This window comes from Micromys minutus (assembly GCF_963924665.1).
Source record: "Micromys minutus genome assembly, chromosome: X".
NCBI lineage: Eukaryota > Metazoa > Chordata > Mammalia > Rodentia > Muridae > Micromys > Micromys minutus.
In genome coordinates this window covers 42,208,081-42,280,169 of record NC_137970.1, presented here as the reverse complement: position 1 = coordinate 42,280,169, position 72,089 = coordinate 42,208,081, and the positions used below count along the sequence as shown (strand labels likewise).

The window sequence follows — 72,089 nt, the reverse complement described above, 5'->3', positions numbered from 1 at the left end:
AATCCGTTGGTTGCCATTTTGTCCTATTGACAGTGTCTTTTGCCTTACAAAAGCTTTGCAATTTTATGAAGTTTCATTTCTCTATTGTGGATTTTAGAGCATAAGCCATTGGTGTTCTACTCAGGAAAATTCCCCCCGTGCCTATGTGTTCAAGGCTCTTCCCACTTTCTCTTCTATTAGTTTCAGAGCATCTGATTTTATGTGGATATCCTTGATCCACTTGGAGTTGAGCTTTGTATAGGTGATAAGAAAGAATGGATTTGCATTTTTCTACATGGTGACCACCAGTTGTACTAGCACCGTATGTTGAAAATGCTATCTTTTTCTCCACTGGATAGTTTTAGCTCCTTTTCAAAAATCAAGTGACTATAGGTGTGTGGATTCATTTCTAGGTCTTAAGTTCTATTTGATTGATCTACCTGCCTGTCTCTATATAACAATACCATGCAGTTTTTTAAAAAAATAATGATTGCTCTGTAATACAACTTGAGGTCAGGGATTGTAATTTCCCCAGAAGTTCTTTTATTGTTGAGAAGAGTTTTCACTATCCTGGGTTTTTTGTTATTCCAAATGAGTTTGTAAATTGCTCTTTATAACTCTATTAAGAATTGAATTGGAATTTTTAGTCCTGCCAATCCATGAGCATGGGAGTTTTTCCATCTTCAGAGATCTTCTTTGATTTCTTCCTTCAAAGAGTTGAAGTTCTTGTCATACAAATCTTTACTTGCTTGGTTAGAGCCACACAAAGGTATTTTATATTATTTGTGACTATTGTTAAGGGTGTCTTTTCCCTAATTTCTTTCTCAGCCTGTTTAACTTTTGAGTAAAGAAAACTACTGATTTGTTTGAGTCAATTTTATATCCATCCCCCTTTGCTCTAGTTATTTATCAGGTTTAGGAGTTCTCTGGTGGAATTTTTGGTGTCATTTAAGTGTAATTCATATCAACTGCAAGTAGTGATATTTTAACTTCTACTTTCTAATTTGCATCCCCCTGACCTCTTTTGCTGTCTAATTGCTCCAGCCAGGACTTCCAGTACTATATTGAATAGGTAGGGGGAGAATGGGCAGCCTTGTCTAGTCTCTGATTTTAGTGGGATTGCTTCAAGATTTTCTCCATTTAGTTTGATGTTAGAAACTGTTTTGCTATACATTGCTTATTACTATGTTTAAGTATGAGCCTTGAATTCCTGATCATTCAAAGTCTTTTATCATGAAGGAGTGTTGAATTTTGTCGAATGTTTTCTCAGCACCCAATGAGATGATCATGTGGTTTTTTTTCTTTAAGTTTTTTTATATAGTGGATTACATTGATGGATTTATGTATATTTAACCATCCCTGCATCCCTGGGATGAAGCATACTTTATCATGGTGAATGATCATTTTGGTGTGTTCTTGGATTTGGTTTCCAAATGACAGCTGAGCCACCAGAAAAGTCTTGCAACCACTCTCCCACCTGAGCCCACAGTAAGCCCTAAGCCTGCCACATACCCTCTCTAGCTGTCCAGGGTGGGAACACCTGGTGATCTCATGGGCAGATAAAATGGTAAACTCTGGGATCCGGTCCTTACCAACCCAGCGAGAGGGCAGGGTGAACGCCATGAAGGTCAGGAACCACCTGCAAAGAGCTGAGATCCCAGAGCAGCTTCACAAAGGCTCTCCCAACTGAGCCCACGGAGCCAGAACAGAGTCACTGCAATCATTACTCACTGCTTGCCCTCAAATTGACAATACCCAGAAGCAATTTCCTTCCTGATCCCACGGGCCCTCAGATCCATAGGAGAGACAGGCTCTAGTCAGAGACAAAAAGATCACCTATAATAACAGACAACAAGATGGCAAGAGGAAAGAAAAAAAACCTAAGCAATGGAAACCAAGGCAACCAGGCAACATCAGAACCCAGCTACCCCACCACAAAGTTGTTTTTTTATACAAAGCCACATATTGGTTTTATTGCATTGAAGAACAATTTTAAAACACCATGTCTATAAAAAGTACAGTTTACAGAATTTCCATTTGAGTATAATCTTAAAAAGAAAGCAACTGAAAAAAAAATCAAGTTTAAGCTTTCCCTGTTAGGAACTCAGCATCAAATTTTCCATATTGAGTACTCTGTAATGTGGCCTCCAGGGATTTCATATTATTATCTTAAAATCTACAGACCACTCATTGTTTGAAGCACTGTACATTAAAAACATTAGTAAGGGAAAAGACAGCCTCAGCTGAAACCAATACAGAACATTTTCCATGTATCATCCTTTGTAGTGCTGGATTTGTGGACAAATATTGTGTAAATTTTCTTTTGTCCTGGAATATTTTGGTTTCTCCATATATGGTGTTTGAGAGTTTTGCTGGATATAGTAACCTGGGCTGGCATTTGTGTTCTCTTAGAGTCTGTATGACCTCTGTTCAAGATCTTCTACCTTTCATAGTCTCTGTTGAGAAGTCTGGTGTAATTCTCATTGGTCTGCCTTTATATGTTACTTGTCCTTTTTCTCTTAGAGCTTTTAGGATTATTTCTTTGTTTTGAATATTCAGAGTTTTGTCTATTATGTGTTGGGAGGAATTTCTTTTCTGGTATATTCTATTTGGAGTTCTATAGGCTTCCTGTATATTCACAGTCATCTTATTCTTAAGGGCAGGGAAGTTTTCTTCTGTGGTTTTGTTCAATGCAATCCCCATCAAAATTCCAACTCAATTCTTCTTAGAGTTGGAAAGAGAAATTTAAAAATTAATCTGGAATAACAAAAAACCTAGAATATCAAAATTTATTTTCAAGAATAAAAATACTTTTGGGGGAATCACCATTTCTGATCTCAAGCTATATTACTAAGCAATTGTAATAAAAACTTCATGGTACTGGTATAGAGATACGCAGGTAGATCAGTGGAACAGAACTGAAGACCAAGGAATGAACCCACACACCTATGATCAATTGATCTTTGACAAAGGAGTTAAAAACATTCAATGGAAAAAGGACAGCCTCTTCAAAAATTGTGTCCGTTCAACTGGAAAACAGCATGCAGAAGAAAGCAAATTGATCCTTTCCTATCTTCTTGTATAAAGCTCAAGTTCAAGTGGATCAAAGACCTCCAAGCAAAACCAGCTACACTGAAACTTATTAGAAGAGAAAGTGGGGAAGAGCTTAGAACACATAGGCACAGGGAAAAATTTCCTGAACAGAACACCAGTGACTTATGCTCTAAAATCAAGAATTGAGAAGTGGGACCTCATGAAATTGCAAAGTTTCTGTAAGGCTAAGGGCACTGTAAAAAGACAAAATGGCAGCCAACAGATTGGGAAAGGATCTTTACTAATCCTACATTTTATAGAGGGTTAATATCCAATATAAACAAAGAACTCAAGAAGCTAAAACTATAGAGAATCAAATAATCTTATTAAAAATGGGGTACAGACCTAAACAAAGAGTTCTCAGCTGAGGAATATTGAATGCCTGTGAAGCACCTAAAGAAATGCTCAATATCCTTAGTTATCAGTGAAATGCAAATCAAAACAACCCTTAGATTCCACCTCACAGCAGTTAAAATGGGTAAGATCAAAATCTCAGATGACAGCAGATGCTGGCGAGGATGTGGAGAAAAAGGAACACTCCTCTACTGTTGGTGGGGTTGTAAGCTGGTACAACCACTCTGGCAATCAGTCTGGTAGTTCGTCAGAAAATTGGACACAGTACTACCTGAAAACACAGATATTCCACTTTTGGACATATACTCCAAAGATGCTCCAACATATAACAAGGACACATGCTCCACCGTGTTTATAGCAGCCTTATTTATTCTAGCCAGAAGCTAGAAAGAGCCAAGAGGTTTTTTAACAGAGGAATGGATATAGAAACTGTGGTACATTTACACAATGGCATACTACTCAGCTATTAGAAACAATGACTTCATGAAATTGGTAGGCAAATGGATGGAATTGGAGACTATCATCCTGAGTGAGGTAACCCAGTCACAAAAGAACACCTGTGGCATGTACTCACTAATAATCAGAAACTAGCCTCAGAAAGCTCCGAATACCCAATAATCAATTCACAGACCTTATGGAGCTCAAAAAGAAGGAAGGTCAAACTGGGCACGCCTTAGTACTTCTTAGAAGAAAGAACAAAACAATCATGGGAGGAAATGCAAGGTCCAACAGAGAAACAGGGATTGAAGTAAAGATCACTCAGAAGCTGCCTCACTTTGGGATCCACCACATATGCAGCCACCAAATCCAAGCACTATGGCTGATCCCAAGAAGTACTTACTGGCAGGAACCAGACAGAGATGCCCCCTCGGGGACTATGCTAGAGTCATGTAGATACAGCTGAGCATGCTTGCAGGTAACTATTGGACTGAACTCAGGGACCCCAATGAGGATCCTAAAGAATGGATCTAAGGTGCTGAAAGGGGTTGCAACCTCATGGGAAGAACAACATTATCAACCCACCAAACCCTCCAAAATTCCCATGGAGTAAAACACCAACCTTTGTGCACACTTTGAGAGACCTATTGATCCAGTTGCATGTGTAGCTGAAGGTAGCAGTGTCTGCCATGCTATGTGAGAAGAGGCTTTTGTTCCAGAGAGGACATGTTTTCCCAACGTAGGGGAATGCCAAGGTAATGGGGTGGAGAGGGGGATCAGAAGGGAGTGCACCTTTGTGAAGTCAACTGGAGGGTGAGGGGTGATGGGAGCTGGGTGGGGTAAAGGGATAACATCTCAAATGTAAATACAGAGTGTCTCATAAAAATTATGAATAAATAAAGGGTAAAATTTTAAATTACTAAAAAACAAATAAAACTATCATTCATCAGATAACTTTGTTATATTGTAGAGGCACTAATATGAGGGAATTTCACTGTTAAGAGATCCTATAATAAACAGAGAGAATATCAGTAACTATTCTAATTATCTATGTCTTTGTCCAAGGGGGAATAAAATAATAAAATCTCAAATTCTTCAGGCATCTTAAAAAAAAAAAAAAGAACCTCAATGCCTTATGTTCTATGAAATAATACACAGACACAAACAGTGGTGGGGTAAGTCTTCCAATACCAGTTTAAGAAAATCCGTGTATGAATGTTGTCTTAGTATTAGAGTTGTCATTGCTATGAAGAGACACTATGACCAAGGCAAGTCTTATAAAGGACACCATTTAATTGGGACTATCTTACAGTTTCTGAGGTTCAGTCCATTATCATCATGGTGGGAAGCATGGTAGCGTTCAGGCAGGCATAGTGCAGAAGGAGCTGAGAGTTCTACATCTTTATCCAAAGGCAAACAGAAGAAAGATCTCAAAGCCCACCCCTACTGTGACACTTCCTCCACCAAGGGTACACCTACGGCAGTAATGCTCCACCTCCTAATAGTGCCATTCCCTGGGCCAACAGAATATAGCACAGGTTATAAATAAACTGGTTTTCAAGCATAGAGCCAGCCCGAACAATAATAATACCCTATTTAAAAAGACCTAAGACAATGAATTCCATTTCCAATGGACAAACAGAATTGTGCGAATAAACTTAAAACTACTTTTTTGTGCTAGTGTTATAAAATGTAGCTTTTAATAGAACCTTGGCCCAAATGTCAGTAATGTGGGTGGGAGAAGAAACTTATTTCACTAGGAAAAATAACAACTATCTTTTTCCTAAACTTCAACATACACAATTTATACATGTACAATTGCTGTAACACTTTACACAATTCCTATGTACTGGAGCAAGAACAAGGCCTAATAACAATTATATTTCAAACAGTGGGCCAAGGCTATCCATAAAAATACCATCCATCCTACTTCCCCCTAAGTTTCTAAAATATCACATACTTTCCTCAACATCTGCAGCCATCCAGGAATTTTTAGGAACCTTTTGTGCATGATCTTAATTTCTAATCCCTTGCTCTTTGGGCTCTGTGACAAAAGATCAAAACCACCAAAGCTGATGGTTCACTTGAAGTCTGACAAGAGAGCCTGGCTCAATTGTCTCATAGGATGAAAGCAGTGCTGCATCGACTGGCTCCATGCAGGAGGGGCATGTGAAGGATCTCATCAACCAGTCAGTCATCTATACAGTTCAGGTGATAGAGGTGTGTGCACGGCAGAAATCGAATTGGGTCCCCATAAACAAAGTCCATCATACAGATCACACATTCTCGAATCTTTTTTTCTGATCCGTCTCTTCCAGGGTCATAAACTCCTTTAGGCAGATGCTGTCTAAGGCCTATTCTTTGAGCTATTCTAATTTGTTCCTCTTCAGTCAGCTGAGTTGCTAGCCGAGTCTGGCTAGGTGTCAGATGATAGACAGGAAACAGAACTTGTTCCTGATGTGGCGGTGGCTCCTGATCTGGCTCAGTCCCCTGGCCAAAGCTAGCCCGGTCGGACTGAGACTTGTGAAGCAGGGAGATGTCATCCGAAATCGGGGATTTGAGGCAGTTCCCCATCTTCTGGGACTGGGGTGTAGGCTTGAGATCTGTGCGGTGTCCTCAGAGACTGTTCACGCTGTCTGTCTGGTGATGTCTGTAAGCACAAATTTCTCATGAGAGTCATCATTATTCCCGTAAGTCCTTCGTGGATTTGGTTTCATTTCCCTTGGGAAGCTCTTTCTGCCCCTCCAGTCTGGGTTAGTCACCTGCTCAGAGTCCTTATGCCTTTCTCTGGTAGATTTTTTTTTTTTTTTGACTCATATGAGGTGTCCTTCCTTATTTGTGTGTGTGTGTGTGTGTGTGTGTGTGTGTGTTGATAACTTTTTATTGAAAGTCGATTTTAATTGCTATTTGAAAGGCTACTCTAGCTTGTTTCTTGTGCCCATTTGATTTAAAAAAAAAAAATTCCAGCCTTTTACTCTGAGGTTCATTTCCTTTATGCAGCAAAATGCTGGGTCCTGTTTATGTATCCAGTCAGTTAATCTGTATCTTTTTATTGGGAATTGAGTCCATTGATGTTAAGAGTTATTAAGGATTAGTGATTGTTGCTTCCTGTTATATTTGTTGTTAGAGGTGGAATTAGTTATGTTTGTGTGGTTATCTTTTTTCGGACTTTTTGAAAAATGATTATCGTCATGCTTTTCCTAGGGTGCAGTTTCCCTTGGAGTTTTCCATCTATTACCTTTTGTAGGACTAGATTTGTCTAAATTTGATTTTGTCATTTAATGTCTTGATTTCTCATACTATGGTAATTGAGGGTTTTGCTGGATATATTAACCTGAGCTTGAATTTGTGTTTTTTTAGGGTCTGTATGGCGTCTGTCCAGGATCTTGTAGCTTTCATGGTTTCTGTTGAGAAGTCTGTTGTAATTCTGATAGGCCTGCCTTCATATGTTACTTGATCTTTTTTCCCTGTCTGCTTTTTAATATTCTTTCTTTGTTTTGTTCATTTGGTATTTTGATTACTATGTGATGGAAGGAGTTTCTTTTCTGGTTCAGTCTATTTGGAGTTCTGTAGGTTTCTTGTATCTTCATGATTATCTCTTTCTTTAGATTAGGGGAGTTTTCTTCTATAATTTTGTTGAAGATATTTACTGGCCCTTTAAGTTGGGAATCTTTCCTCTCTTCAACACCTATTATCCTCAGATTTGATATTCTCATTGTGTCTTGGATTTCCTGGATATTTTGGGTTAGGAGCTTTTTGATTTTTGCATTTTTTTCTGACTGGTGTGTCAATGTTTTCTGTTATCTTCTGCCCCTTTAGATTCTTTCTTTCATCTCTTGTATTCTGTTGGTGACACTTGCATCTATGACTCCTGATCTCTTTCCTGGGTTTTTTATCTCCAGGGTTGTCTCCCTTTGTGGTTTCTTTATTGTTTCTATTTCCAGTTTTAGATCCTGGATGGTTTTGTTCAATTCCTTCGCCTGTTTGGTTCTGTTTTCTTGTAATTCTTTAAGGGATTTTTGTCTTTCCACTTTAAGGGCTTCTTCCTTTTTACCCGTGTTTTCCTGTATTTCTTTAAGAAAATTATTTATGTCCTTTCTAAAGTCCTGTATCATCATCATGAGATGTGATTTTAAATCGGAATCTTGTTTTTCCATTGTGATGGACTTGCTGTAGTGGTAGAACTGGGTTCTGATGATGCCATGTAGCCTCCGTTTCTGTTGCTTTCGTTCTTGTGCTTGCCTTTCGCCATCTGTTCATCTCTAGTGCTAAATGCCCTTGCTGTCTCTGACTGGAGCCTATCTCTTTTGTGATCCTTGTCATGTCAGAACTCCTCAAAGTCCAGCTGTCTCTGTGATCCTGTGATTCCTGTGATCCTGAGATCCTGGGTGTATCAGAGCTCTTGGGAGTCAAGCTTTCTCTGGGTTTTTCTGGAGTGGGTTAGGGGGCCTGACTTTGTTCCGGGCTGACCTCTGGCTGGGTTAGGGTTTGTGTTTACCTGGTTCCTGTGGGAGACCCAGTTACGCTAGATGTTGGGAAAGATATCATCGTGTCCTCAGTGGTGATCTTGAGTGCGTCAGAGCTCCTGGGTGTGTCCAATTTCCTGGGAGTTGAGCTTCCTCTGTGATCCTGTGATCCTAGGCTTGTCAGTGTACCTGGAATTCAGACTTCCTCTGGGTGTTGTGGGAATGGGTGTGGAACCAGCACCCAAGGTCTGCTCAGGGCACAGATTCAGATGGGAGGGTGTTTATTGTTTCTTGAAGAGAACACTATAACAAACAACTCTACTTGCCTTGGATTTTTTTTTTTTTTTTTTTTTGTAATCAGCTTTTATAGCCTAAGCTAATGTACAGATGTAATTGTCACTTATGAACTCTACCATTTCCATGATCCACAAGTAATATATGTGTGTATGTATGTCAAGGTAATGTTGAAAACAAACAAGCAAAACAAAAAAGGTTGAATATAACCCTATAAAATCACAGCTCCATAGCTGTGGCATTATAAGCAGGGCATCAGGAAACAACTTTATTTCATAGAGGTCTATCAATAGAACATTATCTCCTCTGCATAGAAAAACTACGGCAAAAGATGATGTGACATCCTTAAAAAGCAAGATAGGCCTTCAACTTAGATGATTGCTACCTTAAAATCTCAAGATGCCTTAAGGGGGGCAGAGGGCAGTAGGGAGGGGAAGCCACCATACAAGAAACTGCAGCTGGCCACTGAAGTGACTTAGATACCTTCCCATCTCTTATTTAAAAGGTTATTTCAATATATTTGATCATTTTATCTTCCTTAGTTTTCCCTAGTTTATCCCCATCTCCTTACCCAACTAACTTTATGTTCTCTCTTTTCAAAAAAAAAAAAAGCCTGTAAAATAGCTTTTTATTCATCTGATACAATTGTCATCTCTGAGGCTCACTGCTTCTGTTTGCTAATTTCGGTCTAGTCCTGGAAGCTTTTAGCCTCTATTCAATTTTATCTAGGTATAGAATGTTTTCAGCCTCTTACTGCTGAATAAGCTCATCCTTTCTTGTTCTTTCTGATCTCTGGCTGGCTGGTTTAACTCAGCTGTTCTGGCCCAAAACTCCTCTCCAAACTGACTAATTCAATCTGGATTCTCTCTCTTGGACTCTCCTGAATTGCTCTGCTTGGCTTCATATTAACTTTGGCAATATATTCTAATCTTCTGGCTACTTCTCATTTTCTAGTTTGCTCTGTCTTTAACTGTGTCTAGCTTGTTCTCTCTCTCTGTGGCTCTGTTTCACTCTCTCTGAGTCTCTCTCTGTCTGTCTCTGTCTCTCTGTCTCTCTCTCTGTTTGTCTCCCTCTCCAATCTCTCCAATCTCTCTGTACAACTGTCCTTGTAATATTGCCTCCTCTCTTTCTCTCTGCACTGCTTCTAGCAGCTGTCCTTTCCTCTCTGTTCTCTTGAAAGTTGGGCATATTCTATATTGGCAAATATTTCTCTGATTGGTCAGCTTGTCTGCCACACAATTAGACTTCACTTTCAAACATTCGTGCCTCCTACTACAAACTAACTTTACTTTCACTGTTTGGGATTAACAATGTGCACTAAGGGAGAGTCTGTATTCTAGCCAGAAGGATTAAAGGTGTATGCTAAGGGCTGAACAACACCACAAATAGAAATAGGGTTTTTTCAGTAAATAACACAATTTTGGGGTTCACAGCATGATCAAATAGCATACAACAACAACAACCATTAGTAGACACACACACACACACACACACACACACACACACACACACACACACTCCAAGCCAGTAAGGCAAAAAACAAAATGAAATAGAACAAGTGACAGCAAGATCCATAAAGCTCATGTTTGTCCTGAGGCCTGACATGGAGTGTGGTTGACATGCCTAGTAACACATGATTGGAGAAAAGGGATTTTTCCTGTGGATATCAATTGCATTGAGAAGTCAAGTGGGTATCCAACTGGAAATGTTAACTTACTGACTAGCTTTCATTATGCCAAAAGGTACCCTGCACATTATAGGAGGGGAAAGTTAATCATTACACTATCACATGGCGACACACTCTGTGGCCTGTAACAGCAACTAGTTTTGATTGGATTGAAGAACCACTTCATGAGATAGGATCTGTATTTGATGATGTTAAAGTGGTAAAGACCCTGACTGCAGACAGGCCATGGATTACAGGAAAACCTATTTCTATTTTTCTGCTAAAAGAGCATCACAATAAGGTGACTTTTAATGGTATGTTGCTACACCCATAGATTAGTGCCTCATTCAAGCTTAACCAAAGAAGCTTCTCTCAGTAAATGGGAATTAATCCAGGGACCTACAACTGGAGAATGTGTAGTGAGTTGGGGAGTTTGGAGCACTTAGTTTTAAATGAAATGTTTTTATCAAATTCCTGCCCTCAAGCCTTGAGGAATTTTTGGGAGCACAGAGGTCCTTGTACTCAAAGAGTACACTAAAGAATGTTAAACACATAGGGTTGTCTTCAAATGAAGAGATGTATAACCAGGTTTTTGCCTAGAAGACTGGGAATGGAGGCAGTTAGGTGACCTTTATGTTATCTGTAGGATGAGGCCACCTGTCTTCCCCAGGCTTCCACAGTACTACCTCAAGATAGTTAACAGCCTAGATGAACTCTGTGCTGTCTGTACAACCAGGGGTTCCTTCCTATAAACTGGACCAGGTGGTTCATAGCCTAGGTGACCTTTGTGCTATCTTTAGACCAATACCACACAAGATTCTCCCCTAGGCCCTGTATAGCCGACAACATGTATAGCCAATCTGTAGAATTCATCTTCATGGTGATAGGAATTTTGAAGAGTTTCAATGTAATTATGCCTTATTGTTTATACCAGATGTGTTACACCAGAAAACTTTTTCCAAAGTATACTGTACTTGTGCCTGTAAAGATATAAAAAATACCATAAATATGCCTAAAATAAACTGCCCAGTGTCAGACTCTAGAAGTTTGAAATTACATGGGCTACTGAGTTTTTGTTAAACTGGTCTTCCCTTTTGCTTTATATAGATCATTACACTGTTAGCTGTGGCAACTGAAGAGACCCCTCACAGGGATCTAGGAAGAAGAAGAAGCAGAAAGATTATAAGAGCCAGAAGTGCTGGTTGACTCCGAGGAAATAGCAGATTCAAGACAGAGCAGGATTCAGAGATCATGACAATCTGCACAAAAAATGCACAGGTTCAAGCCAGACAGAATCACAGAACTGAAAAGAGAAAATGGACACATGTAGCCAAGACACGATTTCAACTGATACCTGCTGACAAATGGAAGTCAGTTCACTCCAATGAAATGACACTGGCTATATCAACCCCACTACAGGGCAGACCCCAGACCCATGAGTAACTGAGCAAGGTTGTTTGTTTTGTTTTGTGTGTGTGTATGTACACACAGGCTTTTATGGTTTTGTTTTGTTTTTAGCTTTTTTGCCTTATTGGTTTTCTTTATTTGTTTTTATTTTTGTTCTGGGGGGTTTTTGAGAGAGAAATAGAGGAACATGAACATGATGTTGAGTGAGTAGCAAGGTGGACAGGATCTAGGCAGTGTTAAGGGAGGGTAAAGAATGTGATCAAAATATATTGTATGAAAGATATTTTAAATTAAACATTGGTCCTAGAAAAGAACCTACTACTGCCACTTTCCTAAACCAGTATAATTCCTAACTGCATTCTAAATTTCCACCCTTATGTCCATAAATAAGTATATTTTTTTTACCCCCCATCAATGATACTTGTTTTTGGACATGGATATCATTGCATAAATCCACAACTGGTAGAAATGGAGAGAAAAACTAATCCTAGGGAGTACCCATTCCAATTGGTGCATTGTAACACACCTGCTACACAAGACGCAGGCAACACAATGGAAGACAGAGTGGAAACATTATAAGAGCCAGAGGACCTGGTTATTTGCTGTAAGATGGTGACTACTGTATATGATAGAAAACTGTGCTTGCAAAATAGCAACAATATTTTTGCCTAAACAAGACTAGTAGAATGATATAACCTTACTTCCCTTTCTCAGTGAGATTCTAAGTGTTTGCACTTGAGCCCTCCTTGTTTGGGTCTGTGGATTGTAGCATCATTATCCTGTACTTTACAGCCAATATCTATTTATAATTGAGTACACACCAAGTTTGTGGTTCTGGATCTAGGTTATCTCAGGATGATCTTTTCTAGTTCCATCCAAATTTTATGATGTCATTTTTTAAACAGCTGTGTGATATTCCATTGTGTAAAAGTACCACATTTTATTTATCCATTCTTCCGTTGAAGGACATCTAGGTTATTTCCAGTTTCTGGATAATATGAATATTGCTACTATGAACATAGTTAAGTGTCCTTGTGGTATGGTTGAGTATCTTTTGGGTATATGCCCAGGAGTGGATAGCTGGGTCCTGAGGTAGGTCTATTCCCAATCTTCTGAGAAACCACCCAACTGATCCAGAGTGTCTGTACACATTTATACTCCCACCAGTAAAGGAGTATTCCCCTTTCTCCATATCCTCACCAACATGAGCTATCACTTGAGTTTTTTTATTTTAGTCGTTCTGATAGGTACAAGATAAACTTATATAATAATGTTACAAATATTATGGTATTAACCAACCACCTTCCTACTGGATTTAAGGGCCACTCCATGTATTAGAACACATATCTGAGACTGCTAATATGTTTAAGAATCTGAGATTAGTTCATGGGCTCTAGGTTGAAAACAAATTACTACTATTTTGCTGAAGGAACATAGCAATAAAAATGACTCCTAATTGCTATGACCATAGATCATTACTTCACACAGAGGTCTCTACAACTGGATGGTGAAGAAAGTGAGAACTTTTGGAGCTCTCAGTCCTAAGATGTCTTCATCAAGTGCCTCTCTTCAAGAATGTAAGAGCCAGAGGTGATAGATAACTGCAAGAAAATAGCATCTTCCAGACACAACAGGGATGATGGTCATTTAAACTCACAGAGACTGCTTGTACAAGACCTAAAGAAGTTCAAGTCAGAAAAGTCCTAGCACAGAAAAAGGGACAGGGGCACAAAATTCCTCCTCTAAGAAGCTATTTGCAATTGATAACTACTGAGAGAAGGAAAAAAAAATTCTCCAATGGAGTGATATCAACCACATTCCAGGGTATGTCCCATGTTTAACATTGATTGGCCAACACAAAACAAATACTATATTTTTTGTATTATTTTGTTTGCTTTAGTTTGGTTTTCTTTTCCCTTTTTGAGTTTTTGCTTGATTTGAGGTGTGTGTGTGTGTGTGTGTGTAAAAGAACATTGAAGTTGGGTAGGTATTGAGGTGTAAGCATCTTGGAGAAATTGGGAGAAGGGGTAGAATGTGATTAAAATATATTATAGGAAAAAAATTAAAGCCAATTTTCAGAACACAGTCTATAAATGAAGCTGTGTGAGAATTCTGAGAGACTGTGAGATAACTTCAAGGTAACAAGAGAAAACCCTTGCAACCTCTGTTTCTCCATAACACAATTTGGTTTTTCCATGTGATTTTGTGCCTCTCCTAGGTGTAGTAGTGAGTTTTGCTTCAGATTATCCATCATCTTATTTTGTTATTCAAAACTGTGGTACAAGAATGGGTTGGTCTTGTGACTGTATACAGCCTAAATTCTGGTGAACTATGCTTATGATTTGCTTAACCCTAAGAATATAAATTGTCAATACCTGTCTTAGCCAGGGTTTCTATTCCTGCACAAACACCATGACCAAGAAGCAAGTTGGGGAGGAAAGGGTTTATTCAGCTTACACTTCCACATTGCTGTTCATCACCAGAGGAAGTCAGGACTGGAACCCAAGCAGGTCAGGAAGCAGGAGCTGATGCAGAGGCCATGGAGGGATGTTACTTACTGGCTTGCTTCCCCTGGCTTGTTCAGCCTGCTTTCTTATAGAACTCAGGTCTACCAGCCCAGGGATGGCACCACCCACAATGGGCTGGGCCCTCCCCCCTGATCACTAGTTGAGAAATGCCTTATAGCTGGATCTCATGGAGGCATTTCCTCAACTGAGGCTCTGTTCTCTGTGATTGACTCCAGCTTGTGTCAAGTTGACATAAAACCAGCCAGTACAATACCCCAAATAAAGTTGGCTATTGCATAAGACTTTGCCTCATTTTTAGGCCCCGCTCTCCCAGGTTCATACTAACAGTTTTTTAAAGGATGAATACATTTATTTTAAAGCATTAAAGACTAGGTCTACTATGTACTTCTTTGGAAGAACACTGTATTATACAGAAACACTGAGTTCCGTTCCTGGCATTGCAAAACTAACAAATGAGCAAAAATAGAAAAAGTCCCTCAAAGTCTATATTTTAACTACTTCCACCCATCTCCATATGCAGAAACCACTTCTCCCCCAGATAATACTACCTCCTATTGAAAAGTAGTTTATGTCTATACAGGAGCCTACTTGAATTTTATTTTTCAGATTTTTTTATTACAAGTATTTTATACAACATATTCTGAATATTCTGATCAGTTTCCACTCCCTGGATTTCACCCTTCCAACCTATATCCATGCTGGTCACTAGAAGAGTCCATCTCTATAGAATCAATAGTTACAGCACAGTTAGCATCGACTTCGGGGTATTGTCCCTTAACACCTACAAACCTGCAGCTTTCCGGGGAATCTCATCAGGAAGCCCATGGTAACTGACAGGTACTGAACATCTTGTGTGCCAAACTACAAGGGCTCTCACTACTTCATCGGAGTCTAGTTCCACCCAGGTGAAGTAGCCACTTCACTTATCTCACTTATGGAAACCTTGTGTTATGTTATCTGAGAGTCGCCAAAGTGATTTTTATAGCTAATGCTAAAACAAATAATTGTGACCCTCTTAAGGAGTCTATATTCTATATATTTGTACATCTCATTTTCTTTGACTTTCCTTTAGAGAATTCCATATTCATCTTTTCACCTGTGCTCTGGGTCAATGTTGCTGTGAAGGAGCATCATGGCCATGCCAATTCTTTTTTTTTTTTTTCTTACAACTTTTTTTTTTTTTTAAAAGAGAGAGAGATTTACAGATTTTTAAAAGCATTTTGGCATAAAACTATATGAATATATATTTTTTTGTCAGTACTTAATTCTTTTAGAGGTTTGATAGTATGCATTGATCTTACTGATCATGACAATTCTTCTAAAGGGAAATCATTTAATTGGGGTTTAGTTCCAGTTTCAAGTTTCATTATCCACATGGCAGAAAGCATGGGGGCGTGCAGGCAGATGGCGGCCGAAGAAGTAGCTGAGAGTTCTCCATCTGGATTCACAGGCAGCAAGAAGACAAAGACACTGTCTGGCTTGAGCTTAACACCCCTCTGTCATGACTGAGCATTCAAATACATGAGCCATATGATGGTCATCCCTGTACAAACCACCACAACATCTTCCATGAGATCTCCAATTCTGCTCCCTAAAATTCCTCTATAAAATCCAGGAATTGCAGTTTGGTATAGATTAGGTGCCCTCAACAGGCAGCTGAGAGTGAAGGTGTGGAGGTGAGTCTTCTTAACTTATCTCGGACACTCCTTTTTTTCTGAAGCCTGGTTTCCAAGCCAATCTATGTTCTTTGAACAGCTAATGATCTCTTACTAGCTGTCACTTCCCTCAATTCTAAACTTAACTTCTGCTCTCACCTCCTTATATCACTCTAATTTTATTGATCCTGTGCTTTTAAATTATTTTATTTTAGAAGTCAGGGATGTAGCTTAAGTAGTGGAGTATCATGCCAATAACGTATAAGGTTCTGGGTAGAATTTCCAGCACCAAAGATTGATATACACTCTAAATATAATTGCACATTATTTGGCATACAGTAAGCACAAATGCATACTGAATAAACGTGACCCTATAAGATTAATTCCAAAGTCTAATCTGACACTCCAAGTATTTCAAAATCTAGCTGGGGGGAAGGAGCTTGAGTTTTCTTCAGGGATGCTGACTACATACATGCTGTCCATGCTCCAGTAGATGGCCCTACACCTACGCATGCACTGGTAGCACATAACGTGGTTTAAAAAAAATGCATGAATATAGGCGGGGTATAGTTCTGGGAGGGGTTGGAGAATAGTGAATTTGATCAAACTACACTGTATAACACCTATAAATAGCCAAAGAAAACATTTAAAAATACTTTAAAAATGTGTTACAATGTCTATTCAGACACCTTCTACTTCACTTTCGAACATTCCACTTCCAGATTCCTGTACTCTGACCACTTGCCCTTTTCATTCTCGATGTAGGGTATTGCTTCCGTGAAATCTCAAATTTCTCTGGAAAACTCTTAGCTTTAAAAACATATTTACACCTTCTGTGTTCAGATTTCGCTTATTATCTCTGTGTTGTGACAGCTCTCACTACACTGTATTTACAATGTATTTCACTCTCTCCTTCACAAAGGCAACAACTTGCTTTTATTTTCTTTGCCTCTTCAGTGCAGCCCTCAGCAAACATTTCATTGACTGGCAAAGCCGGTTTCCTGTTTTGAAGAGTCCCCTTTCTCTAGTTCACCTCAGCCCCCCCACTCCCCCCCTCAGACCCAGGATTTTCAGTTCCAGTCTATTTACATTTCAATGTCAAGCTACAAATCCTTAGTTAGCATCTAGAACGCTTGACATCTTGGAAGCTAAATTACCTACAGTTTTTCTCCAGCCCATGGCATTCTGTAATAAATGATTCTTTAATTTGTTGAGGGGGTGGGGGTGGGGGGGTAGGCGTGAGGCCTGAATCCGGGTCTCGTGATAAAAGGTATGTTTTTCATCTTCCTAGTTGCTTTCGAGAAAAATTTCCCCATTTTGCGGCAAATTTGTTAGGACAAATATCTTCATTCCTTTGCTTATAATCTTTGACATAATTATCAGTGACATATTGATTTAAAGTGCCGCTACAGGAACTGGAACAGAAATGCTTTGCTTGGCCTTCTGGGAGTTGTAGTTCTAGAGGCACCCTGGCTGCCTGGCTGGCCCCGGAACTGAGAACTACAGCTCCCAGGCCTTCTCTAAGCCCTTACCATACAGGCTCAAAGCCACAAACCAGTAGGAGGTGGCTGTATTGTATCTATTGTATCCCTTGGCTGGTGCATTTTTTTTTTTAAATAATTCTCTGGACGTGAAATTGAGAGCTTAAAGCATGGCAGATGAGCAAGAAATCATGTGCAAATTGGAAAGCATTAAAGAGATCAGGTAAGCCCGTCACTGCTTAATGCAGCATCTTTTCCACTCTCCTCGATCACCCCTCCCTTCCCGGGCATCCCTGGGAGCAAGGAGAACTGTTTTGTTGTTTTGTTTTCTTTTTGGTGGAAACTATCTGTTGTTGGGCTACTTGCAAAGGGAATCGGGAGCGGGAAGGGGGCCCATTCATCACAGACTTAAGGATAAGGTGAAGAATGAAGGGGCTGGGGTAAATTGAAATCAAGTTTAGAGGAGGTAGTTGGTGGAAATTGTGTGTGTGTGTGTGTGTGTGTGTGTGTGTGTGTGTGTGTGGTGTGCCAGGCAGAGTGTAGAAGGAAAGAAGGGGAGATGGCGATGTCTTTCTACATATAGCTGAGATAGAATAGAGGTAGAGGGAGACACCAGGTCACAACTAACTGTATTCTTTTTGATATTCTTTTTGTTAAGAAGAAGCCTGTCTTTGCTTCTTGCTTTATAAAAGTTGAGAATGAGTTTTCCTTCAGCTTCATGACCCACAGCTTGAGAAAGCCTTTTGAAAGCCAAGTTTAGCTGGCCAGTCCATTCAGTTTGCAACTTTGCTGTGGCTGGAGTCTGGGGATGCTGATGAACCTGGCGAGTGTGGAGTGTGCTGCTCTTGTTTTCCTGTAACTCTTTCACCACCTTCCCCCTGTTCTGGGGTTGAAAGGGGGTTGTAAACTATTGGGATGTGAACAAGAGCTGGAGATCTGGAATCGTCACACCTCCAACAGGTTTCTCAGCAAACAAGTTTTGATATTTCAGTGTTAGTCCTGCCAAGAAAACAATAGTAACTCAAATGCTGACTATGTTGACCTCCACTGCTCTGCCCAACTCCCTGAATCTGCAGTGTTTTTCAGACATATGGAGAAAAAAAAAAAAAGAAATAGGGACATAGAGTGTATCTTTTCTGAGAAATTAGGCCATGTAGTTTAACCCTGACAAATTTGACAAGATTTAACTTCTGTGGTATCTCTGTAGGATCCACACATGGTTATGGTAGTGAAGAATCTTGGTTTCTTCTTCTTGTTGGAGGGATTATGGTTTTTTTTTTCCTTTTTTAAAGTAAGGAGATGATCATTTATTGAACCCCTGTTATGCCAGTCCCGTTCCTCTCCCATTTCAACCCATTTTTGGAAGTGCCATGTGACCTTTGTCATAGGTGAGAAAATGGAGGTTCAGAGAATTTGAGTGAGTTCTTATATTCATGAAGTTTAACATTGTTACATTTGGACAGGAATTGAGGCTCTGTTCTCAGTTTCCCATTGAATGTCTGCTGCTGTCTTTTTCTACAAAGTCATCAGGAGATAGGAAATGCGATTCTTGGGTGCAGAGGAATGCTAAGGGTAAAGCTAATAAAAAGCTTATGTCTTTGAATAGAAAGTCTAACTTCAGTCTTCTCTTCATGGACTTTAAAATAAGTTTATCTTATCCCCAGAAATGGACTATTTGGGATCAAGGGCATTAATCCCCAGTGAAAATAGACCCCATTTAGTAGAGAGCAAGTCAGGAGCCACGACTTCTTTTTTCTCTTTCTCTTTTTAATAGGATATATTATATTTACATTTCAAATGTTATTCCCTTTCCTTGTTTCCCCTCCATAACCCCCCTATCCCATCCCCCTCCTCCTGCTTCTATGAGGGTGCTCACTGACCCACCCTCTCCCACCTCCCTGCCCTGACACTCCCCTACACTGAGGAATTGAACCTTAGCAGGACCAAGGGCTTCTCCTCCCAATGATGGTCAACAAGGCCATCCTCTGTTATGTGTGCAGCTGGAGCCATGGGTCCCTCCATATGTACTTTCTGGATAGTAGTTCAGTCCCTGGGAGCTCTGGTTGGTTGGTATTGTTGTTCTTATGAGGTTGCAAACCCCTTCAGCTCCTTCAGTCCTGTCTCTAACTCCTTTTCTCAACCAGTAGAAGGGGAGATTCAGAGAGAAGGCTGAAATTCCACTCCAATAACATTGGCGTACCACTTGGTTGTCAAGAAAGATCCAGTGTAAAAACTAGATTTCTGCTGAGACGATCAGAAGACCTACTAAGACAAAAGATTTATGTAAGATCCAGAATATCCAACTTTTATCGAAAAATTTCTCACTCTACCAAAGACTTTGAGAACAAAAAAATGTACAGATATCAATATTAATAAATGACATATTCAGAATAATATAACACGAGTTTTAAAATATACATCACGAAAATGCCTCTGTAAGCAACTGCAACCCTGGGAACATATACAAATACAAAAATCACAATGCAGAGAGACTTTGGATTTTTAAAGAGTGTTGGAAATGTTAAGAACTACAGAGACTTTTGGAGTTGGAGTAAATGCCAATTTGTATTATGTTATTGTCATGAATCTATGAAAGCCAGGAAGTACAATGTGTTGGTTTAAGTATGGAGGTTCTCAATAGGCTTAGATATTTGAATCTTGGTTTTCAGTTAGTGGTGCTGTTTGGAGAAATAGTATAACATTTCTAGAGGAAGTGCTTTGCTGGAGTAGCAGGTTCAGGGAGTGGACATTACCAATTGCTCTCTCTGGTTCCTGTTTGAGGTTGAAGATGCTTCTTACTTTCCTGTTCTTACTGCCTGAAAGCTATGAACTTCCCTTCTGAAACCATAAATCCAAACAAACTCTTCCTTAAGTTAAAAAAAATCACAGCAAATAGGCAAGTACCAACAGCAAGAAAAACAAAAGAAGATGCCAAAGGGGATCTTTAAAACAACCTAAAAATTCAACAGATAGGTTCAACAGTAAGGCAACAAAGACATAAAAAAAATGAGTCAGCTTAATACTAAAGCAGGAGAAATCACTGTGACATTATTACTAAGGTTTAAAAATTGTCACAGGAGAGGAGAAACAGTACAAAAGGAATAAATAGTTTGAAAAAATAAGGACTAATATTGTTCCTTACTGAAGAAAAACAACTTCCAGATTCAAGAAGCTAATCGAATGGTAATAAATTCAACTAAATATACTTCAATGAATATTATAATCAAAGTTCAGGAAAAGTAGGAAAAAGAGAAAAGCTTTAAAGAATAGCAGGTGAAAGTAGAAATCTTGTCTGTCTGTCTGTCTGTCTATCTATCTATCTATCTATCTATCTATCTATCTATCTATCTATCTATCTATCTATCTACTTATCTATCAGGAGGGGAAGTTCCTTAACAGAACAAAAATATCAAGGACTTAGAAAGAGACAAAACTTGTTCAAGAACTGAAGGAAAAGAACTGCTGCCAATGTAGAATTCTATGTGCAGTGATAATATTGTATTTCAGGATAGAAGATATTCTCAAATGATGTAATTGTCAGCAGAGGTACTGTGGAAGGATGACAAAACATTTAAAATAGAGAAAAAACAATTTTGCAACACCAGGAAGCACAGCAGTACCAAGCAAAAATATGATAGACATGGCTTTACTTTTTTTTTTTTTTTGAGTTTTCTTAACTATGTTTGGTGATTGAAGGAAGTTTTTGTTTCTTAATTTTCTTTTTTATTATCATATATTAATGCATAAAAACAGTGACATTCCACATATGTATATTCTGTATGTCTGCACTTCTATAGATACATATGTATGGGAGCTACAAGGAAGGAACCAGCAAAGATGGAAAAAGAGCTGGAGAAAGGAGCTAGCATTTGTTAAGTACTTAGTAATTTAAAAGTTCTTGGTTCATTTAGCCATTAACTTTTCCAATGTAAATATTTATCCACATTTTTACCTAAGGGTACAGCTTTGGTGAGATTAGGCTACCTATGGGTGCTTACATAGCCTCCATTCACATGGTACATGCATACAGTGTCATTGTCAAGTGTCCCTATAAATGCTGAGAACCCAACTAGCATTCCATTAATCACAGTTTACAACTGTTCTGAATTATAACTGCCATTTAAAAAAATTATTTATTTGTTTATATGAGTACACTGTAGCTGTCTTCAGACACAGCAGAAGAGAGCATCAGATCCCATTACAGATGGTTGTGAGTCACCATGTGGTTGCTGGGAATTGAACTCAGGACCTCTGGAAGAACAGTCAGTGCTCTTAACCACTGAGCCATCTCTCCAGCCTGATTGCCATTATTTTAAAAGTCCCATTAAAAGAGCAATGCATTTTATTAAACCCTTAATATTCTTGGACTATAGTAGCAGTGATAGTGGTATTTTTCCCTAATAAAGCCACACTCTCTCCATCTCTCTCTCTCTCTCTCTCTCTCTCTCTCTCTCTCTCTCTCTCTCTCTCTCTCTCTCTCTCTCACACACACACACACACACACACACACACACACACACACACACACACACAGAGAGAGAGAGAGAGAGAGAGAGAGAGAGAGAGAGATTTCTTTGTAAAAAGAAAGCCTCATTTTAGACATAGCATGTGCTGCTGTGAAGAAATTTTCTGTGCATTTTTTCACCATGTACACTCCATAGATCCATGGCTCCATATATCATCTCCCAAACCTTTAGCCTCTACATAACATCTCTTTCCCAACTTCAGCACTCCATGTATACCACAGTCTACTGACCTTGCACATCTGGTTGTTCTACAAATTAAGCTAATTTTGGCCAACTCTTTATAACTTGATGGCTTCCCACTGCTATTGAGCAACACTCTTGCAAACTCTTTTTAATGTTGTCATTCTTGTTATAGTTGCCTCGGACTGAAATCTAAAAGACAGCGTTGACTTTCTATTTCTGCCTTCAACATTTCGCTCAAATTTCTGTCCTATTCTCCGCCTCCACACTTACTGCCCATTTTAGGCCTTCATCATCATTACCCTGAATATTTGTGTTCATTTCAACCTACAGGATTATTTTCCCATTTCTAGTCTTTCCTCTGTCTTTAATTCAATGCATGTTGCCATGAGAACAACCTCCCTAAAATATGCAAGATCTTTTCCCCCCTCAGACACCCCAGGTATATCACAGACTATTGTCCCCTAGTGGTTTGGCTTGCATATAGCTTTAATCAGTTGCTAATAGCATTTTTATTTTCTATTTAAAAGATAAATTACGAATATTCATTGCTTAATAAGTGGTAGGCATACCTTTTGGCATTTTTTGGCTTGTTTACTGTGTGTGTGTGTGTGTGTGTGTGTGTGTGTGTTTGCTCATGATGTGAAATTCATTGTTTCCTAAGTCATTTATGCTGTCTATTTGTGGGACATACATTTGCCTATCATTGATACTATGACATTCATAACTGCAGTATATTGCCACATCCAGGCTCACCATTCCCATCTTACCTATGACTACTCCTTACTTCCATTCTATCCTTTAGCAATATAGACATTCATTTCTAGTTCATACCTTTCAGTCCTCTAGTATTTTGCCTGCATAGATCTTTCATGCAAGACTGTTTTTTCCTCATTCTGTCTCTAAATTCTTTTCATGTTTTTTCAAGGAAGACCTAAATGAAATGCTACCTTTTATTCCAAACTTTTTCTAATGCTCCAGATCAAAGGAATCAGTCTGCCTATGCTACAAGGGGATCTATTATGGTGTTCAAGATAGCCTGCTTTATGATGCAACTTTTGTTTTACCTGTGTTCTGTCTTAATTGGGGTTTCTATTACTATGATAAAACACCAAGATCAAAAGCAATTTGGGAAAGGGTTGATTTTGCCCACACTTATAAGTAACAGTCCATCACTAATGTAATACAGGGCAGGACCTCAAATTGGGCAGGAATCTGGGGGCAGGAACTGGGGGAGACCATGGAGAGGTGCTGCTTATTGCATTTCTCTCAAGGACTATTCAAACTGCTTTCTTATAGCACCTGAGACCAACAGCCCAGGGGTGGCCCTATACAACATACACATTGCTCGCTGCTTGCTTGCTCTCTCTGTATCTCTCTGTTTGTGACTGCCTTTGTCTTCCTCTCTTTCCAACCCTCTCTCTTATTACCCTTCAGCTATGTTCTAGTAATCTCAATATTCAATTTGATAACTGTTTCAGCTCCAAGGTTCCAACTAGACCAAGTCCACGACAGCCCCAGCTTGGGCCTCTGAGACTTAAAATCAAGCCCAACAGTGGTGACCACAGGACAAAGAACAGAAAGAAGCCAGAATTTAGTGCTGAGCTGCAACAGTCTTTAAATTATGCTATTTTGTTTTTCTCTTAGTAGCTGTATTTTTCCCCCAGATAATCCAATTAACTTTATCCCTCCGTATTTGAAGAATGTTCTTACCTGACTGGGTAAAGCTGGGAAGCTGACTTTTCTTCATTCATCCAGCATCATTCATAGAACATGTGCATTGAACCATATACACAGAGCTGGGATATTGAGTGGAGGCTTTTCACTTAGATTGAATTAGATCTGATATGAGGGATATACTGATTGCCATTTCTTCTTTTTCCCAAGTTTCTGACTTAAATATCCCATGGAACACTTAACTAACCTTTTTGTTTCTCATGCAGGCACTGATAGAATTCGTTGTCAAGGATCCTCTTTTTTCTGTTTCCCCTACTTCAGCAAATGCCTCTACCAATCTGGAAGTCCTTTGTTGTTCTCGACTCTGTGATAACTCACATCCAGATCTTTACCACACTGTGCTCAAACTTCAATATGCATAATGTTGCACCTAGAGGCCTGCTGAATTATAGACTGCTCAACTCATCTGACTTAGATATTGAGTCAAGACTGAGATTGAATATTTCTAACAGGTTCCCAAGTGATACTGTTGATTTTGTCCAGTTCTTGAAGAACCACTAAGTACATTAATAAGGTCCATTATACCACATTGTACAATCTTGTCTGACTTTTGGTGCTGAAACAGTTATCAAATTGAGGACTGAGGTTGCTAGAGCAGTAGCTGAAGGATGATAAGAGAGGGCAGGGAAGAGAGGAAGAGGAAGAGAGTCACAGACAGAGCGAGACAGAGCAGGCAGAGAGAGAATATAAGTGCTGTACATTGAACCATTAACATATGATCTGAGACTATTCTTTCCATTGGCCCATTTCTATTCACTTGGTTATCCCATCCCTATGTCCTATAGGTTCTAGATATCCTACTCCACTTTTGAGTGAGCACTGGTTTTGAGTTGGTATGAAGTTTGTCACGTTTCTGCAAGTAATGGATAATCCATATCCCTAACAAATGCTTTTCTTCCTTCCTTCCTTCCTTCCTTCCTTCCTTCCTTCCTTCCTTCATTCCTTCCTTCCTTAGTTCTTCCTTCCTTTCTTGAAAAGCATTTCTGAAAGCATTTCTTTCTTCTGTATCTGTATCTGAGGAAGTTATAGTTTAGGGAGATGAGGAATCTAATTTTAAAAGTTTTGTGTAAGGTTTTGTTTCTTTATACATTCCTCAAGCGAGTAGCACCCTGCAGTTTTCCTGCTATGCACTAGCCTTAACAGCTGTACTTTAGTCTTTTGGGAGTGTCCCTTTAGGAAATTCCTTTAAGGACTTGGACGGTTTCTTCAACTGTAGGGTCAACTAGTCCAAAGACGTCTCACATAGTCCTCCAGTCCCTCTGTACAAGCTATACCAACTCTTACTTTTCATATAGAATATTCACAATTCCAAAACCTCTCATGGTATTCCTTATTTCACCTTGAAAATTAGTGAATCAACCACAACCAGAACTCACCCCACTGGCTCATGTTTCATGAGCTTACACGTGGGAAGATGACTGGGTTCATAGGTACTAGGTTTTCTACTTCCTGCATATATGCCTTGGGCAACTCACTTTAGTTATTTGTCTCAAAAGTTTGTCTTTAAAAATGAAACTCAACAAATGCGTGAGGATGTTGTCAGCATGGCATTTCATAGCATATAAAGTTCCTCAAGCAGTTGCCAGAATATAGTAGGCTCTACAAATTTGATACCTATTATGATTAATCAAAGCTTGTTATAAAATAACACATTTTATACTGCTGGGGATAGAACCCTGGGGCTCATATATATTAGGCAAGCACTCTATCACTATCTATCAAAAGCAATGCAGTTCTTAACACATGCTTTTTTTTTTCTAACAACATGAGTTTCTGCCATGTCATTTGTGTTGTGTTTTTCTTCTTTATTTAATTCCTGGAAATTAAAAAAAAAACTTTCTTGATTTTTGTCTTCAGCCCATCAGTAAAGTGTGTTTTAATATACCCAAGATTGCTGCTTTGTTTGCTGCTGACTTCGAGCTTTATTGCATTGTAGTCATAGGCTCTGCGGAGATATTCATTTTCTCTTTATTTGTTAAGATCTTTTTGTTTCCCAGTATGTGGTCTTTTTGGGGGAAGCTTCCATGGGCTATTGAGTAAAGTGTATATTCTTCAGTGTTTGTGTAAAATATTCTGTGGCAGTCTGTTAGGCCTATTTGATGTATGATGCCACTGAATTCTGGTGTATTTCTGTTTATATTTTGTCTTATGTTCTGTCTATTAGAGGAAATGAGGCACTAAAGTTATCTACTATTCCTGAGTTACATTTATTCTTTGTTTATGAGCACAGACATTATCTTTTTGTGAAACTGGATACACAATAGTTTGGTACATATATGTGTTATCTTCTTGATTAATTGTTCCCTTGATAAAAAATTAAAATATTTTTGCATATATTTTTGAGATTATAATATAATTACATAATCCCCCCTTCCCTATTCTTCCCCTAACTCCTTTCATGATCCTGCCCTTGCTCTCATTCAAATTCAGGGCCCATTTTCTTTAATTGTTGTTACATTTTATATACAAATGTATCTTACATGTATGTGTGTGTGTGTGTGTGTGTTTTAAGCATATAACTAGAACTTTCTCATTCTCTATGTTACATATATATATATATATATATATATATATATATATATATATATGTATATATATGATTTCAGGGGTGCCTATTTGCTATTAGATAATCCACTGGAGAGCTCTTTTTTGAGGAGGGTTATTTCTTCCCTTCTCAGCATCCTTTCACTGCCTATAGTCCTTTGTCTAGAAATTGTGAGCTTTCCCCCCATTCATGTTGCACATCTATTGGAGTCCTCCTTGTTCAGGACATGTTTTAGCAGCCATCTTTGTGAGACTTCATGTGAGAGTAACTGTTATTCTCCTATCATAATTGCCATCTCGAAGGCTCACTGCCTCCCTCTGCTAACCTAGGCCTAGTCCTGGAAGCTTCTAGCCTCTGTACAATTTTATCTATGTCTAGAATGTTTGTCACCTCTGAGACTTACCGATAATTAAGTTCACCCTTTCTTGTTCTTTCTGAGCTCTGGTTGGCTATCAGTGGATCTGGATTTAAAACTCTTAGCTACTTCTCCAGGGCCTGTCTGCTTTTTACCAAAATAATAATGGACTAACCTTCTGAAACAGTAAGCAAGCTCCCAATTAAATGCATCCTTTGATGAGAGTTACTATGGCAAATCTAAATGAAATTACCAAATAACAGGGGGATCAAAGGCCCAACTAGATGTCTCTTGTCACTAAATGAAGCTTCCAGTACCAGGAATTAGTTATAGTTAATTGAATTGCTGGCTAAAGAGGTCTCATGGGAACTCCCAAACAAACAACCCTGGCTATTGCCAAGGCTATCGAATGTTCTCTACAAACTGGCAACAAGGCCATATTACTGAAGATAATGCCTAGACAACTCATTGAATATGAAGAAGTTGAGCTAGTTCCTACCTAGAGCCTTCACCCCTATAGGTTAGCATTCATGGTATAGAAAGTTACTCTCCGGGCTGGAGAGATGGCTCAGTGGTTAAGAGCACTCACTGACTGCTCTTCCAGAGGTCCTGAGTTCAATTCCCAGCAACCACATGGTGGCTCACAACCATCTGTAATAAGATTTGATGCCCTCTTCTTGTGTGTTTGAAGACAGCTACAGTGCACTATATATAATAAATAAATAAATCTTAAAAAAAAGAAAAGAAAGTTAATCTCCATATAGAAAGATATAAACGCCAACCCAGGTATAAACCCACTGATCTACAATGTTGTTCTGCCTGCAAGATATTCTAGTGCAATAGTGGCACAAAGCTTGTGGGAGTAACCAAGCAATATCCAATTTGACTTAAGGACTGCACTCATCCTCAGTGCTGTTCAGATGGTGAAGATCCTAAGATGTTCAGGAACCTAGGCTAAAACGAAATATCACTGTCCTGCTAAAGGAATGTAACAATAAAACAATTCCTAACGGCATCCTGTTATACTCATACATCAGTGTTTTGTTCATCTAACATTAGAGAGACTTTGGGGACCATTTAGCTCTAAACAGGATATCTCCATCAAATCCCTCTTCTCAGCACTCATGGAACCCTGTGTACAGAAAGAGTGTAGGAACCAGAAGAGATGGAGCCCACCAGGAAACGAAAGCCTTGTAAACACAAAAGGAAAGATGCATATATGAACTGACAGAGACTGAGGCAGCATGGTATATTTTCTTCAGTGTATCTTTTTGGCATTTTTGTTGAATATTAAATCCATCTGTAGTATGTGTAGTTATGGCTGTAGTTATGTGTACTTACGTTCAGGTCTTCATTTTTTTTCCAGTGGTATATGTGTCTACTTTGTGATATTACCATGTAGTTTTAAAAAATTATTGTTATTATTTTGGCTCTGATACTGATATATTGAGACCTGGAGTGGTAATCCCCCCAGCATTCCTCATGATTGTTTTGGTACCATTCTATTTGTAAGGCTTTCCCTTGAGTTTCCTAGCTTGTTACTGATTTTTTAAATTCCATTTTCATATCATCTTAAGTGCTCTTCAGTCTTTCTCTTTATTGAATTGCATTTTTAAATCCTACAATTTTTTGTCATTTTATTCAGCCTTATGTTCTTTTTGAATTAATTCTCTTTTATGTTCACTGAGCTACTTGTTTCTCTTTTCTAAAAACTCCTTGAATTCTTTATTGAAGTTTATGATTAAGTTCTGTATCTTGGGATTAACCCAAGTAATTATTCTTACATAGTGTTTTGCACTAAGAATTGGGCACATGGACTTTTTGTGTTTGATGTGGACACAGCACATTTGGTTAGTGTTGTGGTAATTATTAAAAATGTATCTAGGGCTACCGGTCCCACGAGTTCTTACTTTGCGTGTGGGATCTGCTCCAGCCACCAAGCTGGATCTTCTTGGCCAGGCTGTTTCTGTACCATGCAGCCCGAGATACTATGATTCAAGAGCCGCCCACAAGTACTCTCAGACTCAGGCGCCTGTGGGCCACCCTATCCCAGCTGTCTCCCTGCCAGCCTGAAACTTGTTCACATTCCCCACAGCCCAGTAAAATCATGACTCAATAATTAATGATTTAGCAATCATATTTATATGTTAAAATTTCAATCCACAATACATCCACACATTAAGCTTACAACCATTTGACAAAGATGTAAACTGCCCACCTAGACAAGACAAATTGACCTATATTAACCCTTAAAAATATTCATAGCTACCTATCATCAATTAAGATCACCTGGGTCTAAATCCTCTCTCACCAGCTCCAAGTTGATTCTGCCTCCTTCCTCCTCTCACCTCCCTTACAAAAACTTTTCCCCCACCCCACTCTCTACTGTCCAGTCATGTATCACCTTGACATCAACTTACACATCACCCTTTCTGTTTACTTAAAAAAAACTTTTCTCTCAAATGTAAGTGGTGCACAACTATTACCATTTGAAAATCATCTGAATGACTATGTTATCTCAAAGTTAATTGACTTGGGTAGGCTATAAAACTAAATTAGTCTTCAACTCCACCAGAAATCTGAGAATGACCAAATATCTATAAACATAGGAAGCCTAGCATGGCTTCCAGAACTGAGACGGGTTGTAGAGACAAATCTCCACTAGCACAGTCCCCTGTTAGCAACATGTGAGAGCAAGTAAGTCTTCTGCCTTCTCGCCCATGATCAACTAACAGACCTTTGAAATGCAGAAATCTTGAGAGACTGATAATGCTGGCTCCGAAAAGATTATCAGTCGACTATTCTGCAATGTGCCCCTTTCTGGACAGTAGTAGTCTGTAGGTAAAATAGGCAGTTTCTGTCCAATGGCTGTTTAGCCACAAAGTATAACCTCATCTGGAGGTAGAGTTGTTCAATTTCTTCATTAAATTCACCAAAGGGGAACTGTTAGGAGCAGATATGCCTCAACAAAAGATAAATAACAATAAATGTCATAATTTGTGGATTTCTGATGTTGTTGAAAATCATCTATCTATATAAGTAATCTGTACTGTGGTCTGTTAACTATTCTCAGCTATCTCTGATGAGAACATTTCTAAAGTGTCCTAAGGGTGAACTAGGAGCAGTGAATTTGTTAATTGACCCCCCAATTCCTATGTTTAATCAACTCAGAAGTTTGCAAGGACATCGATAGAAGGACTGGGTCCAAACCTTGTTATTGTACTTTAAAAAAATTTGTAACAAATAAGTTCTATACCAATGTAAAGACATGACTTTAGCTTAGTTACCAAAATGAGATTATAGTTGTATAAATTAATCTGGTTAATTCCTCCCTGTTAAATTATGACCATTTCTAAATTCCTCATAAAACAACCTTAGAATAACCATCTTCAACCCCCCCCCACGCCAAGTCCAGGGATTAGGGGCCACAACACTTCATGGGCTTTTTCAAGCTGTATAAGAGCATTGCGATATCCTTGGTGGGGGGGTGTAGAGAAAATGGGGGAGTTGTATGGCCTTAAGAAGGCCACCCAAAGATTGTTGTGGCCTTTGATGTCTGTCTTGACTGGATCTGGCTGAAATTCCCTGAGATCAGGTATCCAAGCAGGCCAGTTCAGCATTCTTATGAGGAGCTTCACCAAAGCTGCACATTCTGCAAATATATAGATCTCAAAACAACACTTTAGCATCAAGATATATTTTTGTTTGATTCTCTTGAATCTAGTTTTTCAGGTGGTCTCTCTCTATCAAATCTGATCCATATAACTCTGGAAGGTATCCAGAAACTAATCATCCCCTTTAAAAGCACAAAGACAAAATCTTTCTTCCAAAATAGTGTGTCCTTTAGTCAGCAACCAGAAAGGCTTGTACCTTGTAGTCTCTCCCAGAGAAATACAAGATACCAGAAAACTCAATATAACACCTATTTTGAAATTTAAAACATTATAAAACAAATGAATAAACTAAAACACTGTATGATCCTATTCTTAGGCTTCTAATAATCTTTTATGTCAGGAAATAAACCCAAAATTCCAGTGGAGCCCACGTACAAAGAATAAGAGTTATTTTGCAGACACATGCTCCAGTATGTTCATAGCAGCCTTATTTGTTTTTCTGATTTTATTGGATATATTTTATTTACATTTCAGAAGCTATCCCCTTTCCCGGATTCCCTTCCATATCCCCTATCCCATCACCCCCTCCCTGCTTCTATGAGGGTGTTCACCCACCCACCCACCCCTTCCCGCTTCTCCACTCTGACATTCACTGACGCTGAGCCTTGGCAGGACCAAGGGCTTTTCCTCCCATCAAGACCATCCTCTGCTACATGTGCAGCTGAAGCCATGGGTCAGTCTGTGTGTGTACTCTTTGGATACTGGTTTAATCCCTGGGAGATCTGGTTGGTTGCTATTGTTGTTCCTATGGGGTTTCAAACCTCTTCAACCTTTTTAATTTTTCCTCTAACCCTCCATTAAGATCCTGTTTTCAGTTCTATGGTTGGCTGCAAGCATCCACCTCTGTATTTGATATGTTCTGGCAGATCCTCTCAGGAGACAGGTGTATCAGGCTCCTGTCAGCATGCACTTCTGGGCTTCAGCAATATCAAATAGAAAAATCTTGGCTATTATAAATAAGAAACTGGAAAGAACATAGATGTCCTTCAACAGAGAAATGGATACAGAAAGTGTGGTACATTTACACAATGGAGTACTACTCAGCTTTAAAAACAATGACTTAGTGAAATTCTTAGGCAAATGGATGGAAATTGAAGCTATCATCCTGAGTGAGGTAACCCAACCCCCCAAAACACCCATGGTATACACTCACTGATAAGTGGATATTAGCTCAAAAGCTCAGAATATCCAAGATATAATCCACAGACCACATGAAGCTCAAGAAGAAGGAAGACCAAAGTGTGGATGCTTCAGTCCTTCTTAAAAGGGGGAGCAAACTATTCATAGGAGGAAATACAGAGACAAGGTGTAGAGCAGATACTCAAAGAAAGGCCATCCAGAGACTGCCCTACCTGGAGATCCAACCCATTTACAGCCACCGAGCCCAGACAATATTGTGGATGCCAAGAAGTACATACTGACTGGTGCTTGATATGCCTGTCTCCTGAGAGGCTCTCCCAGACCCTGAGAAGTACAGAGTCAGATGACCTCAACTAACCATTGGACTGAGATCAGGGTCCCAAATGGAGGAGTTAGAAAAAGGACTAAAGGAGCTGAAGGGAAGAACAACAATATCAACCAATCAGACCCACCAGTGTTCCAGAGACTAAACCACCAATCAAAGAGTACACAAGGAGGAACCCTTGATAACATTTGAAATGTAAGAAAAGAAAATATCCAATAAATAGTGATTGCATTAAAAATGACATATGCTAATGAAGCTACTTTAAATTAATTTTGTACCTGGTAAAATGCCTTACATAATATACTACTTGTAAGCTCTTCGTAACAAATTGTGGACACCATGGTGGTGAAGAAGATAACTATGACTGGAAGCATTTGGCATAGAGGGAAGTGTACTTTCATTTGTTGACTGCTCATCATGTGCCACATATCTTGGGAACTTACATGTGTTAACTCATTTAATTGTTGCCATGTGACATATGAAGTATGCTGTGTTATTTCCATATTAGGACTGAGTAAGACAAAGCTGAGAGAAATAAGGTAGTCAGATAAACTCACTTGATATTTAAAAACTTAAATATCCCTTTTAGCTTAGGATAAAGGACTTAATTCAACCCAACATGACATCTGCTGGGTGTTGATCTCTTCCAGAAATCCCTAGATGCATCTAGGACCCCTCTCCCTCTTTCAGTAGTTGGTTCAGCAATGATAATCTGTCTTTGGTTATTCCTTAATGTGTTGTATCCTTCTGATCTAGGACCTTTCTTCATCCATATTCATAACCTTGACTGCCTTCCTCTCTCTCTCTGTACTCACTGACAAAGGACAAGTGTTCAATAAATACTTGTTTGTGTGTGTGTGTGTGTGTGTGTGTATGTGTGTGTGTGCTTCTGTGCACACGCACAGGCATGCACACACATGAACAAACTACTTACTGCATATTGATCAAATATAGTTAAATGTGACTTTGATAGTTATGTAAAATCTAGTAAAGGGCAGAACCAGCATGTATCCCCAGGTAAGAGTTTAAAGTATATGTTTCTTCATGATGTGTCTCTGCCTACATAAATAGGTTCTTGACTCAGCACTCACTCCATTGGCTACATGAATCAAAATAAGATGCCACTCTGAATATCCATTTCTCATCTCTAAAATTTGAGTAGAAATAGACAGCTCCAGGTATTCTGCATGTAATCTTGAAGAGGCTGACAATAGAATTCTAAACAGGAAGGGGTCTAAATAGACAATTTTCCAATAAAACTAAATATTGTTCTCCTGTAAGGCAGGTTAACAGCTGCATCAATAATTCTACATATGCCTGGCAACTTGTCTTAAAAGTAATGTAGTGTAGTGTGTGATATGCAGGCATTGTAACTTTTGCAACATTATGTTAATATCCCCAACACAAGCAACACAAGGGGAAATTTTTATATTAGTCAGCTGTGCTGTATATTATAAGAGCCATTAGCCACAAGTTAAAATTAAATTCATTAAAATTAAATACAAAATTTAACTCAGCCCATTACTTTTATAATTGCCACACTTCATGTGCATTGGCTGTCTCTGAGTGTGAGAGGAAGGGTTAGAAAAATGACTCAGAAAGAAAATGCTAATTCTGATTTCCATGTCTTCCCTCCTCCACTCTCCATTCTCCTACTGGCCTGTTTCCTACTCTTGAGAAATTTCAGGAACAAGACTCTGCAGATGGAAAAGATCAAGGCCCGTTTGAAGGCTGAGTTCGAGGCTCTGGAGTCTGAAGAGAGGCACCTGAAAGAATACAAACAGGAGATGGATCTCCTGCTACAGGAGAAGATGGCCCATGTGGAGGAACTCCGACTGATCCATGCTGATATTAATGTGGTATGTGACTAGTTGCAGCCTACCTCTGTGCCCATTAAGGATGAGGAAGTAGAGAATCTTGTTACTTTTCATTTACATGTGACCATAGCCACTTCAGAGAAGGTTACTGTTATCAAGTTACTATGATATAGAAAGATTCCAGGAATTCTGAGGTCAGCTTTTTCTTTGTCACTGACAGACCCCAATGGACACGTCCTTTATTTCTTGAGTATCATTTTTTCCCCTGTATTATGAAATAGGCTAGTTGACCTTAAAGGTTTCATTAAGTTCTGACATGTTCACATCTGGAAGGCTTCAACTTAAGAAGTAGCCAAGGAAAGGTGGACTAGATTCCTGCCTCTTGAGGATAGCTTAAAATTCTTAAAAGCATCTAACCAGACCAAACAAATCATCCCTTTATGTTTATCAAAGTGGGGCTCTCCCATTAGACTGCCATTTGGATACTCTTGGAATATTTGGGAATTAATTTCTAAGCTGAAAAACTTCTCTCGCTTGGAATCATTCACAATGAGTCTGGGCTTCTGTACTGGTTGTTCCTTTGTCAAAAAGTAGAAAGTGTTTAGCTGTCAGTCAGGTCCTTCCTAGTCCTTACAGCCTATGACAGTATCCTTTTTTTTTTCTTTAAATTCACCTTTGATGGAGTTTAGTTTCTATTCCTGGGAAACCCATTTCTATGGAATTACTCATTTCCAGAATATTATCAGGCCTAGAATATTTGAAGCATATATAATTTGTAATAGACCCTTGGGTTTTAATGTCTTAGCACAAACTTCTGAGTCTCCTGTGGGGACCATAGACTTTGCTGCAAGCTAACTGATGATATAGAGCCAATAGAATGAATAATGTGTTTTCAACACAGGACACAGGAATCCAGACCAGTATATCTCAGACTAGGGCACCAGGGTCAGCTGGAGAACCTATTAGAACAGAAATTGTTGAACTTTACTTCAGAGTTTCTAGTTAAATGTTATGGATTTAAAGTGGGCTTGAGAATTTAAAATTATTAGTTCCTAAATGATAATGCTGTGTGTATGTGTATGTGTGTGTGTGTGTTGGGTATTAGGGCAGGGGGCAGGGTGGTAGGGGCAGAAGTGTGGCAACCACATTTTGAAAATAATTGACCCCCCCAGAGCTCCCAGAGACTAAACTGCCAACTGAAGAATACACATGGAGGGGCCCATGGCTCCAGCTGCATATGTAGCAGAGGATGGCTTTGTCTGTAATCAATGGGAGAAGAAACCCTTGGTCCTGCCAAAGCTTGATGCCCCAGTGTAGGGGAATGCCAGGGCAAGAAGGTGGGAGGAAGTGGTTGTCTAGGAGGGGGGAGTACCCTTATAGAAGCAGGGGGAGGGAATGGGATAGGGGCTTTCCAAAGGGGAAACTGGAAAGGAGTTTTGGAATGTAATATTTGGAATGTAAATGAATAAAATATCCAATTAAGAAAAAAGGAAAAAAGTGGAAAAAAAAAAAACAATCGATCTAGGGGAAAAAATGTAACTGGCCTGAAAGATACAAGTCTTCAATTTTTGTGTTGAATATTTTTCCCCTAAGAGGTATTTTCCTGAATAAATCCTTTATTCTCTGAGCGTCATTCAGCTCTCTAACCTCTAAAAACAATGCTGAGGTGAGCTGAATGACCTTTAATGGCAATTCCAGCTATGGGGTATTTATTACTAATTTGAGTAATTTAACTACCATCTTATGAACGTTTAGTCTGTTACTTCCTATATTTAGTGATTTGTGTGAATTTGATCACTGAATTTTTACTAAGACTACATGGGGCATGCACTATTAATCTTTCACTATTATAGTGATGAAGAAACTGAGGCTCCATCAGTTACGTAGAAAAGACAGAGAGAACTTGAACATAGACTGTCTTCCTCTGGAGTCTGTCCTATCATTCATTTAGTTATAAAACCTCTTGAGAACTTTGGGATTTTTTTTTTCTGTTTTTACCCTTCTCTATATTCTAGATGGAAAACACCATTAAACAGTCTGAAAATGACTTAAACAAGCTGCTAGAGTCAACCCGGAGGCTTCATGATGAGTATAAACCACTGAAAGAACACGTGGATGCCCTGCGCATGACATTGGGCCTGCAAAGGCTTCCTGACTTATGTGAGGAGGAAGAGAAACTCTCCTTGGAGTAAGCCGTCTGCTCTCTCATGGGGGGTCATGGATATATACATACAGCCTGGCCTGAAAGTTGGAGTGCATAGTCCTATACTTAAGTCTGTCAGTGGCTAATTCCTTCTATGACCTTGGGCATGTCTGTATGCTGACATTTTATATAAGAAGAATGACGAGATGAAGATTAATAGGTGATTTTTAAAAATGCTTTGTGCAGTTTTTGACAATGTCAGAGTTTTACCTATGCACTGGCATGATGATGGCTTAGGGAGTAAAAGGGCTTTTTATCAAGCCTGGGGACCTGGGTTCTGTTGCTGGAACCCACATGCTAGAAGGAGGGAATGAGCTCCTGCAAGCTGTCCTATGACTTCCACATGTACATGGTAGCATCATGTGCTTGTCTACACACATACACACACACACACACACACACACACACACACACATACACACAAATAAATAAATTTTGATATAACATTAAAAAATTAGTTACTTATGAATTCTAAGAGGTCCCTTTTCAAGTTAGGGTCTAGAGGAGTATATAGAAACCTTTGGAAAGATGAAATGATATACTTCCATGTACTACCAGACCTAGCCTGTTCTTTAATATCAAGACTTGGAGTTAAACATAGGGCCATTTTAGAGAGAGGGAAGGAAGAACGGAGGGAGGGAGGGAGAGACAGAGACAGAGACAGAGACAGAGTCAGAGACAGATGGATCCACCCAATAGAAAGAAATATTTCCTAAAGGTAGACCAGTTTGCCTATAGAAACAGTGAGTTTCTTGTTCCTGGAAATGGATAAGTATAGGGCTGAAAATACATAATAAGAGCATTGAAAATGGCCATCAAATAGGCAATAGGTCTAAATATCTTGCTAACCCTGAGGGTTTTTGATCATCTGCATCTAGCAGAGTTAAGAAGCACCTTTCTAGAGAGGGCTCTAGTACAATTTTTGCTTCCTTAGCATAAAGTGTAAGAGGAGAAAGGTTCTTCTTGCTTTTAGAATGATCTAGCCAATGTATTTCATCCCCAAAGTTACTTTGAGAAGCAGAAAGCAGAATGGCAGACAGAACCTCAAGAACCCCCCATACCTGAATCCCTTGCTGCCGCAGCTGCTGCTGCTCAGCAACTCCAAGTGGCCAGGAAGCAGGACACTCGGCAGACAGCCACCTTCAGGCAGCAGCCTCCACCCATGAAGGTGAGTAAGCTTGCCTGGGCCATGGAGGAATCAAAACATCCCGTAATGAGAGGCTGGTGATATGCTGTTTGAAGTTGTGGCCTTGTTTATTTTAGATCTTACTTAAATAATGTAAGTATTTACAAAGAATTATATTACCCAATGTATACAGTTGACTGGGGCACAGAGAATGGGATGCTATGTTGAATACATGTTTCTTTTGTTGCTATACATTCCCAGAGAGATTAGAATACAGCTTCCTAGGCTCTGTCGAATATAATTTTCTACAGGTTAGGAAGATAACTTTTATACAAAGACATAGTGAAGAGATCTCATTTGCGAGGGATCCAGCAATCAAACGGCAGGTTCTAAGTATATTTGATATTTACATTTGGAAACAAATGCAGAAATAAAATTGGAAATTTTATATACAGAAATTATTTATATTTTATAGAAACATAAATGTTTGTATGACCTTTATGATCACCTTTTCTTCATAATTAATTTGCATTTCTACTAGGCAAAACCTGTTTGTGGGTAATCAATGCAATATCACAGAATCAGAACAATAGTAAATAGTCAAACAGGCATCCTACTAGAGTGGTTGCCCAGTAGACCATAACCTACATATAGAGTCTGACTTGCTCTGTGCTTTCATTGAAAACTTATTGGCACACACATACAAAGCAGGTGACTTGTGTAATGTATCTTAACATAAAATAAAGTTGAATAATTGCAACAGATCACTTCATATGAGAAACGAATACAATTATGAGCCATTACATGGCTTAGGATGTAAAATCATTTACCATGTAAACTTAATGCTCTGAGTTTCATCCCTAAATCCCATGGTGGAAAGAAAGAACTGATTCCCAAAATTTGTTCTAGTAGACAACAGGAAAGTTGCCCTCAGTCACCCACACACGTTCTATGGCATGTGTGCATTCATGGACACACACAGACACACAGACACACACACATACAGATTTTAATGAAAAATATTTTTGAAGCCTAAATATTCACTGTCTTGGTTATTATAGAAAATACTTGCTTATTCATCCCATCCAAGGAAATCAATAGTGCATGTGTATGTTCTGAGATAATGTTCTGATATAATACCGCATAGATATGTAGTTCTTATTTTATTTCCAAGTTTTACATAATTTTTTGCACTCCTGTCTGTGTTATATTCTTTACTCCTAAGTTCTATGGCGTCGAAGAACACTGATCTCTACTAAATCCCACTGAAAATTGTTCCGTATCAATGGAATATTGTTTCTTGGTCCCATGAGTTTCAGCCATCTGAGCCATTGCTTAGAAGAATCTGACTACTGACTTAATTTATTCTGTCTTCCCCCACCAGGCCTGTTTGTCATGTCACCAACAGATTCATCGAAATGCGCCTATATGTCCTCTTTGTAAAGCCAAGAGTCGGTCACGGAACCCCAAAAAGCCAAAACGGAAGCAAGATGAATGAAGAGAAGGTGAAGGGGTAGACTTCTGTTGATCACAACCCCCTCATTGGTCAGAGAGATAGATGTTCTGATTTTTTTTTTAAATATCCCTTCCTTTCCCCTACTGAGTTTTCTATTTAATTTGTTGGAAGAATAACTCCTTTCTCTTTGCTCTTCTTTCTTTCTGCTCTTTGAATTTGTGGTTCAAGAACAGCTGTGCTTTGGGTGCTAATCACTGGGTCTCATGACCCCTTTTCTCCCATTCACATTTCTATTACTGCCCCTGTTTGGAACTGAATGAGGGGTAAATGGTCCTAGCTGATTTGTTCTTTTGTTCCTGAGGACTGGAGCCTAAATGAGCTGTAGGGTTTAAGGACAGGAGGAGCTCCATGTCTTGCTTTGGGAAACGGTTTCAGTGATTTCCTTCCGTCTATTTGTTTTTGTTTTTTTTTTTTTTTGTTTGTTTGTTTGTTTTTTTTTTTTTTTTTTTTTTTTTTTGCCTTAGGTTCTGAAGGGACAACAACTTTATTTTCGCTGAACTTCCCAAAGGGCTGAATGCATATGTCTCCCCCAGTATTCAGGTTATCATTAAAATCCAGAGTTAACTTAGACAAGTGTTCATTTTATACAACATTGTGAGGCCCTGGTGTTAGTCTATAGTTGCACTCAAGTCTCCCAGTTATACTGAAGTTCTTACATACCAGACAGGGCATCTTCAAAACTGCAAGAACTGTAGGTCTTACTCCATACTTCTAATCTTTGCAAACCAGTAGACATTTCCTATAGTGAAATTGGGACCAATACCCATGCTACAAGAGTCACCTAGTTCACTGCCTAAAATTGTAGGTCTTCTTGCTATGCTGTAGGAATTGTCTTGGACTGAGGAACCCTAAGCTGACTTTAGCTTTGGATTTTGTTCAAAAGCATTACTCTAATACCTGCTCAATAGTCTATCATTGTGAGGATAGAAAGGGATATAGTCTTATATGAATGCCAATCATTTTATACATGTAAGTGGGTAGGACTTTTGCTTTTATATTCTTTTCTCCTTTTGTCTTCTATGAAGTAGCTTCAGTAAAAGACAGTTGGTCACTTGTTTTTTGTGGGTTATGTAGATGACCTTTCTTCCCTAAAGAAAAGAGACTTAAGCTCTTCAAGCCCCAAAGCTCACTTGTTCATGAAACTAAGCCTCCTAGTCCTGTGTTAGATCTACAGGATGAAATCTATGGCTGACTTATGAAAAAGAATTAGCTCAAGGCTGGGGAGAAGAGGGAGAGATTTGTCTTATTTTTCTTTAACTTTTGGTTTTGTGTTACCATACTATATGTTCAAAACATCAGTGATTCCTCTGCCTTTTGAAAGTAAAACTGTTATGATATGATTTCATAAATCCCTTTAAATAAATGTTCATTTGTTGGAATAAATGCTATTTGGGCGTATTCTGTATACTGGATGATGACGACGACGATGACAATAACAACAAGGACAACAACAATAACAATAGAAAGTGGAGAATAAGCAAGACTGAGATGTGACCAGGAGCTCAGACCACTGTGGTGGAGAGAGAGAGAGAGAGAGAGAGAGAGAGAGAGAGAGAGAGAGAGAGAGAGAGAGAGAGAGATGGCAAGAGCAGTGTAACCTGCAGTGTGGCTCTAGTGGAAATACAGGCCAAGAGTAGGACCCCAATGCTAAGACTCACTATGACTTTCTTAGCATGACTAGTTAAGAATACAGGCGAATTGTATCCCTGCCACTGACTAAGTGAATGAAAACATAGGAATATGGTAAAGGCAGAACAAATCAGGTTTTAATTAGATACTCTGTATTTGCATTTGAAATGTTATCCCCTTCCCCCACCCTGCTTCCCATCCCCCTTCCCCTCCACTTGTCTCCACTCATTCCTGATCACCCTCTCCATCTCACTTCTTGGCACTTCCTTACATTGGGGAAACGTTCCCTCACTGGACCAAAGGTCTTTTCTCTCATTGATGCTAAACACTGCTGTCTTCTGCTACATATGCAACTGGAGCCATAGGTCTCTCAATGTGTGTTCAATGATTGGTATTTACTCCATGGGAGTTTTGGAGAGTTTCGTTAGTTAATGTTGTTTTTCCCATGAGGTCACAACCCTTTTCAGCTCCTTCAGTCCTTTCTTTTTTTTCACATTGTTATACATTTTAATAAATACATTAAGAACAGCTGGCATATTACTAAAATACTGACATTTAGGTTTTGAGTTTATTCCATAAATAGATTCCTTTTCATTTGCTCGCTTCCTTGGATACATCAAGTATTGTGTTCTATGAAATGAACTCTCAGAGCTACATAGAGAAAACGCATTCACGCGTGCCTCATACTGAAGCAGCCGGAAGAACTGGATCCACAGTTAACGAAAAGTAACTCAGGAAAAAGCTCCGCTTTTGTAAAACTTTAAAACACAGAAATTTTATAAAAATTTATATATATTTGCCCCACCAATAGATTCTCAGCAAGTCTGGCTGAAATGATGCCATCATGATAAATATTAACAAAATTAGTGAGTTTTCACAGGTTTAAAATATTTCCTTTGAAAAATAATAAGTTCAACATAATCAATGTAATTTGTAGCTCACACGATTTAAAAAGGAGAGGGGATGCCTTTCTTTTAACAGTTCCCAGCCTCCAAACGTGGCAGGTTACTGTCTGGGTCGCAGTATTTGGTCACAGCACTGGAAAGAAGTATTTACACCTCTCTGGTAAAGTACCAAATACTGAAGAAAAGAAAGAGAAGATCCCCAACGGTCCCTAGTAGCATTCCTCGGCGTGCAAGGTCAGCAGGAAAGGGCCCTCCATGCTGCGGCTGTTCCTGAGGAGTCCCGGAACACTCAAGAACAGAGGGTGGGCGTGGGGTGGTTCAGACCAGGCTCTGTGGGACGCCGTGCTCTGAACTTCACTCCGGGCTTCAGGATTTCATTCCCTTTGCATCGCTGGCAGGGTCATGTTCAGTAGTGCAAGTGCAAAATGGAGAGGAAGCAAACGGGCAGGAGCAGGAGAGCAGGGCGGGTGCTAAGACCTGTAGTCTTTCCGAACCGTGTGAGCCATCCAGTTCACTTTAGTAGTCCAGCTTTCCCTGAGCGCCTCATCAAATTTCTGCTTAAACCGTTTGAGTGCTTCTTCTTCACTCCTTCCCAAGGCAAGAGAGTCCTTAAGATACCGTATATCCTTGACTGCTGTGAGCTCAGGAAGCCTGCAGTCAGCATCAGCGCAAACAGGGTGATGAAGAGATTCCCATGCCGAATTTCTGTGTTTCCCGTTTTTCCTTGCTGAATGACACGAATGAAGTCATAAGTAAGAAAAAAGGTACTCGCTCCCTTTTAATGCCAAATTTAGATTTGAAATTTCCAAGAATATGCCCAAAATCTATGTGGAAGAGCTGGCCGGTTTTCTTCACCATGCTGTTGTCGCTGTGCCTGTCACCAATGCCGAGGACATAAGAAGCTACACAGTAGCCAGCACAGGACAGGGTGAACTCCTCAATCGCTCTGCCCAGGTCATCCCCGGAATTGTACTCTTTGAGCCAGTTCAGGAGCGCGTCTTTGTTGAAGGCTGCTGTGGCAGCCACATTGCTGCTACTGTTGAGCTGAATGTCGGCGATTGTCTCAGAGGTGCTCACAACCTCAACGAGGCCAGGGCGATCTCCTGTTGCTAAGCAGCCATAGGGGAGCATCCGCAGGTCCAAGCCAGCTTCTTTCCACAGCGGATCCATCAGGCGCAGCGTCTGCAGCGTCAGCCTGTCCTGCCGCAAATCATCGCCATTTTTAAAGATCACTCCCATCGAGTCCTCTCCAAAGGCTCTGTTGCTGTAGACCAGCCACAGGGGCTTCATCTTGGAGTCCATGTATTTGCACTTTTCAATATAGAGCTCTGAGAGGATGACACAAGGGTTCAGAGGCGACTGCAGGTCGGAGAGCGCCTCCCGGTAAGCGCTCTGTTTGAAGCACGCGTGCAATGGCCTCCTTTCCCTTAGCTCTGTTCAGCTTCATTGCATTCAATTTGATTAAGCTATTTAAAGTTTGTAACTTAATTGAGTGCTTCAACCTGTTTGGAGAGCACTTCCATGTGCCCTACGCTCCCCCGACAGTGTGCCTCCAGGATGACACCAAACTGTACGGACACAGCAGGAGTGTGCACCTCTGACCTAAGATGCCAAAATAAAAACTGCCCAATCCTCCGATTATCAAGTGCTCTTTCTAATAGGAAGCTGGAGAGGGCACAGTCAAGAAAAGGCTGGCATTTCAAAACCTGCACCAGCTGTAAAAGATACTGAGAGAGTTCTTCGTCACTCATCTGTCGAAGGCAGCCTACAGCGTACTCCTGGACACGCTGGTCTGGATAGTTGAAATCCAGGAGCTCCAGTGCTTCCCTGGGGGGCAGTTTGGGCCAAATCTGCAGGAGCGCCTGAAGCTGAGCAACATCTTCAGGTTTATTCCACTTGATTGACAGGAGTAGTTTTGGCAGTGACTGTGGGAAATTTTCTCTGCAGTCTTGCCGTAGGGTCCAAATAAGGTCCATTTCGTTCTCACACAGTTGATACAGGGGGCCCCTGTCCAAGATTTCTTTCAGTACAGCAAGAAATTTTTTTCCCACCACAACTTGACACATTAGCACTGTCTCCGCTGGCAATGTCAGCTGCCTTCTCAATGATCTTATCGAAGGGGGGGTAATAATAAGGCTGCTTCTTATTCTCTGGAAACTTAATATGCAAGGCGGTTGCATTCTCAGCATATGGATTTGTCTGCACAGTCCCCATGGGATCCAGCATTTCTTCCAGCTCATCAGGAAACGAAGACCAGCTGTGCAATGTCACGTCTCCAGATCTCAGCTGTCCTTTAAAGTCAAAAACCATGGTATTTACCCACGTGACAGGATAATGCACTGTCCCAGCTTTCTGGATGGTCTGATATTTAGAGGGATTAATAGTTTTTGTTGATTTCTTCATTTTTACTTTATCCAAAACTGCATAAATAGCAAAACATAATCAAGCCATTCTTGGTAAGTCACAAATATTAATATCAAATTCCAGTTGTTCATTCCAAATATGGTCATTCTTTCCTGATATCTCCGAGCTTACGACGGTTTTGCACAGGAGCTCAGTGCCGTGAAAAAGCCCGGCTCTGACATGAGCTTTCACGGTTTCTTCTGTATTAAGCTTATTTCCTTTTACCAGGACAAGTTGGAAAGGGTTGTTGTTGTCCCAGACATGAGAGATAACTCGGGTTTTCTTTGGTGGTACAGGGAGAGGAGGGCTGGACGAGTTTCAGTTGATGGCAGCCTCTATGGTAATCATTGCTTGTTCAGACATTTTCTTGATCTTACAACATTCCACAAGGATGAAATGGGGCAGGGTCCTATTCATCACACAGTTCCGGATATACTGGAACTGAATTAGTGGATGATCACCAAACACATACTCCACTCTCCCACTGACTTGTAACACGTAGTCACGGGGGCTAGTTTCATCTTCCTTCCCACGAATAGTGAGGCGTTTCTGGATTGCCAATTTGTCACGCGCCCACGCTTCCCGCCGCTAGGAACAGGCGTGCAACAAAACAAACAGCTTCTTCTGCGGATAACCTTTATTGAACAGCACTTTGAGCAGGGGCTTCATGAGCAGGAAACTTGTCTCTGAGTCGGGGACTCCCTACCGAGTTCTACTGTCTAGACAGCCTCTCACGCGCAGTCCCCCACAAACGATCTCTCTGTCCAGTCTCTGTCCACGCGGGACCTCCCGCAATCTCTCCTATCGGGTCCCTCTCCACGTGGCACCTCTCCGCCATCCCTCCACGTGGGGTCTCTCGAAATCTCCCCACTGTCTTCCTCTTCTTTCCACGTGAGGGAGAAAATGCACTGCTATATATGCCTCAGAGACTTGTGTTGCTACCTGATTGGTGCATCCTCCTGTAGCTCAATCACGTGCCCCAAGAGTGGGCTGTGACTTATGTGGTGCATGTGCATTAAGTCTCTTGGCTGGGCAACAGCTCTGTTTGCTGAGTTCTCGGCGGGAAGCCGGCACCATGTTTGGGTGCAGCACAAACGGCTCCCTACACCAATTCATTTATTTTTATAGGATTTAAATTGGGAGACACTTGAAAACTAAACACATCCTGGCTATTTTCAAAATGTACAGCCACAACCTGCTTCCCGCCATAAAGTTTATCTTCCAAGTTCTCCAGGACGGACGGCTCGCGCTCGGGTGGATACGTCAATCCAAGACAGCCCTACCAGAGACTGGATCTTGTCCTCACTGAATTTGCGCATTTTTCTAAATTCATTCACTTCAGGATCCTTCAAGGCATCAAATTCACGAAAACCTTTTCCTATAAGAACTCCAATTGTTGAGTCCAATTTCTCTGCTGGGTCACAGCTTCTAGTCACTACTTTGAGAACCGAAAGAAAAGGTCTGACGTCACAAAGTCTTCGTGTTTCATCTTCAAGTTCCTCATATACGGCAGTTTGATTCACACATGCAAACATATAGGAGTCAATGTCCATAAGGAGGTTAAGCATTGGGTAATTGTGAACTTGCTTCCATAACATCTGTTTAATATAAGAAATGGTAGCTTCCCGAGGTACTTCCAACTGGATATAAATCCCAGTGGGCAGAAGGAAATCGACAGATATGGAACCATCAGATGCAATCTGTGAATCCACTGCCCAGATGTCAAGGATGTCTGCCATAGCAGGAGGCATTATAGGGTGGAAGCACATTCATAACCTCGGGGCCCTCAAAGTAACAGCTTCCATTTCAGTCTTCTGGGCATATATGATATAACTTATTTTTAAATGTGAAGTAGTCATGGAAGACTATTTCAGATTAGAGGATGGACTGCCCCGCGCGCCGCCCACCGGCTCCCGATCCCGCAGCGCCATCAGCAGCTCCCACAGCCGAGCCCGCCCGACTCGGGCACCCACCTGCCAGGCTCCCAGCCTCCTGCTGCCTTCAGGGCTCAGCGCGACACCCGCCCACAGCCCACGACCATGGCCCGCTCCATCGCAGCCGCTGCACTGCCCGACCCGGAGCACACCCCTTCAGTCCTTTCTTTAGCACCTTCATTGGGGTCCCCATGTTCAGTCCGATGGTTAGCTACAAGCATGCTCAGCTGTATCTGTATGACTCTGATAGAACCCCCAGGAGGGATCCCCATCCTGCCAATAAGTACTTCTAGGCATCAGTAATAGTGCTTGCTTGAGTGTGGTGGCTGCATATAGGATGGATCCCAAGGTGAAGCGGCCTTTGAATGATCTTCAATCCCTGCTTCTGTATTTTACCTTGTATTTCCTCCCATGAGTATTTTGTTCTCCCTTCTAAGAAGGACTGAGGCATCCACATTTTGGCCTTCCTTCTTTTTGAGCTCCCTAAGGTCTGTGGATTGTTTCTTGAATATTCAGAGCTTTGTGGGACTAGTATTCGATTATCAGTGAGTGAATACCATGAGTGTTCTTTTGTGACTGGGTTACCTCACTCAGGATGTTAGGATCTAGTTCTATCCATTTGACTAGGAAGTTCATGAAGTCATTGTTTCTAATAGCTGAGTAGTATGCCATTGTGTAAATATACCACATTTTCTGTATTGATTCCTCTGTTGAAGGACATCTGGGTTCTTTCCAGCTTCTGGCTATTATAAATAAGGCTGCTATGAACGTGGTGGAACATGTTTCCTTGTTATATGATGGAGTATCTTTGGCATATATGCCCAGGAGTGGAATAGCTGGGTCTTCAGGTAGTACTATGTCAAATTTTCTGAGGAAATGCCAGACTGATTTCCAGAGAGGTTGTTAATGCAATCCCCATCAAAATTCCAACTCAATTTTTCATAGAGTTGGAAAGAGCAATTTGCAAATCCATCTGGAATAACAAAAAACCTAGGATAGTGAAATCTATTCTCAACAATAAAAGAACTTAAGAACTTCCAGGGGAATCACCATCCCTGACCTCAAGCTATATTACAAATCAATTGATATATATATATATATATATATATATATATATATATATATATATATATATATATATATATATAACTCATGGTATTCTTACAGAGAGAGGCAGGTAGATCAATGGAACAGAATTGAAGACCCAGAAATTAACCCACACACCTGTGGTCACTTGGTCTTTGACAAAGGAGCTGTAAACATTCAGTGGAAAAAGGAGAGCGTCTTCAACAAATGATGTTGGTTCAACTGGCATTCAGCATTTGGAAAAATGCAAATTGATCCTTTCTCATATTCTTGTACAAAGCTCAAGTGCAAGTGGATCAAAGATCTCCACATAAAACCAGGTACACAGAAACTATTAGAAGGGAAAGTGGGAAAGAGCTTAGAACACATAGGCACAGGGGAAATTTTCCTGAACAGAACACCAATGGCTTATGCTCTAAGATCAAGAATCAACAAATGGGACCTCATGAAGTTGCAAATGTTCTGTAAGTCTAAGGACACTGTCAAGAAGACAAAATGGCAGCCAACAGTTTGGGAAAGGATCTTTACTAATCCTACATCTCATAGAGGTCCAATATCCAATATATACAAGGAACTCAAGAAATTAGACTCCAGAGAATCAAACAATCCTATTTAAAAAATGGTGTACAGAGCTAAACAAAGAATTCTCAACTGAGGAATACTGAATGGCCAGGAAGCACCCAAAGCAATTTTTAAAGGCAGGAACTGTAGAGCATTGGTATAAAAGCTGCCAAGATCTCATCAGGATGAGAATGCTCATCAAGAAAGGTATATAGAACACAAAAGACTGGCTATTCCATACACCCTTTAGATCCTCATAAGCGGAAACCCAAGCTTGGAAAGTTTGGTCAGCAGCATAGCAGATAGAAGGCTCTAGCTGGCAGGGGAACATTCTGGTATAACTTGTTTGAATTACTAAAACAGCAGATTTCTCTTTACCAGTTCCTACGGTGGTTTTGTTTTTGTCCTGTTAAGTTTTTTGAGACAGGGTTTCTCTGTGCGGCTCTGGTTCTCTTGGACTTACTCTGTAGACCAGGCTGGCCTCAAACACACAGAGATCTACCTGTTCCTGCTTCCTAAATGCTGGAATTTAAAGGCATGGGCCACCACCATTTGGTGATTGACAGATTTTTTTTATAGGTAACTCTTTTTGTACCAATTTTGTGATATTTTGTTATGTTATACCTATAATCAGTATATTTCCCTGCCATTCATCCTTTGCTCCTTCTTTCTTTCTATATCCATACCTTTTAAAAGCCACAGTTGTTAACACCCTCAGTTCTTAAAAAATAAAATTAAGAAAATAAGCTACATTTCCTCAAGAGAACCCTGGCGCTTCTTATCTCTGAACTGTATTGGAGGACTTAACTGAAGAACATAAGTTTTCTTTTTTAAAAGATGTTTTAAATTGGAATAGAATAATATTACTTCCCTTCCCTTTCCACCAGCTCCTCTCAGCTCCTGTCTCTCAAACTTTTCCCATGTCTCCTTTACTTTCAAGTTGATAATCTCCCTTTCTTGATTACTGTTGTTACATACGTGTGTGTGTGTGTGTGTGTGTGTGTGTGTGTTTGTGTTTGTGTGTGTGTGTGTTTTTAATTCAACCTCCTAAGTCTGTTTTGACATTTGTATTTTTATGATTTCAAGCTGGCCACTTGGCATGGGACAACCAATAGTGTTACTTATCCCTCTGATAGGCTTATTCTCCCATCATATCTGCTGGTAGTTCTTTGTCTAGGGGTAGGACTCCCACAACACTTTACTGCATTCATGTTTTATTGTCCATTGGTATTGTTATTTCTCCAATCTTGGTTATGCAGCTATTTCTAGGACAGATGGTTACAGTGCATGTTTCCTGGTACTCTGTTTATGATAATATTCCCCTTCCATCTTCCTCAATTTTCCTTAAACTATAAGTGTAGGAACTATGATGTGGATATTTCTGTTGAGGTGGGCTCCCCATGATACAATGATTAGTGCATCTTGTTCAGTAGTTTTCTGTGATGTCTCCATTTGCTGTAAAGAGAGACTTTGTTGATGAGGGTTGATAATAACTCCCTGGGTCTGTTGGTATAAGGATTAGAATGTTGTAAGAAATAATGCTGGTCTACTAAAGTGGTGGTAATTGATTGTTTTCTAAAGTCCATAAACTCATTAGATCAAGGAAGCTGGCTGGGTTTCCAGGACTAGGCCTGATTTTCCTACTGGTGAGTGGGCCTTAAGTCCAATTAGACAGTTATTGGCTGCCACCAACTTGTAAGTGTCACTTCTTGCACATTTATGCATGTCCCGCCATGCTGGTAATTGTCATGGTTCATAGGTGTTGCAGCTGAGTAGGACTTTTTAATTGCTTTCTTGGCAACTTGCATAGTATTTTTGAAACCATTGAAGCTAGACAACAGGGAAGATGCTTTTAGGTCAGATCGAATTTGAATCATCCAAGTCTTATGTCCTCTGTGTGTGGTGTCTTCCACAATAGGAGCTCAATCTAAACTTCTGAGAGACAAGCAGGGGCTATATCAATAATCTAGATCATTTTGGAGGTCAAGGAAGGAGTCCCCATGTCTGGTTTTTGGTAGCCTATGATTCTTATAAAGAGCATTGACAGCTCAAGTAGCTTAAATTACTTTAATGTGTGTATGTGTGTGTGTGTGTATACATATGCTTATATGTATGTTATATAATTTTAGGTAAATATAAAATGATGATTCCTTGAAGCCTTATAACAAGCAACCTTGGTGTTAATTGTCTCTTGTTCCTCCTTTTTCTGTATTGATCTCTCCATCATCTCTCCAGTTGGAGGTCCTCATCATTATTCTGTTTCCCATCACTTCATATTGTGTATATTCTGCTATTCCTCTCCACTCTTGCCTACTGTTCCTTTATACTTTCCTAGTTTCTATGATTACTATATGTTATATACTCACATATGAGGATTTGGAGCTAGGAACCACAAAGCAAACATGAGGCTTTCTGGTTTCTAGGTCATTTCATTTACCTGCAAATTCCATGATTTCATATTTCTCTGTAGCTGAGTAGTATGTTTTTATATGTATAACATTTTTCTTATCCATTCATTTGTTGATGGACATTTATGTTGTTTCAATTTACTAAGTATTGTGAATAGAGTAGCAATGAACATGACTGAGCAAGTATCTGTGGAGTAGCATTTCTAGTCTTTTGGTCATCATATGCCACGGACTGGTATAGCTGGGTCATATGGTAGGTAGATTGCTTTTTAGTTTTTTGAGGATTCTTCATAGATTTCAGGAGTGGCTATAGCAATTTGAATTCTCATTGACACTGAGAATTTCCTTTCTGTAAAACTTCCCCTGAACTTTTCAGTTGCTTTGTTAATATTAGTCATTTTCAGTGGGGTGAGAGGACATCTGAGTCATTTTAATTTTCAGTTCCCTGATTACTAAGTATGATGAACCCTTTTTGCTATATTTCTTAGCCATTTTTATTTCTTCTGCTGAGAGCTTTGTTTTGATCTCTAGCCTATATCTTCCTTCTAAAAATAATTTACTTTTATTTTATGTACATTGGTGATTTGATGACATATATGTATGTGAGGGTGTTGGATCCCCTGGAACTGGAGTTGAAGACAGTTGTAAGCTGCTGGGGTTGCTGGGATTGAGCCTGGCTCCCCTGGAAGAACAGCCAGTGCTCTCAATTACCGAGCCATCTCTCCAGCTTCATCTAGCCTATTTCTTCTTTCTTTTTAAAATTATCTATAATCTTTTTTTACAGACCAGCCATTATCACCCCCCTGGTCTGCCCTCAGACAGTTCCTCATCCCATTGTTCCTCATCTCCAAGATGATGTCCACACCTCCCCCAACCCTCCTCCAGGCCTCTCCACTCCCTGCAGCCTCGAGTCTCTCAAGGGTTAGGTGCATCTATTCTCACTGAGACCAAACCAGGCAGTCCTTTGCTGTATATGTGTCTGGCCTTGGACAGCTCCTCCTGTACACTGAGAGATCTCAGGGGTCCGGGTTAGTTTGAACTGCTGGTCTTTCTATGGGTTCACCTTCCTCCATAACTTCTTTCCTTAATTCAACCACAGAAGTCCCCGACTTCAGTCCAGTGGTTGGGTGTAAGTATGTCTGTGTCTATCTCAGTCAGCTGCTTTTTGAGCCTTTTGGAGGACAGCCATGTTAGGCTCTTGTCTGTAAGCACACAATCAGTAATATCAGTAATAGTGTCCAACCTTGGAACCTCCCTTGAGCTGGATCCTTATATCTAGCCTATTTCTAATTTCATTTGTTTCTTTGACTAATATATATATATATATATATATATATATATATATATATATATATATATATATATATATATATATATATGATATTTGCCCTCTGCCAAATAGATAACTGGACAAACATTCTCTCCCATTCTGTTGGTTCTTTTTTCACTCAATTGATTGTTGACTTAGATGTACAGAAGCTTTCTAGTTTTTCAAGGTCCCATTTGTCAATCATTGACCTCCATTTCTTGGCAAATGGGATCCTGTTCAGAAAATATTTTTCTACAATTATATCTCCCAGGCTATCCCTGCATTTTTTTAAATCAGTTTGAATGGTTCATGCATCACATTGAGGTCTGTGATCTACCTGGATCTATTTTTTGAGTAAGAAGATAAATGTGGGTCTAATTTCATTCTTCTGTATGTGGACATCCAGCTTCTCCAAGACCTTGGAGATCCTATCTTTCTCAAGTGTATCTTTTTTTACTCTTTGTTAAATTTTATGGCTATAGTTATGAGTACTCATATTTGGGTCTTACATTTTATTCCATTGGTTTAGCTGGTGTCATATTGGTTTTTTTTTTTTTGAACAATTTTATTTTAAAAACAAAGATAAATGTACAAATTTTAAGCATTTTTGCATAACAGTATACGAATACATTTTTGTCAGTGCTTGTTTTTTTAAAGGTTTGATAGTGTGCATTAAGATCTTACTAGTTACAATGAGCATAAAGTACATGTAAAACAGGATGTAACCTGGAATTAGTCAAAGTTTTCTTGGTGTGTAAGGATTAAGCATAATGGTTTTTCCTTTTCTTTTTTTTTCTTTTTTTTTTTTTTCTTTTCTTGAACTTCATATAGTCTGTGAATTGTTTCTGAGTTGTTCAGAGCTTTCTGGGGTTAGCATCCCACTATCAGTGACTGCATATTATGTCTGTTCTTTTGTGACTGGGTTATCTCACTCAGGATGAAATCCTCTAGATGCATCCATTTTCTTAAGAATTTCATAAAGTCATTGTTTCTGATAGCTGAGTAGTACTCCATTGTGTAAAAAATGTACAACAATTTTTGTATCCATTCATTTACTGAAGGACATCTGGGTTCTTTCCAGCTTCTGGCTATTATAAATAGAGCTGCAATGAACATTGTGGTGCATGTGTCTTTGTTGCATGTTGGAGCGTCTCTGGGGTATATGCCCAGAAGTGGAATGACTGCGTCTTCAGGTATTACTATGTCCAATTTTCTGAGAAATTGCCAGACTGATTTTCAGAGTGGTTGTACCAGTTTACAACCCCACCAACAGTGGAGAAGTGTTCCTCTTTCTCCGGATCCTCGCCAGCATCTGCTGTCATTTGAATTTTTGATTTTGGCCATTCTGACTGGTGTGAGGTGGAATCTCAGGGTTGTTTTGATTTGCATTTCCCTGATGGCTAATGATGTAGAGCACTTCCTTAGATGCTTCTCAGCCACTCGATATTCTTCAATTGAGAACTTTTTGTTTAGCTCTGTACCCCATCATATTGTTTTATTGTGATAGGTCTACAAGATACTGAAGTCTGGAATAGCTGTTCTTTCATTATCCAAGATTGTCTCAGCTATTTTGGAATTCCATATGAATTTTGTTTCCAAATACATTTTAGGGTATTTGTTTCTATTTCTGTGAAGAATGTTGAGGGCATTTTGATTGGAATTGCAGTGAATGCATAAATTGCTTTCAGTAGGATGATCATTTCCACAGTGTTAATTCTACCAGTTCATGAATACAAGGTATCTTTTATTTTCTAGTGTCTTAGTCTCTTCAGAGGTTTGAAATTTTCATTGTAGAGGTCTTTCATTGGTTAAGTTTATTGTAAGATATCTTTTTTTTTTGTCTGTAGTGCTCTTATAGTTGGAAGCCTATCTATGATATCAGTCTCAGTGTTTGTGTCATTTTGATAAAACTTAATTGTTTTTACAATTTTTTTGTGGAATTTTGGGACTCTCTTATGTATAACATTGTATCATCTGTGGATAGTAATAATGTGACTTCTTTTCTTGTTTATATCTCTTTAATTTTCTTGAATTACCTTAGTGATATGGTTAGTAATTCCAGAACCATATTGAAAAGGAGTGTGGCTAGTGGGAAGCTCTGTCTCATTCCTGATTTCAGTGGGATTGCTTTGAATTAGTTGTGAGTTTGTCATATCTAGACTTTTTTATATTTAGGTATGTTTCCTCCAGTACTACTCTAAGACTTTTATTATGAAAACATGTTTTGTCAGAGGCCTTTATCCCTAGCATCTATTAAAATGATCATGTGACTTTTGTCTATAAGTTCATTTCTATGATTTATAATACTTATTGATTTACATGTAGTTCTCTCATCTATGTAGTTCTCATTAGCGAACACTTCTACATGGCTAGTAGGTTTGAAGAGAGACATGATGTTTTGGTATTCGTGCTATTTTGGTTTTGTGATTTGACCTAGATAGGTAGACTGCTTTCTTTGCTTGTATTTCTGATGTGATACTCTTCTTTAAATTAGACCAGTGTAGGAGGTGTGTGGCCTGAGTCAGACCAGGTGAAGATTGTCGATGAGTTAGTTGTTTAACTGTACCAGAGAAAAATACCATATGTAGCAATAATTAAAGTGAAAGAAGCTATCAATTTTAAAGTGAGGGAAAAGTCAGAGAACTTGGATGGAGGGGACATAGAAGGAACTGAAGGAGGAAAGGGGAAGAAGGTAAGTGGTGTAATTATATTTTAATTTAAAATATAAAAAATAAAAAGCTTCACATACAAAAGGTGAAGATATCAGAATAATGTTAGATCACTCATAAGATCCAGGAACCTGAGGTTATATATTTCAAGCCTTGTATATAAATAACTGCCAACAAAGATTGCCATAGGCACCAAAACTATGGGTTTAAATTACTTGAGGAAATGTCTTAAGGCAAGCATATACTAAGGCAATTTAGAACCACTAAGCCACCATTGCAGAAAATACTCAAAGCAATACGGTACACTAAGTACCACAGTATCAATTACAGAACTACAGAAAAAAAGATAAACTTTATTAGAAGAATAAACAAGGATAAGTACAAAAGAATTCATCATATCCAACACAATAAGTGAGCAAATCCCTAAAGCTAATAGGTATAAAAAATTAACAACTGTGTCCAAACTAGCAATAAAACCTAAAAAAAAAACTTTAGACATTTACATACTCATTTCAATTATATCTTTAAAATGGAAATGGTCTCAATGGTATTTACATAAAATTACAATACAATTTATACATATAGTTGAAATTAAATCTTCCCTCCTGGGCTGACTGTTTCCCCCCAAAAAGCCATAGACTAACAACAACATACAGGCAAGAGAAGTCTCCTTTCCATTTGTCTTTCAGGGAAGTCCAAGGCTCTTCTAACAGGTTATAGTTCCTATTGCCGAACATACCCTGCACACTGGACACAGGACCTGAGAATTGAAGATAGAACTCACTTGAAAGACTCCACTAGATTTCATGGTACCAGGAGGTGCCATGCAAGATTCCAAGGCAGAAAACAAACAAACAAACAAACAAACAAACAAGCAAACAGACCAATAATCCTACCACTCTGCTATGATGTCTACAAACCACAACTCTTACCTGTAACTTCCTATAAAATAAAAGCACATTACTATACATTACCATAAAGCACAAACTATACATTACTATTTCAAAAGGGAGGAATGAGTCATAATGAGGCTATACTGTACTATATCAAGACTGAAATCCACCAGGGCAAACTCTCTAGCTCTTTGTCCAATGCAATAGGGCTTAGATCCCTCTGTTCTTCCAGCTTTGCTACGGGCAACACATTTCTTTCTCTTTTCTGGTTGCACTCCTGTGTGCAGTTCTCCTAGATATATATACCACAGTCCTGGCACCTTTAACATCTTGGGGTTTCTAACATATTTCAGACTTCACTTTCATGTAATGGTCTCCCCAGGTTTCTTGCCCTCTCAGGGTCTTCATGGTGGTACTACTCTCTCACATGGACCAAGCCTTAACTTCACTCCAAGATTTCTTCAATCCTAGAGCATCTATATCAACTGAGGCTGCAATTCAACAGTGGCTGGTCCTTGCCTTTCACAGTGCCAATCCTGAGCTCTTCTCCATGATCTTCAGTCATAATGACGATAGCTGGTAATCATCCTCTGGAACCATAAACCTTTAAGTTGAAAGGGCTTATGGTTCCAAAGGGACCATCTATCCAAAGATGATAGATCACCATCTATCATCATTGTGATGGCAGACAGGTTGGTATGGTACTGGAGCAGCTGTTGAGAGGTTGTATTTCTATCTACAAACAGGAATCAGAGAGGCACAATGAAAATGGTGTATTTTGAAACTTCAAAGTATAATAAAATGCATCCTTTTTGGCTAGACTCTTACATGCTTATTATTTATTTTTTTTTGTCAAACTTCAAAAATATCAAATCTTGCTCTTTTATATTATACTTCTGTTTCTCTCTATAAATTTGATGGAACATAGTAACACTTATGATTGAGTCTGAATGCTGTATTCTGTTGGAAATTCTTCTGAAAAGTTTGTCCACCATCTTCAAGTCAGCACTGAAAATGACTGAGGACATAAGGTAAATGCTTCTACATTCTTTACTACAATCTAAGAACAATATCCTCTCTTACATTTTCAATAAGAGTTCTTATTTCTACCTAAACATCTCACTGGCAATAACCTTTGTTACTCCTATATCTGTCAACACTTTGGATTTTTGGGCCACTGCTAAAATTGTCAGTTAAAGTTCATTTACATGTTCTAAATTTCTGTGGTATGTTCCTCCAAAAATTTTACAAACTTCCCATATAAATAAATTCCACATTACACATGGAAAAACCTACATTTACCCTTAGTTATTATAAAAGTATTGGAACAATCTACTTATAAAGAGAAGGAGGCTCCCTTTATTCCATTTTTTGGAAGTTTGAGTCGATGAATAGTTTATTCCACAACTTCATAGCCTGAGATTAGACAGCAGAACACAGTGGAAACACATAATGGAGTAAAGGCGCTCTCCTTGTGACTCAGAACAAAACCAGGAAGACGAACAAAGCTGATGGCAGAAAAAAAAAATCAATGAAACAGTTACAGATGTTCTTCTAATTCCTGCAAGACTGACACAAATGTAAAAACGTCTTACAAAACTATTGAAATTCTGATTAGGGAGAATTTTTTCCATAGCATATGTTAGTCAAAAAATTTGTAAGCATTTAAAAAAAACCCCACAGGTTACATTAAATAGTATCCCCTTTAAATGACTGGCATATTTCTCAACAGCAATGGTACAGGTACAGAGAAACAAGAATGAGAGGAATCCTAAGTCAGAAAGACATAAAATTGTGATTTGAGATTTCATCTCACCAATGTCTAAATAGCTACAATCAAGGAAATAACTGAGACAAATATTGGTGTGATTACAAACTGGTGTATCCACTCTGCAAATTAGTAAGGTGAATTCTCAGAAAGCTAAAATAAATCATCAACATGACCAAGGTATACCACTTTTTTGCACATTCCCAAAGAATTTAACAACTTACTTTATTTTATTTTTTTACAACTTTCTTTCAAAAAACAGAGATGCATATAAAGATTATAAAGAGCATTTTAGCATAAATATATGAATATATTTTCACAGTACTTGGTTTTTTTAAAGGTTTGATAATATGCATTGAAATCTTACTATTTACAAAAATCATAAAGTATATGTAAAACAAAACGTAACATGAAAATAGTCAAAGTTTTTGGTATGTTAAGATTAAACATAAAAACTGCCACAGGCTATATTCTTAGCTCTTGAGTTATTAATGGTTTAAGGTCTAGGTGTACCCCACTCTGAGAGGGTGCGATACACTTATTATTATTATTATTATTATTATTATTATTATTATTATTTTCCTAAGAAGGACTGAGGCTTCCACTTTTTGGCCTTTTTTTTAGCTTTATATAGTCTGTGAGTTGTTTTCTTGGGTATTCAGGGCTTTTTGAAGGTGGTATCCATTTATCAGTGACTGCATATTGTGTCTGTTCTTTTGTGACTGGGTTACCTCACTCAGAATGATATTCTCTAGATGCATCCATTTTCTTAAGAATTTCATAAAGTCATTGTTTCTGATAGCTGAGTAGTATTCCATTGTGTAAATGTACTGCAATTTTTGTATCCATTCATCTACTGAAGGACATCTGGGTTCTTTCCAGCTTCTGGCTATTATAAATAAGGTTGCTATGAACATTGTGGTGCATGTGTCTTTGTTGTATGGTGGAGCGTCTGGGGTAAATGCCCAGAAGTGGAATAACTGGGTCTTCAGGTAGTATTATGTCCATTTTTCTGAGGAATTGCCAGACTGATTTCCAGAGTGGTTGTACCAGCATACAACCCCATCAACAGTGGAGGAGTTTTCCTCTTTTTCCACATCCTTGCCAGCATCTGCTGTCTTCTGAGTTTGATCTTAGTCATTCTGACTGGTGTGAGGTAGAATCTCAGGGTTTTTTTGATTTGCATTTCCCCGGTGACTATGGATGTCCAGCATTTCTTTAGGTGTTTCTCAACCATTTGATATTCCTCAGTTGAGAATTCTTTGTTTAGCTCTGTACCCCATTTTTAAATAGGATTGTTTGAGTTTCTGAAGTCTAACTTCTTGAGTTCTTTGTATATATTAGATATTAGACCTCTATCAGATATGGAATTGGTAATGATCTTTTCCCAATCTGTTGGTTGTCATTTTATTTTCTTAACAGTGTCCTTAGCCTTACAGAAACTTTGCAATCACATTACTCCCATTTCTCGATCCTTCATCTTAGAGCACAAGCCATTGGTTTTCTGTTCAGGAAAATTTCCCCTGTGCCTATGTATTCTTAGGTTTCCCCCACTTTATCTTCTAATAGTTTCAGTGTACCTGGTTTTTTGTGGAGATCCTTGATCCACTTGCACTGAGCTTTGTACTAGGAGATAAGAAAGGATCTAGTTTCATTCTTCTGCATGCTGACTGCCAGTTGACTGACACCATTTGTTGAAGTGGATGTCCTTTTTCCCTTGAATGTTTTCAGCTCCTTTGTCAAAAATAAAGTGACCATATGTGTGAGAGTTCATTTCTGGATCTTCAGTTCTGTTCTATTGATCTACCTGCCTATCTTTGTACTAGTATCATGTGGTTTTTAACACAATTGCTTTGTAATATAGCTCGAGGTCAGGAATGGTGATTCCCGCATATGTTTTCTTGTTGCTAAGAATAGATTTTGCTATTCTAGGTTTTTTGTTATTCCAGATGAATCTGCAAATTGCTCTTTCCAACTCTATGAAGAATTGAGTTGGAATTTTGATGGGGATTGCATTGAATCTGTAGATTGCTTTTGATAAGATGGCCATTTTTACAATGTTGATCCTTCTAATCTGTGAGCATGGGAGATCTTTCCATCTTCTGAGATCTTCTTCAATTTCCTTCTTCAGAGATTGGAAGTTCTTGTCATACGGGTTCTTCACTTGCTTAGTTAGTGTCAACACCAAGTTATGCTATTTGTGGCTATTGTGAAGGGTATCTTTTCCCTAATTTCTTTCTCTGCATGTTTGTCCTTTGAGTAGAGGAAGGCTACTAATTTGTTTGAGTTAATTTTATATCCATCCACTTTGCTGAATTTGTTTATCAGCTGTAAGAGTTCTCTGGTGGAATTTTTGGGACCACATAAGTATACTATCATGTCATCTGCAAATAGTGATATTTTGACTTCTTCCTTTCTGATTTGTATCCCTTTGATTTCCTTTTTCTGTCTAATTTCTCTGGCCAGGATTTCCAGTACTATATTGAATAGGTAGGGGGAGAGTGGGCAGCTTTCTCTAGTCCCTGATTTTAGTGGGATTGCTTCAAGTTTCTCACCGTTTAGTTTGATGTTGGCTAAACAACTTACTTTATAACTTACTTGCTCAACCATCATAATTGCTGCTCTAATTGATACAGCTTAAATTTCCTTCATGGATAAAGAAAATGTGGTGCATATACACAATGGTATACTATTTATTTGTAAAGAAAAAATAAAATGGTTGGATGGATGGATGAATGAAAGGATGAAAGTGCCTCTTGTGAGGTGATAATACTCTTCTAAGAGTCATAGACTAACAAATACCTCAGTTCTAGCATCAGAAACCTTCCTTTGTTCAGAGGCTTCTAAGAGATACCCAACAGCATAGGCTTCTGTTATTGTTCTTGGTTTCCTACTAGATGATGAAAGTAAATTCTTGTTGCTGAGGATACGATGCATTTTGGTTATCGGATGCAGAATTATAGCTGGGCCTGATCTGAAAGTCTCTTCCCTGTGGACTAGCTTTCATAGTTCCAAAAGTTAATATGGATGTGGCTAAGGGAGAAAAGCATCTATAGTTAACCCAGATGTTAGGTATGTGAACCACAACAATGACAAACATGACAAGATAGCCTTAAAGATGTGTTAGTGGCACTTATATCTTGATGGTGAGTGTACAAATGCTATGAATTGCACCAAAAACCTGCTTGAAAAGAGAGAAACTATGCCTGGGTTTTGGGTAAACTTTGCCAGCTACAACTGGTCCAATATATATATAAACCTATGAAGGTAATTCATGACATAAATGCAATAAAAGGACTTTGACAAAATCTAACAAGAAATCAGGGAAACAATCCCATTCACAATAGCGTCATGCATTCTCTGACTATAATGAAGAAAGATAGATAGATACTTACAATACTAGAAAATACAGGGAGCACACAAGCTCATGGAGACTCCATAACAGGCCATTGATAACTAGGGAAGAAATTAAGGAGATCATTTAAAAGTTTTTATATTTGAATGAAAGTGAAAATAAAACGTACCAAAATCTATAGGAACCTAATTACGGAAGTCCCAAGGAGAACATTTTATAGTGCTTAGTCCAGACATCAAAAATTTGAGAGCTCTCAAGTTACAAACTTAATGGTGCATCTTAACCCTTGAGAAACATGATCAAAATAAATTACCAGTTGCTGGAAAGATAAAATTAACATAATGGCAGATCTTAGTGAAATTGAAGCAAGTCAATAACCAAAAAAAAAAAAAAAAAAAACCATGAAACAAAGAGGTAGTCCGTGGAAATTCTGAGAAGCTCTTATCCAGTTAACTAAAAGAAATAAAAAAGAAAACTTAATAATTAGAAGGAAAAAAGTGGAAAAACTACAACAAATACTAATGAAATTTTTTTTGAAAAATCACTTGGGCATATTTTAGAAATCTTTATTCCAACAGATTGGAAAAGCTTTCAAAAATAGATGAACTTCCAAATGCATACAACATAACAAATTAAATCGAGATGAAACAGATAATTTAAACAGAACCACAAACAGCAGTGAGATTGAAGCAGAAAATAATCCCTTAACTGTAAACAAGCCCAGAAGCAGATGGACTCACTACTGAGTTCTGCCGAAACTCTAAAGAACTAACTCCATCAACACTACTTAAAGGGTTACATGAAATAATAAACGAAATAAGGTTTCAAAATCATTTTATAATGCCAGTATTAATCATGATTCCCAAACAAGATAAAGGCACAAAACAAGCAAACACAACGACAAAATTATATGATTAATTTAGATGCAAAAATTCTCAATAAGTTCCGGGCAAATTGAATCTAGGATCATATTAAAGAGATCATTTATCGTAATGAAATTGGTTGCATTCTAAGGATGCAAGAATGGCTTAATATACATAACTCAACAAAAGTAGTTCATCACACCAATGGAAGAAAGTACATAAATCACAGTGTCATCTTATAACATATGAAGAAAACTGTTGCGTGTAATATTAAAAAAGAACCCACGCTATTGCTGGCTACTCTCGGGCTGCCTCCATAGCTAACCCCACAGGGCAGAAGAACCCGCTCACATTCCTTGTCATCTATCCCCCAGCTCGCTGCGGCAAAACAGTCCCAACAGTTTCAAATTTCTGGTTAGCTGGGGGTGCACTTTCACAAACCCATGTTCTGCCGTGGTTAAGTTCTTTGGAAAACATGCAATATTCTGTCTTAATGAAAGTGAAGAATTTCGTAAAGTCATTGTTTTTAATAGCTGAGTAGTACTCCATAAAGTACACTGTGACTGTATGAAATTCTCTTGCAAATGGATGGAACTAGTAAATACCATCCTGAGTGAGGTGACTCAATCACAAAAGAACATACATGTTTTGCACTCACTGATAAGTGGATATTAGTCTGAAAGTTTCCGATTACCTAAGATACAATTCACAGACCACATGAAGCTCAAGAAGTTGGAAGACCAAAGAGGGGATGCTTCAGTCCTTTTAAAAAGGGGAGGGGGACAAAATATCTACAGGAGGAAATACAGAGACAAAATTTGGAGCAGAGGCTGGAGGAGGGGCCATCCAGACACTATGGCGATCCATCCTATATACTGTTACCAAACCCAGACAATAATGTGGATGCAAAGAAGTGCATGCTGATAGGTCCCTGATATAGCTGTCTCCTGAGAGGCTCTGCCAGAGCCTGAGAAATACAGAGTCAGATGCTGTCAACCAACCACTGGACTGAGAATGGGATCCCCAATGGAGGAGTTAGAAAAAGGATTGAAGGACCCGAAGGGTTTTGCAACCCCACAGGAAGAAATACAATATCAATCAACCAGACACCCCCAGAGCTCCCAGAGACTAAACCACTTACCAAAGAGTACACATAGAGGGACCCATGGTTATAGCAACATATGTAGCAGAGGATGGCCTTATCAGGCATCAACAAGAGAAGAGGCCCTTGGCCCCGTGAAGGCTCAATATCCCAGTGTAGAGGAATGCCAGGGCAGGGAGATGGGAGGGGGTGGGTGGGTGAGGGGTACACTATTATAGAGACAAGGGAAGGATGGATGGGATAGGAGATCCCAGAGGGGAAACTGGGAAAGGGGATAACATTTGAAATGTAAGTAAAGAAAATATCCAGTAATAAAGAGAATTATCTCACAAGCTCAACAGCATCTCCTATGTATGCTTTTTAAAAATTAAATATTATTTTTGCATATTTTCCAAAAAGCACCCCCCACAAATGTGTTGTGAAGAGATTAAAGAAGAAGGGGGGTCATATCTCAGTATAATACAGGCCCTATAGAACAATCAAATCTTACATCCCGCTACATAGGGAAAAACCACCAAACTTACCATGAAGAACTCCTTCCTGCTCTTCATTTCAAATTCCCCGATTTCAACCCCAACCCCATAGCAGACTATTTGCAGGGTCCTATCTGCCTTTTTGCCTCCATAACCTGAGGACTCTAAAGATCCTTGAAGTGGGCCTAACCTTTATCCCTCACCCTACCGTATTGTGTCAGCCATCAATACCTGGAGGTACTTTCTTTCTGGGATCGCACTTGCTACACTGGTCTGGAAATTAGGAAGACAATCTTTAATCTCCTTCCAGACCTCCACTTATAATTCCCCAGCCTCATCTTCAACCCTGTAGCAGACCAAGTACAGAGAGTCCTGTCCTTTCTTTTTGATTCCGTTTATTGTGAAGCTTGCAAAGACCCAGCTGTCCTCCTTCTTGTGGACATTCTCAGCCCCCTCCCTCCTAGCCCATCCCTATTCCTTTTTGTCCAACTCCAAATCCTAGAATCATGTTCTACCCGGCACTTCCAGTGGCTATACCTGGTAGGAACTCAGAAGTGCTCCCTACCAGACAACCACACATTCCTAAGATCCAGGAAGGGCAATGAAAACAGAATATTCACCTGGTCAAGACCAGCTACAATCACAATTATACCAGATCAAGATGCCAAAACATCAGCATAAAAACGATTATTACCATACAACACAATATATCTCTACTGTGACCCAGTAACCCTACTACAGAAGGCCCTGAGAAATGCAATATAGCTGATGCACAAGACAAGAACTTCGCAATGGCTACTATGAATATGTTCAATGACCTTAAAGAAGATATGAATAGATCTACGAGGGGAGTCTGTGAAAACACAAACAAGCAGTGGAATTAAATGATGAAGACAGTTCAAAAGAGAAGGCTTGATGCCCCAGCATAGGGAAGCACCAGGGTAGTGGGCAAGTGGGTGGAGAAGCACCCTCATAGAAGCAGGGGGATGGGGGATGGGATTATGGGGTTTTCAGCGGGGGAAACTTGGAAGAGGGATAACATTTGAAATGTAAATAAATAAAACAACCAATGAAACATTTAAAAAGAAATAAACTACTAAAGAGAATTCAGACAGAGATAAAACTGGAAATGAAAAATTTAGGAAGTCAAACAGAAATCTGAGAGGTAAGCTTTACCCAGTACAGTGCAGGAGATCAAAGAGAGAATCTCAAGCATTGAAGACAAGATATAAAAAAAATAGACATCCCAGACAAAATAGCTGTTAAAAGAAATCCAGACACAAAACATCCCAGAAATCTGGGAAACTATGAAAAGACCAAATCAATGAATTATAGGAATGTAAGAGGGAGAAGGAACCTACATCAAAGGCACAGAAAATATTTTCAACAAAAATCATAGAGGAAAATTTTTTTCTTTTGTTTATGGTGAAAAAAAGGGTGTATATTTAGAATTAGCCACCCAGACTGAGTTTATTTAGATGATCTCAATCTTGTTGGCAACATCTAGAGCATCATAATCAGGAGCCAAGCGAACATTCGACTTCTTCTCTCCGTCAGGCCTTATTAGAGGATTGACTTTGGCCACATCAATGTCATAGTTTCTTCACGGCCTGTTTGATCTGGTGCTTGTTGGCCTTGACATCCACAGTGAACACAAGTGTGTTGTTGTCCTCTATTTTTTTCATGGCTGACTCGGTGGTCAGTGGGAATTTGATGATAGCATAGTGCTCCAGCTTGTTTCTCTCCTGGGTGCACCCTTTCGAGGATATTTTGGTTGCCTCCAGAGCCACAGGGTCTTGGGCGACTGGAAAGTGGGTGACATTCGGATCTTCTTTTTGTGGCTGTGGACGTCTTTCAGCACTGCCTTCTTAGCTTTCAAGGCTTTGGCTTCAGCTTTGGGAGGGGCAGGAGTTTCCTTCTCTTTTGGCTCCATCTTGGCAAAAAGTGAAGAAAAAAAATTCTAACCTAAAGGAGGTGCTTACCAAGGAACAATAAGCACATAGAACACCAAACAGCGTGCCTGGGCTGGATCCCGGCTGTCTGAGGGGCGCGGAGACCTGCAGGATGGAGACGCCGCACGGCGGCTGGCAGCGCACCGCCCTGCCCTCCGCCTTCCTGTCGCAGCTGCCCAGACCCGCTGGTCCAGGAGTGCTCGCTGTGAGCCCTCTGCACACCAGCCCGCCTTCAGCCCGCCCACCTTCCCTTGTCGCCTCTGCCAGCCCCGAGGGCGGCCCGGCCCACTGCGCCCACCCGCCAGGGCCCTGGGACCATGGAGGACGTGAAACTGGAGTTCCCCTCGCTCCCGCAGTGTAAAGACAACGCCGAGGAGTGGACTTACCCTGTAAGACAAGAGATGCAGGAAGTTTTTTGCCTGGATTGTTCTTAGGCCCATACTCTTCTGCTATGAAAAGCAAGCTACCTATATTGCAGAAACATGGCATAACACATATAATTTGCATACGGCAAAATATTGAAGCAAACTTTATTAAACCAAACTTTCAACAGTTATTTAGATATTTAGTCTTGGATATTGCTGATAATCCAGTTGAAACATAATGTGTTTTTTCCCTATGACAAAAGAGTTTATTGATGGAAGCTTACAAAATGGAGGAAAAGTTCTTTTCCATGGGAATGCAGGTATCTCTAGAAGCGCGGCCTTTGTTATTGCGTACATCATGGAGACATTTGGGATGAAGTACAGAGATGCATTTGCTTATGTCCAAGAAAGGAGATTTTGTATTAATCCTAATGCTGGATTTGTCCACCAACCTCGGGAATATGAAGCCATCTACTTAGCAAAATTAACAATACAGATGATGTCACCAGTGCAGATAGGAAGGTCTTTATCTGTTCATTCTGGTACCACAGGTAGTGTGAAGAGAACACATGAAGAAGATGATGACTTAGGAAACACGCAAGTGGCAACCGCACAGAACGGCTGACGTGTGAGGACCGTTCACTGCACAGGATTGCTGACGTCACATGGGTGTGAGCTCCACCTAGAGAGGAGAGGATCCTGGGGATGGTAATAAGAAATGGCAAACACACAAATACTTTCTTTTCAATTATACGTTGCTTCCAGACATGTTTCTCTGCAACTTGTTGAACAACACTTTGGGATGTTGGACTTCTACAGTAGATGGCGCTGATGGGCGATGGGGTTTACTTAAAAAAAAAAAAAAAACTTTATGGTTTTATTATAAACCAAGACTTTTGGACTTGCAAAGAGGTATTATTGCAATAATGCACTTTCCATACTTGAAATTTATTTGTATGATACAAAGTTATTACTTTAAACAAAATACAAGCTAGGGGGATTTGTTGATAGATTTTTGGACAAATTATAACAAATTTCCTCATGTTTCCTAAAAACTCATTTTGTGTTATATATATTACATTTTAAGTAATTTTACAGCTCAATTTTATGATGGAGCCTTTATATTAACAAAATGTAGAATTCATCCACATTGTTTTAGTATAATTCAGTAACTTGATTTTTATTTTTTTAGACTTCTTGGTCCCATATCTTTAAATCATGACTTTAACCAACTATCCTACTTTACTAATGTTAATACAGTTAATACTTCCTTCCCACTTGCCTCCCTTATTCTAAATGAGAAAAGTTGTAATGATCAAAGAGGGCTTACTTTCTAGAACCAGACACATTTTCCACATGACTTTTTCTTTCTTTGCTGTTTAAGCCAAATGTAGACTTGGTCTTTTGAGAGTTGCCTACCTCTTAGAACCTTTGTCCAAAATGGTTCAAAGTAGACCAAATCAATGTAGCACTGTTTCTTCAATATGAAACCCCCAAAAGAAAAGTGCCTTGCATCAACAAACAAGTAAATCCACATGATTTCTAAATTAGTATATAAAGCAGTGAAAAGTTATTAACGTTTTTCTGTAATTTGTTTTTAACCATAAATCAAATTTACGATGCTTGAAGAAAGTAAATTATTTGGAATGGCACGTTTACTTCTATTTTACATTGTATTACTTCTGTGACGTTCAGCAGACAGCTTTACTTTGAAGATTTATGCACTGGGGAAATCAATTTGTGGATAGCTTCAGTGTATTGTAAATTACTGTTTTAACTTGTTCCTATACTAATTCAAATTTACACCATAATTTGCATTAGCAAAGTCATGTTATGGTCTTCAGTTTTCCATGTTTTTGTCTGTATGTATAAGTGTTGTTCTACAAAAAACATTTTACTATTGTGTGATGTGCAGATGAAGTGTTTTTAACTTTTTGTATATGATGACTTTAGGGTAGCACAAACACACAGCTCCTTTATAATTCACGTTTCTCAGTCCTCTTTCGGGGTGCTTTACTGTTTAGAATGATACTGGTACACTTCCAGGGTACCCTGAGGCACTGTGTAAGGTAACAGTTACACTTAAGTTATGACATTAACAGTCTAGAAAGGTTCTTTGTCCTTCAAAGTGGGAGTCTGAATATAAACCAGAATTATAGTTACTTCTATCCTCTTCTGGTTTCCCATCCCATCTCCTATCTTTCAGATAAAGGAACAGTATTGTTTTTAATTTTGTTGTGTCATGTGCATGGTGGTCTAGTAGAGCCAACATTACATTGGGTATTCAAAAGTTCCTATATACATATCACCACCAGATAGATCAACAAAGATCTCTCTACGAGTCAACCCATAATCTATGACTCATTGAACAGAAATTGTGCTTACTAAAGCAATCTCCATTTTTTAAAAAATGGTTTTTCAAGATGAGACATTTGAAATAACTTTTTAAAGTAAGTTTTATAAAAATACATCTTCCCCTCTAAACAGGAGTCTATCCAAACATGCAGGTTATTGACAGTCATTCTGACCACTGTCATTTTTTCTTCTCACATAAAGTGCCTATCTAGCATGATACACTGGAGTCTCAGACACTAGGGACTGCCATCATGTTGAGCACAGTTGATGTGGACAGATGAGGTTTGTCCTGTCATAAGAAGCCTCCAAGTTTCTTTTCTTCCTCTGCATTTACAAAGTAGCTGTCTTAGGTTCCGTTTCCAGTGTGTTTGTAAGTCAACCATGATAAACTTATCCAATCATGATTTAATCTCTAGACAACTTGAATGATGTATGAATGCTCACCCAGTTTCAAAATTAAATATGTAAGCTGGGCTCATAATTAAAACTACACATTTTTATCAAATCATAGGGAACCTCGTTACTCCCCATTTTGAAAGTTTGAGACAGATCCTGGAAACTGGAGTGGGTAAGGGAGTCTTCTCCTAATTTAACTGATCTGTGTTAGTTTATTTTCTATTACATGTTCTACCAACTCTGTGTTAGGAATGTTCAAGTGTGATAGATAATTTTGCTACTAACTCTCAACCACTTGTAGAACAGAATATTCATTTGAAGGGGTATAGGGTTGTACTTAGGTAATCTGAGTCTAGAAGTAATGTCAGGAAATGCTAAAGATGTCCTTTGTAATAAAACATAAGGTTAATTGTTTAGTTACTATGGAATTCAAATTAGAAGTATTTAAGTGCAATCTTGAATTATGAAGTTGAGATGTATATATTAGGAAGTCAAGTTGATGTAAAGTAAATGAGCAGTTACCTGATGGAACTTTTTTAATGACTGGTTTAATCTGCAATCCTAAAGCATAGCTTCACTTCACAAAGGTGTTTACAGTACCTTTGCCTATTCAACAACACTCCAATGAGGAGATAGTAGGAAATAGCTAAGAATTACTCAAAGATTTTATTTATTTTTATTAGGAAAATAAGTTTCTAGAGTCTTAAGTGCTGGATAATTGTTTTTCCCGTTCATGGCAGCTTAAAAAAAAAAAAACCCTCAAACTATTCAGGTTTACATGTTATGCTCTCTTACAGGGAGCTACCATACCTCACAGTTAAAAGTGTTTTCTCAATCAGTAACATAATACTGAAATGTAATTGCAATTTACTATGCAGCAAAATGATTCAAGAAAAATAACATACACGTCTATTTACCTCTGTATAGGCCATTGCTTACATTATTCTACGTTTAACATTTGTACTCAGATAAAATGCTTATGTATGTATAGGAATGTCACACTGCAAGATGCTGCTAGCCTGGGCACAAAGTATTAAAATTATTTTGTGAAAAAAAAAGAACACCAAACAGGCTGGGCAAGAAAATGAATTCCACAGACACATAATAGTCAGAATGCTAAATATGCAGAACAAAGAAAATTATTTTTTAAACGACTTTTTTTTACAAAACAAAGATAAATGTACAGATTTTAGACATTTTTTGCTTAAAATTATACATTTTTGTCAGTACTGTTTTTTCAGATATTAAAATAATTTTTACATAAAACTATGTGAATATATTTTTTAGTCAGTACTTGATTTTTTCAAGGGCTTGACAGTATGAATTGAAAAACCTAATAGTTACCATGAGCGTAAAGTACATGCAAAACAAAACGCAACATGGAAATAGTCAAAGTCTTCTTGTTTTGTAAATATATTTTTTTTGTTTTCTTTATTTCTTGGACTTCATACAGTCTGTGAGTTGTTTCTGGGGGAGTGCAAGCCTCTGGGGTTAGCATCCCAATATCAGTGACTGCATATTATATCTGTTCTTTTGTGACTGGGTTATCTCACTCAGGATGATCTTCTCTAGATGCAGCCATTTTCTTAAGAATTTGGTTAAGTCATTGTTTCTGGTGGATGAGTAGTATTCCATTGTGTAAATGTACCACAATTTTTGTATCCATTCATCTTCTGAAGTACATATGGGTTCTTTCCAGCTTCTGGCTATTATAGAGCCACTATGAACATTGTGGTGCATATATCTTTGTTGTGTATTAAAGTGTCTCTGGGGTATATGCCCAGAAGTGGAATAGCTGGGTCTTCAGGTAGTACTATATCCAATTTTCTGAGGTATCGCCAGACTGATTTCCAGAGTGGTTGTATTAGTTTGCAACCCCACCAACAGTGGAGAAGTGTTCCTCTTTCTCCGCAGCCTCTCCAGCATCTGCTGTCTTCTGATTTTTGGATCTTGGCCAATCTGACTGGTGTGAGGTGGAATCTCAGGGTTGTTTTGATTTGCATTTCCCTGATGGCTAAGGATGTCAAGCACTTCCTAAGATGTTTCTCGGCCATTCGGTGTTCCTCAACTGAGAACGTTTTGTTTAGCTCTGTACCCCATTTTTTAATAGGGTTATTTGATTCTCTGGTGTCTAGCTTTTTGAGTTCCTTGTATACCTTGGATATTAGGCCTCTTTCTGATGTGGTGTTGGTAAAGATCTTTTCCCATTCTGTTGGTTGCCGTTTTGTTTTCTTGACGATGTCCTTAGCCTTACAGAAACTTTGCAATCTCATTAAGTCCCATTTGTTAATCTTTGACCTTAGAGCTTGAGCCATTGGTGTTTTGTTCAGGAAATTTTCTCCTGTGCCTATGTGTTCTAAGGTTTTCCCTACTTTCTCATCTAATAGTTTCAGTGTATCTGGTTTAATGTGGAGATCTTTGATCCACTTACACTTGAGCTTTGTACAAGGAGATAAGAAAGGGTCTATTCTCATTCTTTTGCATACTGAGTGCCAGTTGGACCAGCACCATTTGTTGAATAGGCTGTCCTTTTTCCATTGAATGTTTACTGCTCCTTTGTCAAAAATCAGGTAACCATATACATGAGGGCTCATTTCTTGATCTTCTATTCTATTCCATTGATCCACATGCCTATTTCTGTACCAGTACCATGCAGTTTTCAGCACAATTGCCTTGTACTATAGCTTGAGGTCAGGGATAGTGATTCCCGCAGATGTTTTCTTGTTATTGAGGATGGATTTAGCTATTCTAGGTCTTTTGTTGTTCCATATGAAATTTCACATTGATCTTTCCAATTCCATGAAGAACTGGGTTGAAATTTTGATGGGGATTGCATTGAATTTGTAGATTGCTTTTGGTAGGATGGCCATTTTTAAGATGTTGATCTTTCTAATCCATGAGCATGGGAGATCTTTCCATTTTCTGAGATCCTCCTAAATTTCTTTCTTTAGAGGTTTGAAGTTCTTGTAGTACAGGTTCTTCACTTGCTTAGTTAGAGTCACACCAAGGTATTTCATAGTTTTTGTGACGATTGTGAAGGGTACCTTTTCCCTAATTTCTTTCTCCACATGTTTGTCCTTTGAGTATAGGAAGGCTACTGATTTGTTCGAGTTAATTTTGTATCCAGCCACTTTGCTGAACTTGTTTATCAGCTGTAGAAGTTCTCTGGTGGAATTTTTGGGGTCATTCAAGTACACTATCATGTCATCTGCAAAGAGTACTGTTTTTATCTCTTCCTTTCCGATTTGTATTCCCTTTATCTCCTTTTGCTGTCTAATTGCTCCAGCCAGGACTTCCAGTACTATGTTGAATAGGTAGGGGGAGAATGGGCAGCCTTGTCGAGTCCCTGATTTTAGTGGGATTGCTTCAAGTTTCTCGCCATTAAGTTTGATGTTGGTTGTTGGTTTGCTGTATATTGCTTTTATTATGTTTAGGTATGGACCTTGGATTCCTGTTCTTTCCAGGACTTTTAATATGAAGGGGTGTTGGATTTTGTCAAATGCTTTCTCAGCATCTAGTGAGATGACCATGTGATTTTGAACTTTGAGTTTGTTTATATGGTGGATTACATGGATGGATTTCCTTATATTAAACCATCCCTGCATCCCAGGGATGAAGCCTACTTGGTCATGATGAATGATCGTTTTAATGTGTTCTTGGATTCGGTTTGCAAGGATTTTATTGAGTATTTTTGCATCAATGTTCATAAGTGAGATTGGTCTGAAGTTCTTTTTCTTTGTAGGGTCTTTGTGTGGTTTAGGTACGAGGGTTATTGTAGCCTCAAAAAATGAATTAGGTAGTATTCCATCTGATTCTATCTTTTGGAATAGTTTGGAGAGTATTGGTGTTATATCCCCAATAAATTTCTGATAAAATTCTGCACTGAACCCGTCTGGACCTGGGCTTTTTTGGTTGGGAGGCTTTTGATGACTTCTTCTATTTCTTTAGGTGTTATAGGGTTATTTAGATAGTTTACTTGGTCCTGGTTTAACTTTGGGATCTTGTATCTGTCTAGGAATTCGTCCCTTTCCTCCATATTTTCCAATTTTGTGGAGTATAAGTTTTTGTAGTAGGATCTGATGATTTCTTGAATTTCCACTGTTTCATTTGTTATGTCCCCACTTTCCTTTCTGATGTTGTTAATTTGTATACTCTCTCTTTGCTCTCTAGTTAGTCTTGCTAGGGGTTTATCAATCTTGTTGATTTTCTCAAAGAACCAACTCTTGGTTTTGTTGATTTTTTCAATGGTTCTTTTTGTTTCTATTTGGTCTATTTTTGCCCTAATTTTGATTATTTCTTGCCATCTACTCTTTTTGGGTATATCTGCTTCCTTCTGTTCTAGGGCTTTTAGCTGTGCTGTCAGGTTGCTGATGTAAGCTCTCTCCAGTTTCTTTTTGGAAGCACTTAGGGCTATGAGTTTTCCTCTCAGTACTGCTTTCATTGTATCCCATAGGTTTGGGTATGCTGTGTTTTCATTTTCATTGAATTCTAGAAAATCCTTAATTCCTTTTTTTTATTTCTTTTTTGACCCTGCTATCCTTTAACAGAGCGTTGTTTAGTTTCCATGTGTATGTGGGCATTTTGTTGTCTTTGTTGTTGTTAAAGACCAGCCGTAGACCATGGTGATCTGAGAGGATGTATGGGAGTATTTCAATCTTCTTATATTGATTGAGGCTCGCTCTGTGTCCAATTATGTGGTCAGTTTTCGAGAAGGTGCCATGGGGTGCTGAGAAGGTATATTCTTTTACTTTAGGATAATATGTTCTGTATATATCTATTAATTCTAGTTGGTTCAAAGTCTCTGCTAGTTTTGCAGTGTCCTTGTTCAGTTTCTGTTTCCATGATCTGTCCATTGGTGAGAGTGGGGTATTAAAGTCTCCCACTATTATTGTGTAAGGTGTAATATATTTTTTGAGCTTTAGTAGGATTTCTTTTATGAATGTGGGTGATTTTTTATTTGGAGCATATATGTTAAGGATTGAGAGTTTCTCCTGACCGGTTTCCCTGGTACTGAGTAAAAAGTGTCCTTCCTTATCTTTTTTGATAACTTTTGGTTGGAAATTTACTTTATTTGATATTAGAATAGCCACTCCAGCTTGCTTCTTGGAGCTGTTTGCTTGGAAGTTTCTTTCCCACCCTTAACTCTGAGATAGTGTTT

The 72,089-nt window shown here is 39.0% G+C and overlaps 2 protein-coding genes and 3 pseudogenes across 6 annotated transcripts; 2 read left to right on the top strand and 3 right to left on the bottom strand.

Annotated features, from left to right (window-relative positions):
- Positions 1-6,054: 6,054 nt before the first annotated feature.
- On the bottom strand, positions 6,055-6,438 carry LOC308415399 (RING finger protein 11-like; the record flags this gene model as incomplete). Its single annotated transcript, XM_080910409.1, has 1 exon — positions 6,055-6,438. One exon carries the CDS (start codon positions 6,436-6,438, stop codon positions 6,055-6,057), a length of 384 nt encoding a protein of 127 aa, XP_080766535.1.
- Positions 6,439-17,487: 11,049 nt separating this feature from the next.
- ZC4H2 (zinc finger C4H2-type containing) lies at positions 17,488-38,487 on the top strand (the record flags this gene model as incomplete). Of its 2 annotated transcripts, none has more annotated exons than XM_080910827.1 (5): positions 17,488-17,584; positions 33,531-33,702; positions 35,697-35,848; positions 36,869-37,031; positions 38,374-38,487. In XM_080910827.1, the coding sequence occupies exons 1-5, from the start codon at positions 17,532-17,534 to the stop codon at positions 38,485-38,487; spliced, it is 654 nt and encodes a 217-aa protein (XP_080766953.1). In that variant the 5' UTR covers positions 17,488-17,531. The 2 variants fall into 2 exon arrangements, with proteins under 2 accessions (XP_080766953.1, XP_080766952.1); XM_080910826.1 differs by having other exon boundaries at positions 35,676-35,848.
- A 3,022-nt stretch (positions 38,488-41,509) lies between these two features.
- Positions 41,510-45,193, bottom strand: LOC308415440 (phosphatidylinositol 4,5-bisphosphate 3-kinase catalytic subunit beta isoform-like; annotated as a pseudogene). The gene is made up of 2 exons: positions 44,551-45,193; positions 41,510-44,000 (listed from the first exon to the last, which is right to left on the bottom strand). The product of its transcript is annotated as a phosphatidylinositol 4,5-bisphosphate 3-kinase catalytic subunit beta isoform-like (transcript).
- Positions 45,194-63,337: 18,144 nt separating this feature from the next.
- LOC308415877 (large ribosomal subunit protein uL23-like) lies at positions 63,338-63,814 on the bottom strand (annotated as a pseudogene). Its single transcript has one exon. The product of its transcript is annotated as a large ribosomal subunit protein uL23-like (transcript).
- A 318-nt stretch (positions 63,815-64,132) lies between these two features.
- On the top strand, positions 64,133-64,805 carry LOC308415936 (serine/threonine/tyrosine-interacting protein-like; annotated as a pseudogene). The gene has a single exon. The product of its transcript is annotated as a serine/threonine/tyrosine-interacting protein-like (transcript).
- The last annotated feature ends 7,284 nt before the right edge of the window (positions 64,806-72,089 follow it).